The sequence below is a fragment of the Cryptomeria japonica genome, chromosome 4, assembly GCF_030272615.1.
Source record: "Cryptomeria japonica chromosome 4, Sugi_1.0, whole genome shotgun sequence".
In the NCBI taxonomy this organism is placed as follows: Eukaryota; Viridiplantae; Streptophyta; class Pinopsida; order Cupressales; family Cupressaceae; genus Cryptomeria; species Cryptomeria japonica.
Window position 1 is genome coordinate 86,036,106 of NC_081408.1, and position 72,089 is coordinate 86,108,194.

At 35.9% G+C, this 72,089-nt stretch overlaps 1 protein-coding gene across 1 annotated transcript; it reads right to left on the bottom strand.

The window, feature by feature from the left end:
• Positions 1-3,517: 3,517 nt before the first annotated feature.
• LOC131055747 (disease resistance protein RUN1) lies at positions 3,518-57,058 on the bottom strand. Its single transcript, XM_057990139.2, has 7 exons — positions 56,845-57,058; positions 56,652-56,753; positions 56,256-56,563; positions 55,939-56,096; positions 4,889-5,919; positions 4,376-4,648; positions 3,518-4,278 (listed from the first exon to the last, which is right to left on the bottom strand). Exons 1-7 carry the CDS (start codon positions 56,962-56,964, stop codon positions 3,694-3,696), a joined length of 2,577 nt encoding a protein of 858 aa, XP_057846122.2. The 5' UTR covers positions 56,965-57,058; the 3' UTR covers positions 3,518-3,693.
• Between the last annotated feature and the right edge of the window lie 15,031 nt (positions 57,059-72,089).

A 72,089-nucleotide genomic window follows, 5' to 3' on the forward strand; every position in this document is an offset into this window, starting at 1 on the left:
TACTATTTTGCAAAGGCTTAATATGCATGATTATAAGCCAGTTAGTATTCCTTTTTTAGTTGGTACTAAGTTGAGTTAAGACATGTGTATGAGTTATGATGATGATTATGAGGATATTTCTAAGTTTCCTTATGCTAGTGTTGTTGGGAGTTTGATGTATGCAATTGTTTGCACTAGACTAGATATAGCCCAAGTAGTGGGAATTATAAGCGGGTTTATGTTCAATCTTAGCAAAGAACATTGATTTTTTTTTAAGTGAGTTTTTAGATATTTGTGAGGTACCTACAATTAATATTTGGTTTATCATGGTGTTCATAATGTTCCTAAGTCATTGGACACACATGGGTTTGTTGATGCAGATTGGGTAGTTGACTTGGACAGTTGAAGGCCCACTGGTGGCTATGTATTTACTTTGTTTGGAGGAGTCATTTGCTAGATGAGTAAGAGGTAGAATACAATATATTTTTCCACAATTTAATATGAGTATATGGCTTCTATTCATTCCTCTAAGGAGGTGATATGGTTATAGAGACTTGGTATTGGCATTGGTTTTAATTGCAAGATTGTGAGGATTAGATATGACAATCAGACTACTATGTGTTTGGCCAAGAATCTTATGTATCATTCTATTACTAATAATTTTAATGTTTAGTAACACTTTGTGTAAGAAATGGTTTATAATGGTAAGGTATTGATAAAAAAAGTTAACACTTTGTATAATATTATAAATTATCTTATGAAGCTAGTGACCACAAAAAAGTTTGCCTAGTGTTGGAAGGCCATGGGCCTTGATCACTGTACTTAATTTTATTTTATGTGTCTCTTACATGTAATTAGAATGTATAATTTCAAGTGGGAGAATGTTAGGATAAGGTGACATTAATCTTCAAATCCTAATCCATTCATATATCTCCATGATCTTTGGAAAGTGTTCCCTAGGACATGTGAGGAAAAAAATAAATATTTATACTTGTGGCTACTTATAATTATATTTTCAAGAATTGGAAATGAAGAGGTGGTAAATATAAGTCAAAATGGATAAAATACACTCCTTCCCACATACATAATTAGACATTAAGGTTCATGCATAAGGAAATCAAGTATTGGAGAAGAAAAGGTGTCCATTTGGGGTTCTAAATAGTCACTGCAATCTTTGGAGCACTCAAAACATGTAAAGACTAGGTGGATTTGGGTAAATGGAACCCATGAGGAGTAACTCGAAGAGTTATTTATTATTTTATTTTGTCTATTATCTATTAATTATTCAAGGCATGGGTTTTTTCAAGTGGTTTTGGCCCCTTATTTTGGGACAACGATAGTGATTTTTCCTCTCCCATTTGACTATAAATTGGAGCCAAGGCATAGTTGTTTAATAATCACTTTGTCATTATTCCAAGTAGTTCCAGGATCCTTTAGAGAAGTGAAGTGAAGTGTATTATTGTGGTGTTATATCTTTTGAAGAATAATAATATACTTTCCCTCATTCTCTGGTCATGTTTTTTCTCGAAAGGGTTTCTCCACACAAATCTAGTATCTCTTTTGGTATGGTTGTTTTTACATTTATGTTGAATGGTGCAATCACATTTTCATTTCAGATTCGGTAATCTTCTCATAATTGTAATCACATAAGAAAGTTAATATTGCAAGATTTATTCACCTTGTTTCTCAACAAGAGAGAGGTAGAGAGAAAGGTCTATATTTTAGGAGAGAGAAGAGATAGTGAGATAGAGATATAGAGAGGAGATAGAAACAAGATAAAAGTGGAGACATAGATGTATGCAGAGAAAGATAAGTTGGTAGGGAGGGAGAGAAAGGTATCTAGAGAGAGATAGAGAGGTATATGTAGAGAAATAGAGGTAGGTAGGGAGTGAGAGAATGTGTGTAGAGAGAGGAGATAGAGACTAGAGAGTTAAGGATGTGAGAGAGAGGTAGAGATATAGGTCTATATTTAAGGAAAGAGAAGAGAGAGTGAGATAGAGATGTAGAGAGGGAATACAAGGGAGATAAAAGTAGAGAGGAAAGGGGGGAGGGGTCGAGAGAGAGATGGAGATGATGGAAGAAAGATATATGTAGAGAAAGATAAGTAGGTAGGGAGGTTGTGAAAGATATGTAGAGAGAGATATAAGGTTATATGGAGAGAAATAAAGGTAGGTAGGGAGTGAGGGAGGTGTGTAGAGAGAGAGGAGACAAAGTGTAACTTTAGAGTTAAGGATGTGAGAGAGGGAGATAGAGAAATTGGTCTAGATGTTTGGAGAGAGAGAGGAGAGAGTGAGATAGAGAGTATCTATAGAGGAAGAGTGATAGGTCTAGATCTCAAGGACCTAGATTTCAAGGAAGATAAAGAGAGTTATAAAATACAGATAGGAGCTTGTTGATTACTGAAATTTGAACAAGTTCAATTTTTTTTAAGATATTCTAAAATATAGAATTTTCATTATAACTCCTAGAGATTTGAAACCACTCAATAGGTTCTAAGATTATTATGAAATCCTTTTGCCTCACCATTAGATATTTTAGTTCTATTTTTATTACAACTTAACCCCTAAATTAGAAAGCAATTTAAACTTAAATCACATCAAGAAAGGATATATTATTTTAAGATAGCTAAAATCATTAAAAATATGTTCTATAAATTGTACTAAATTTGGACATAAATTTCAAATTCAAAGCACAAAGAAACTGCAAGAAATATGTTATAGTGTATCCAATTTGGAATCCATTATTTTTTAGATTTTCCTAGAACAAATTCATCACAATTGTAAGATAGATTTTGTATTATATATCTGAAGGTTCACTTTTCAAAATGATAAAGAAAACTCTACACATAATGAAAAATAGGCATGAAGCTAAAAGGCACATTTTAAAAAGAAAACACTTTTAACAAAAGTAAATATAATTCTTCAAAATGAACACTCAAAAATATTGAAATTGTCTAAACCCAATATTCTAGGTTTCTTGAATCCATTCCTAGATATTGGAAATAATTCAATAATGATCATCCCAAAATTTAGATTCCTAATTTTAATTTTGATATCTAATTCAACAGAATTAAAATTGACTATATCCAAATTTTGTTTAAAATAAAATTCCTATAATTTCAAATTCTCTCTTCATAAACATAAAAAAACATATCCTTCTATCTTTTCTTAATTTTCACATATCATCAAATCCTCACTTCTCAAACAAGCAATATAAGGCGTCATCTATGAATTAGATGAATAGGCAAACATTATTAATAAACAAATTTGTTTCAAATAAATTATCTTAATTAACTAATTCAATGAATCATTACTTCACATTTTTTACCATAGACTTTTCGCATTAAATAAATTATATTTAAATCACTTCCTCTTGTATTTTATCCAACACAATATCTCAATGCGCATACCTCAATAACATAATAAAACAGTAATAATAACAATAATCTTGTATTTTATTGACAAAATTCTATATTACGACATATAAATAAACAGTTTATTATAGCATAGTGAATCCAAAATGGAAAAGCACATCCCCTCTCTCTCTCTATATACATCTCTGTTCGGATGAAATTAAGGATATTTAAAAGTACTATTAAAACCTTGAAACAATATACTTATTTTCAGGGTGCTCCTTTTACTGGAAAAACAAAAATTATAGTCAAAGTCTATAGTTTACCGTCATTTTCTTCTTCTCTTCAATCTTCATTGCCTCTTATCCTTGGAATCGCAAATCTTTGGGCCGGTTGCTAAATTTGCCCCTTAACTTTGGACAAGATTGGACATTGAAATATTTTAGTCCGACTAGTCGTTGAAAACCAGGTACTTCTTCTAAGGAAGAACATCTCCTTAGATTTAAATACCGTAGATTCTTCAGGTTCCCAAAGGTGGCAGGCAACTTCTTCAGAGAAGTACATCCATTCAGACCTAGAAACTGCAGAGCCTTCAGATCTCCCATTTTCTCACAATCATGCAGTTTGTCACAATCTACTAAATCCAAATGCGTTAGACGATTGAGTATGGGTGGAAGACGTTTCAAGGAACATCCCACCAGAATTAGTGAAGTCAAGGAACGCAGTCCACGTATTACCTCTGTCAGCTCCTCCATTTCGTAGCACTTGAGTAGCCTCAGAGTTTTCAATGCACTGAAACTCTCAAGTTTCATTGGGAGCCTCTTCATAGATAATGACACTACAGACAAATCTTCTAGCGAAGAATTCAGATCCATTTGGATTGGCTTTGATTGGCATTTCAATTCGGTGGACTTGGATAAAGTGATTTGGCGTAAACTTTGTGGTAACTGCATGCAAATTTTCATTCATTGTGAAATTATACAATCTCCAACATTCAACACTCATCTAAACCACGCATTAATGCTATGAAATAGAAAGACTTACCTTGTGAAATACATCTTTCGGGAGTGGACCACGGTACACAGCCAAATTCTCCAGGGCCTCTGAATTGAACGGTACACAAGGAAAAAATTCTTTTAAATAAATATCTCTCAATTCTGGAAATCTCATCTCACTTTTAGCGCTGACTCTGATATTTGGGCCCAACCTTAAAACTCGTAACGATTTCCTCATTGAATTCAAGTGCTTATTTTCGAGCACGTAAGAAGGATGATGTTTGTCGCAGAAGAGTGCAATTCCTTTTATCTCCTGAAGCCTCTGCAAAATGTATGGTTGGTTTAAATCTCACATACTAAGCTTTGACTTGACTCATATTTTCTAGACTTAATAAATTGCTTGACAAAATGTAAAAATCGTGAAATCCCAGTTATGGTTGATTTAAATCTCACATACTAAGCTTTGACTTGACTCATATTCTCTAGACTTAATAAATTGCTTGACAAAATGTAAAAATCGTGAAATCCCAGTTACTAGTTTAACAGTAGTAAGGAATAATACCTTTTCTTGTACAGCTTCTTCAAAAGATTCAATGTCTGTGATTCTGGAGGATCGCGCCATGTTTTGCCCCTTCGCTTTGATCACATCATGAACAACTATGACCGCGTCATCCTTTTGCATTGGGGCATAATATTCTGGTTCCACCTTAATTGTGATTAATGCTGCATCTTCAAGCGCTTTGAGCGCCATCGATCCAACAGTGTACTCCACAACATTACGACGCATTCCATTAAAGAAACAGCATATGTCCAAAAATGCATCTTGGGTGGACTCTTCAAACCTCTTGAATACAAAATCTACCATACATTCGCTGAGACCACTTTCTTTAATTTCCTTCCCTTTCTGCAAAGCATTTAGTATCTGACTACATCTGTCCGCCCTGTATTCCTGATTTTTCAAATGAAGACCAACAATCTTTAGAACAAGAGGAAACCCCCCGCAAATCTTCACGATCTGGTCAACATCGCCTTTGATGCGATCAAGATTGATTTTTCCTTTGCATAAAACTTTCCTCGCATCTTTCTCGTCGAGGGGTTCGACACAATATTTACGGCGAAACTCTTGATCAAACATATTTGTGCTACTCAATTCTCTTGCTGTCAAAAGAAGCCTGATATGCTTGCCAAGCCTTTCCAAGCCTTCGGGTAATAAGTCTTTCAGGTCTTGTGCTCGCAAAACATTGTCAATAAACAGAAAGACGGGCTTATTCTCCTTCTTAAAAGCACTTTTTAATTCCTTTTTACCCTGTTCCGTATCACTCAATTTTATCTCCCTTCCATAGTTGTAACCAGGAAACAGATCAAACAAAATCTGCTCCTGCATCCTTTTTATGTTATTTTTCTTAGAATCTAGATCCATTATTACACTGCTGTAGTTGTAGCCCTTCAGATTTAATTTTGAATATACAGCATTGCCAAGGTACGTCTTCCCCATCCCACCAGCGCCATAAATGACTACAACACCGAATGACTTGTGTTTTGGGTCCATGCGCAGCTTGATATTTACTTCTTTTATTGGTTTTTTAATTCCAGCTATAACAAGCAACAAAATTTGTAAGAGGGGATAACTATAAAACAATGCTGAAGCAACAAAATTTGCAAAGATGTGTGTATTGTAGTAAATTAAATAGCTTTCCATGTTTATGAAATACTTATGTAGCCACATAGAGATTTATTTTAGTAAATAAATTAACATATATATCTTAAATATTTTTTTTCAAAAAAAACAAGAAATATCAGTTGTGAAGCACATTGAAGTTGTTACCTAAGATATATAGGTTCATTGAGACTAGTATTTTTCAATGCCGTTTAGATAAATGTAAATAAAATATATGTACTACTAATCTATAATGGTCTGTCTATTCTCACATATTCCTCTTTTTAACTTTACATGTAATAATTGGTGTTTCTTTTCATGTTAACAAAACATCAGTTTCTGTTAGAATGGAAGCAAACCAAAGTTACTATGAAAGTTATTTCAATAATTTGTTTTGATTTTTCACTATTATTAGTTGGACTATAATCTTAGCAATCCAACAAATCAGCAATTTTCCACATTTCTAATTAGTTGTTAATATAAATGATGAGCTATGTGGCAGCAAAACTATACCATAGTCAAATATTAATTGTTGACAAAAAGAACAATAAGATATTATCAACATCTTAAGAAGGTTTTTGTTTGAACATACAATAAGTACACACAAGATAGTTATATAGTGATAGAGAAATAAGAAGAATATGTTGGTATCGAAAAAGCGATGCCTATACCAAACTATATATATGCTCAAGATTGACCTAGTAAATAAAAACGAACTCAATTTTTACAAATAATGGTCTATAGTTTGATAATTAGAGGATAAGAAGGTTTCCAAGAAACAACATCTTGGTGTAATCTTGGAAATTACATTTTCATGGCATAGAATATGTGTATACAGTTTTTTACCCTACTTTTAAAATGATTTAGTATCTTACAAAAAGGATCAAAAGTATGATTGCAATTAGAGGTTCTTTAAATCTTAAAAATCCCATCATCAACATATAGAGTTTGTCATCACATTTGCACCATTTAAAAACCCCAAGATCAATTGTTGTTTCATCAAAATTTGAGAATTTGAAAACTTGGGTCAAAATTGCTGAGGGCACAAAAATTGAGGCAATATCTAGGGTTAGTTAGAAAATCTGGACACTTTGGCACAAAATGGAGGTCACCATTATGCTTAGAAGGCCCAAAATCCCCTAAATTGCTTGTCAAATCAGAGATATCAGTAAAAAAATTGTTGGTATTTAATTGGCATGATTTACAAGGCATGCAAATCCATATGGTCATACCTACGCCTACATGAGGATCCGCATCAACAAAAAAAAATTGGATGTTTGATTTTTTGTTTGGTTAAAAAATAATACTTTGAAATTTTTAATTAAAATCAAAGGGGTGCATTGATTTTTAAAAGGGTTAAAAATACTTTAAAAAAAAGTCAAATCAAATAAGGCATGTACATTTTTGTCCATGAGAGTGCCTTATTTTACAACAACAATGTTGACATCATTAGCCCTTCCCCACCTTTTTTGGAAGACATACTATATTTAACGCCACATCTAAATTTAGCAGACCTCCTCTATTTTTGGGTTCCAAACAATTAAAAGTAGTGTGTGGGTTTCTGCCCATAACTTTATCATACAAAATCAAAATTGGGCAAGAAAGATATCGTCAAAAAGCTAGTCCCATCGCTGATTGGAATCTAGTGGTGGTTTTGTTAGATACTACACCAATTTTTTGTACCAGGCTTCCAAAGTTAGCCTTACATTTTGCACTTTTAGGGCCATATTTTGCACATTTGGACTTCATTTTTTGACTTCCATACATTATTGGAAATCTCTTAGAGTCCCCTATTCACATCTTAGATCTTTCTCTACAAAATTTTCATTAGGTACTTAGACATCTCAATTTTGTCTTTTTTGCATTGCATGCAAATCAAGTCTCTATTCATATTGAGGGTTTCTATTTTTGTATCATTTTTGGAGATTATCTCAAGGAATAAATCATGTATAAGGGTTGTAGGTGTAAATATTGTGGGGGCAATCAACATATACATGAAATGTGCTCCTAATTTCTTACATAATTCTTTTAAATTCTTGCTTGAGTGTGCATTAAAATATCAATTGTCCCTTCTTCACCAACAAAGAAAGTTGTTGTACCTTCATTGATTAAGACCCTTATTCCTATTAAACAAGATAATTAATCTATCTATCTTCCAAATTGGGATTCCTATTTGACAGACATTGCTTCATTGTCTGTGGGGTCTCATATTTCAGATTTTGAGGACACATTTGAAGTTTTATCTCTCTTATTTGATGACAATCATAGCACAACTATTGTCACGTCATGTTTTTCTTTGGAGCTTGTTCAAAATCAGTTTCAATTGGATCCTCATTTGTCACCTTCTATTGTGATTGGGCATGTACCTGATTGGTTTGGCTCATAAGTCTTGAGCTTACAAGACTCATAATCTATAACTTGTCCCTCATGCATGGGTATTCCCATATTTTTAATTTTGATGCTTAGTTATTACTTCAAAGTGTCCTTCTGTATCAGGAACTTTTATAATAGGAGTTGTAGTCAATATCTCTTTTAAGAACTTAACTGCTTAAGTGAGATCTTGTTGGTTGAATAGATGACTCTTGAGTTCAATACTAAAGAATTTCTTATGGATGGAGAATTATAGATCGTTCTTGAAGATCTTGAGAACATTAAAATTGAAAACAAAGATTTTAAAGAAAATATCAAAGAAGCAAAATAATGCATCAGAAAACTGAAAGAATGGATCAAGAAGTTCAAAGAAAGATATAAAAAGGTCAAAAAGGAATTGAAACAAGCAAATGAAAAAAAATTTAATCTGAAATTACAAGTTGAGGAAAGTAAGAAGACTAAGGAATGTTTGAATGACATAATCAAACATAAAACTAAACAATGTGCAATATTGGAAAAGGAAGTTGTCATCTTGAGATCAAAAGACAAATTCATTGAAAGTACTAAAGAATTTGATGAAATGATGTTTATGCAAAAATCTATGCAATAATGATGGCCACATGTCACCTCTGGATTGGACCATGAATCTCTTTGTGTGCCACTTGTCTTGCCACTTGAGCATGGTCAGAGCCACCTATCACTTTGGTTTGTTTGGCCAGTCTTTCAGCCAAACTTCCTCTTCGGCAAACTGCCTTCAAGTCTCATCGAACTCGTAGTTTCATCAAAACCTCATCTTCGTCAGGTCCCACCACTTGGTCACCAATTCGCGTCGATAGCCATCGTGCATTTCTGCATTGTGACATGGCGACAACCTTTGGATCATCTTTGATTGCCATTGATCTTCCTTGACTTCCTCGTCTTTTATCTCCTGGGCCGCTTCACCTTAACCACTAGCGTTAACCATTGTCTGGGCCCGCCACTAGCGGTTTGTCGTTATGTCGAAGCCATTAACCATCGCACATCTTCATGCTGCAGTATAGCGACAACTGCAGATCTGCGATGGACCTGCCCAGACTTTACCTCGCCTGAGCGGCTCCTTATATTACTTTGTCTATCTGCACCATGTGTCAGAATTTTATTCACCAGTGGATCCACCCAACCACCACAAAGGCCTGCCATCCTAACTTGGGCCCACCCTGGTTCTTCTTCTACTCTCTGCCACGTGGTACATCCTGATTCGCCTTTGGATCCCTCTAGATGGCCACCTCAACTACCACCTAGCTAGTCACTATGTCACAAGTGATAACCATCGAGCACCTTCATGTCATGGTATAGTGATGACCATAGGTATTCCCTCAACATGCTCGGCCTTTAACCTTGCGTTGATCTACTTCCTTTTATCGCATGTCACCACGTCCTCCTTTGGTTTGCCACATGTCTACCTGAGATTGGCCTCATCCACCACCTCAGCGCCACCGGGGCCACCATCTCACCTTCATCTGTCAGCATTAGTCTTTCGATGGAATTCTGCCTTCGGCTAGCCTTTCACATGTCCTATCGAAACCCTAGTTTCATCGACACCATTTTATGTCGATGAAACTAGGCCTTCGGTGAGTCCACTTGGAGAATCATTGAAACCACAGTTTGCTCCATAAGTCACCCTTTGTTGACATGCCATTTCCTCTGCCATGTGGCACCTTCTCATTCATTCTGGGATCTTGGTTGGCCACTATCTCACCTACCAGGTGACTGCCACATGTCTACACCACATCATCATTGTCGGCCCCTCCACTTGAACTTGGACTCGCCACCACGCCAGCCTTCACTTCAACACGTGTCACCACGTGGCACCTTGGGATTTTCTCAAGGTCCACCTAGACCACCACATCACCATTGGTTTGTTTCAGCCAAACATCCCTTTCAGCAGTCTACTTTCATGTCTTATTGAACCCATAGTTTCATCGACACCCTGCATGTCGATGAAACTAAGGCTTCGATGAGTCTGCTTGGAGAACCATCAAAACCACAGTCTGCTCGACATCTTATCAAACCGTCTGCCCTAACTGCTAAACTAAATTTCGGCCAAGGCTCACCACTAGCAGTCTGTTGCCAAGTCGCGGCTATTAACTGTCGAGCACCTCCATCATGTGGTATAGTGATGGCCATCTGATCTTCTACAGCCTGCTCACTAGTTAATTCCCCTTTTTGGTGTAAAATCTGGCCAGACCCACAATTGAGTCTGCCTCTTCACCCTGGGCCCATGAGTGAAGACAATGAACCTTGAACCACTAAACCTCTCGAACACTTTGAATTGGTTGAACCACTTGAACCACTGAATCGGTTCAAAGTTCAAGTTAAAAGCTCATTTCCCCTTTCTTGCAAAATTAGGCCATTCTGAGATGCACGTGCACGTGAGGGATCCACCGACGTCGAACGACTGCTTGTCAAAATCCTGCAAGCGTTGACACATGATATGCATGGGGCTATGCATTTACATACTAAAGTATTCCTCCTGGCAGCCAATGTGGGATTAATTGTTCTTCACCTTGCGTAGGCCACTTTTCATCGGGTCATTAGGTAGGATGACACTATGCTACTCCAATGGCTGATATCATCGGTGTCAACCTCCTCCACATTGCGCCTTGTCATCGGGTCATCGAGATAACATGTGACCACTCCCTCCAAAAGCTGATAACTCCTACACTGCCTTGCACTTTCTCATCGGGTCATTGAGAAGACAACAAAACCTGACTTCCGATGGTCGATGACTTCTTTTCCACACTTCACACCTCCATCGGGTCATCATTGTAACACTGAACCGCTCCACCCGATACCTAATGGCATCCACTTTGTCCGTCCACTATTCTATCAGGTCATCGGCATAGGGGAAAATCCTTGCCAGCCGATACCCAATACACTGCTTGCACCCATGTTTGCTCATCATGGTAAGTCCTGCCAATTGGGGTAGGTTGTGTCGATAAGGCAAAAAATCAAAAACTACCAGAAACACGCTAGGATGAAGTGTAGAAGCAAAAAATTTTGAAATAAGCGTCAAGAATTCATCAATTTTTTATGAGTCCCAATAGTGGCTCTGACTGGGGATGGTTGATTGCAAGATCAATACAAGAATTCAGAATCTTTGGTAGAGCAGACCACCCAAAAATAGGACACCTCTCTTCCTTTTAAATTATTCAATGAGCTTCACTCTCCAAAATAGGGGTTCCTTATTCCACCCAAACAACAGGGCCCCTTATTGAAAACCACACAACTGAAAGCAAAGCAATTGTACAAAGAACTTATTTACATATGGCCCCAGGCCATCAAAATTAGAATCGATGCTTACCTCTGTCAAACACATGATTCTCATTTCCATGAATCAAGGGTAAGTTGAAAGTTTCATTTGCATTTGCCTGATCATAAAAGCCACAACTTCTCATTAGCTCCTCACATAACAGATAATCAGCACACTGGTAATCATTAAATCTTTGAAAAATAGATCCCAGTTCAAAATGATGACCATCAAATGACACATAACTGTCATATTGTTTACAATTATTTTCTAGCTGAAAAGAAAAATAACCCTTCTCCATCTGATCACTAGGAACATCAAGCACATGTTGATTGCTAGTTTGCAAAAATGGAAAACACTCGTCCATAATATAGGCTTGCAAACTAGAGAGGAACATTTCCTCATAAAATGACTGCAACCTACCATGCTGATTACACCTTATATCAGCCTTTTGCAAACATAAAAATGCATAATCATCTGTCAATGGTTCATTCACCACTTGCAAATATGGGAAAACCACTTCAGATTTGTCATTCCTTTTGAAGGCAAGATCCACACAATGTATATCAGATTCTGAGTTCATATCAACATATGAATCTACATCATTACACCTGTCAACCATATATGCATTTTCATCTTGTCCACTTTTCAAATCAACTGTAGGGAAAGAAAAATCATATGTATCATACCTCACACCCTCAAGAACATCATTAGTATCAAAACATATACTGATTGGGTATGAAAAAATGGGGACATTTCTGGATGTATACCTCTTAAGATCAACAGCTAAGAGTTTTGAGATTTGTTCACTACTGAGTGAACCTTCTCCTTCATTTTCATTTTCTTTGACTTCATCTTTTGTGCTACATTGTCCTAGTCTAATGCATGCATTAAATCTGCAGTGCTCATGTCTTCATGCACATTTGTTTTATCATTACCACAACTTGCATCTGCATCATGACCTTTATCATGCTGATCATAAAGTGTTTCTATATTTTGCAACATAGTTTCATAACTTGGTTGCAAACACTTTGTGGATTGAACTTAATAGTAGCAAGGTGATCTATATTGTTCAAATCTGAAACCTCAACAGACTCATGACTATTTGAACAACAACTTATGTTCTCACAATTTTCTTGTTGCTTTGAATACACATCTGCACTGTCATGCTGAGAATAAGAGTCACCATCAACATCATAAGACGTATATCCACTCACGGATTCATCTCCATCACTGTACTCAAAAATATGTGTATTTTTAGATTTATTCATTTCAATCTCACCAATCCATTCTTTAATACTGGCAACACTTTCTTCCCTCAAGGTTGAAGACCAACTGACTGAATTAGTCTCGTCAAGCTCTAAAAATAATTCAATCCAGACTGACTCATGGGGTCTAACATCAACCGGAAGCTCATTTAATGCAGCACTAAACCTTTCATAAAAGGCATATGATGATTCAACCTTTCTCTTCCCTAATTTCCTTTTTAAAAACAAGATGCACCTATCTTGGATCTTTTGAAGATGTATTTCAATCTCCCTATCAATGTCTTTCAAATTTGAAAAAGAAGTTTCAGATCTAGGAACCACATCTAGATCCATCAAATTTGAAACATCTATTGAACCATTAGTTGGACCATGTTGATACATCTTACTATTTCACAAATACTTTACAAAACATATGCAGTCTTTAACCTCAAAACCTGACATACTTCTCACCATATTTCTGACTGAAACCTTCAAAACAAGAAGTATGCAGATTTCTTTTCCTTTCTATGGTGACTTCTTCACCTAATAAGGAAAATGAACTATCTCAAAAATGAGGAATACCTGGAATATTGATGTTGTTGTTCACTTTAGAATAAAGATATGAAGAGGATCTCCACATCTCAGGTTCGTTCTTTACAAAGTCGCCACCTCCCTGAAGAGGAATAAAAACTTACCACTGATCTTTACTCTTGTTGGTTAACAGATTGGATCTCTCAAAATTTATAAATAAATACTCCTGTTGCCCAATAGAAAACCAATGAGAACAAACAGTTGGGTAAATAATTATTATTTTACCCTCTGCATAAAGGTACAGCTCCCTATATGATGTTCAATGAATCTTGAATAAATTTAATCATGTAATTCACTTTTAACCAGAAAGCAAACAAAAGGCTTCAACATTCACTTGTCAACACAACGTGAATGCTCCAAGATAGATAATGAAATTCATAGTAAGACATTAGACTTCAAATGAAGATTAACTCACAGGATGATAAAAAATATTGAACTCTGATTGATACTCGCTCATGTCTCACAGGACAAAGGGAATCAGAATATTCAAATGCTTTTAGCTAATTTCATTCATCAAATTGATTCACAGATTTAAAATGAAAAATCAGAGAAAGGAATCAGATACATGAACACATAATTATTCCAACAAAAATCCTTATATATTCAAAACACACAGGTTTTCTAAAGCTCTATCATATATTCCATTCCATTCAAAGATGGGTATTTCACTGTAATTACAAGTAAAACCAGTCTGCTCCTTCATTTTTTTACAAAATTTTTATGGATATAGCCAAAACATCCATAACTAATATTTATAGCCACCCGGCTAAATTGTCTTTTTTAGCAAATTAAAACCAAACTTTCAAGAAACAAACATCCGTAACTGAAATTAACTAAATGGCCAAAAGTCATAAATAGAGCTATAACGATAAGAAAATAAAATGGCTTAAATTGTCTCAGGGGTGTGTGTGGTGCCATGTATATTTTGCCACTCCATATGAGCCATGGAGAAGTTATGAACAACCTAGTAATGTGGGAGCCCAATGTGTAGGATGCATTGCTTCAAAACTTCTTTGTCCATACTCACTTGCATAACTTTAATTTTGTGCACTTCTAAGTGATCTGAACAGAAAACTAACACAGATTCAATTCGAGCTACCCTGGTGAAGTCATCTTTGGTAAAAGACTTTGATTCTTTAACCAAGTTTATCTTTCCTTTGAAACTCTGCACCATATCTACTGCCTGCTCGATGGTCTATCCATCTTCCTTAAGAAGTTGTACATCAATGCACTTTAAGTCTTTCTGCATCATGGCAATGAGTTCTTTCAATTCTTTCAACAGCTTAATGGACTCTTCGTGACCTTGCTTTATGATTGAATTTCTCCATTCAATATTTTCCTAGGCCACATATAGTACCTTGTCATCCAAATCATTTACTACCTTTTCTGTGAGAAAGTTAATGAGACCATATTTCTGCACATCTTTCATCTAAATCAATACTGCAGCCCATTTTTTCCTTTCCTTCTCCCACGCCGACACCTATGTTCCAAGCTCTTGAGTTACAGTTATAGCATCCTCGTACACCCTGATCAGATTGGCGATATACTCTGTTCCTTGCTGAATTATGGATTCAAGCCACTCCTCGAAGGTTTCCACCAACACATGATTTCTCTGAACCCTATCCAACAAATTTTGGTTCATGGGTGATTTAGGATCAAAACTTTGAGAAACCTGTGACAGGGGCTGTGGACTGGAAGGATGTATGGCATTGATGTACTCTGCCATTTGCTTGACAGTTTGTTTCAACTCCTATTTGTCCTTCTCATCCTTCCATGTTCTGGATAGCATTCTTTTAGCAGAGGACTCTAGGTGTTTTGCGTCAGCAGCCTTTGAAGCAGTTCCTAAATCAACCCTCTCAACAGAAAAATCCTTCTCAGTAGCATTCTCTGGATCTTTGTTTGAAATCGGCCTAGCCACTTCAGCTACCCAATGTCCTATATTCTCATCCACTTCTAGCATAGCTTCTATTTTTAGCTTTTTAGACTTAGGTGTTTTCCCGAGGCATCTACTCACCATATCCTCCATTGGTATGCTGATAGGGACTACATTACGTTTCTTACTAATTGACGCTCCCAACCACCTTGAAACATTTGGAGATTCTTTTGCTGGCAGCGTCTGATATTCAAATGAGTCCATGATAGCCATAGTAGTCACTTGACTGGGGCTTTCCTCAGGTTTCTCCTTTTCTTTACTTGCATCTTGAGTTGCAGGGATGTTTGCTTCCGGTTCACCCATAATCACTTCCGCCTCTTCACTATCAAGAATTATGATAGTTTCTTTTGCTGAAATTTCTACACCTTTCTTCTTACTTCTGGAACAAGTGACTCGAACTGTTGAGGGGCCAAATAGTGGTTCTTTAAATCTTCTAGTTTGAACCTTCTCACCTTGTGTATCAGTGACACCTGCAATATCAACAATAATGTTAGAAGAAGAAATTGGTACAGCAGCATGAGATTGCTCAACTAATTTCTCGGCTGAGGTAGTGGTCAATCTTATTCCATATCTATGGTCTCTTAACCATTTTTCTGTTCTCCTTATAACACTAAAGGTTTTAGATTGAATATTTTTTTCTTCTCTCCTATCCCAGTCAATTTCAGGAATAGGTTTCTTATGAACTCTTTCATTGAACTTCGGGTCCAATACATCTTCAGCTTTCTCTTCTTGTATTTCTGCTATGTTCATTGGCAATTTCAAAGTAATGATTTTCCGTAAAGTGAACCTTGACCATAATCTTCTTTGAACTTCAAATTCATCATAGCAATCTTCCCAATAGTCTTCTAACTGGGGTATATGTGAAAAGTTCACATCAATATTCAGGTGTTTCATTGCATATTCTTTGCTGTCAAACCCCTGCCGAGCAGCATAAGGCTGCAAATTCATTTTCTTGAGCTCCACTTCTAAGTTCAATGCATCAGAAACAATTTTGCAACTATAATATCCGAGTTCAACTAGAAAATTGCTTCAGACTCACTTTTCATCCCTAATTTCTTATCAACATGAGCTAACTGTCTGCAAACTTCTAAGAGTACATAACTATCGAGAGCATATATGGGAAATTTGAAAGGTTCATCTTCAAAGCCACCAATTCTAATATAAGTAAATCTAAGAAATTGAATAAAAAAACTCCCATATGTACTGACCAACTTTAATGCCTCAGGTGACATTCTACTATTCAAATTTCCCTCCAGTTCAAAAGTTAATCTTCCCACAAAGACATCATTCCATCTCAAGAAGTTTTCTGTGTACCTTTGTATCTGCAAATGTGGATAGCACTCATAGACCTTCATTCCATTAACCCAAGGTTCTTCATATAATATTGGCCATTCTCTGATACAGGCTAAAATATAAAATAGGTATGAAGTCATATGAAAATCAGCTGTTCGAACAAAATTACTCAAACCTTCGTGCAATCTCTCAGCAATTACTTGTGCCCAGTCAAGGTATTTCTCACCAGCTAATAATACCTGAATGTAAAAATACATCCAGTCTTCCCAATAGAAGGCATGTGAATTCCCATTAAGCCTATTCAAAAGAATCACTATATCTCTTACTTCTGTAATAAAATGCTCTCTTGTCAAGGGTTTAGGCAACCTAGAACCTCCCTTCTGTATTTTAAGGAGCTAGTTTCTAGCAATGATGCTCTGATAAACACTTTTCTTCTCAGATAAAAATGCGTATGAGGTTCCTATGGACCACTCTTCATGTGGCTCTTTGTGAGGAATTCCAATTGCAGCCATTACTGTTTCTCTATCAATTCGCACTAGCATGTCTCCATTATTGGCTCTAATACACCTATTACTAGCATCATATCTATTCATGCATGCATATACTAATTCTGAGCAAGGAGCAGCAATTGGGAATGCGGCGGCCTCAACAAGACCACTCTGAACTATCTTTCCCATCATGGAATTGGCTTTTGGATTCTTAGCCCTTTCTAGAAAATTATCTAACTCATCTTGAATGAAGGTTGTATCATCTAATTCTGGGAGGGTACTAATCAAGCATGATGTTTGACCCAATTTTGGAAGAGTTGGTCTCATTTTTGCTTAAAATTGCATCAATCAGACAACATTCAACTCCAAGGCAAAGAATTACACTTTTCCAAATTTAGAACTAAAATAGAGCAAGGGAAAATAAGCAATTGAACTCACCTGTCTTCAACATCAAACTGTGAAACCCTTAGAAAGACTGAGCCAAATTACCTTCCGCATCTCTACTCTTTGCCAGTGGCAACAATAATTGTCTTACCTGAGAAGCATCATATTTAAGGATGGAAAACATTGAAAAGTACCAAAACACGCTTCGTCCCAGCTCATTTATTCTTGTAAAACCACTGTGATTTGATATAGTTCTGACATGCTCATTAATTTGAAATCAATTTCACATAGTCGACATGCTTTCTCATGATTGTTTTCCATAATTACAATTTGAAAACACGAAAACTAAGGAATATTCTATTTCCATCACGCCACCTTTTCTTCCTAAACACAATCAGGCTGATTTGAAACACCACTTTGAACCTTGAGCTATTTTAAAAGAAGTTCATTGGTTCAAAGTTCAATGACAAAAGATCAACATTTGCGAATAGGCAAAAAGAGACAAAAGGAACATTCAATGACATGGGAATGAACCTTGAACCGTGAACCATTTCAAAAAAAAAAAGGTTCAATGGTTCAAGTTCAAAGCGACCACAAGACTAGGACTAAAGAGACAGCCGCAAAACACAAGACAAAAGACCGATTGAACCTTGAACCTTGAACTGGAAAGGTTCAAAGTTCAAGTTCAACGTCTATGCTAATGAAGACTTAGAACTTAATGGATCGCATTTCCTTTGAACCCAAATTTTGAACTTCAAAAAGGTTCAACAGATGAGTACGAAACTCGATTGATGAAGACTTAAGCTCTGCGAAAATGATGACCCTTATTTTTTATGGGCTATAAGCGAAAAAAAAGGGGGTAACAATTGGCTCTGACTGGGGACCAGGATGAAGGACTAGGAAGGAACTTAGAATCTCTGGTTTTGCACTAAAACAAAGATGAGGATGCAAAACAAGTATGGCTAAACACAACAAAACTGAGCTATGTATAGAGAATGCAAGGAAAGATTGCTTACAATTTGTAAAGCTTGAGATCCTGTCCATTATAAGACAAGGGAAGAACAGTACCATCCATATATGCGAGCTTGAAAGAATTTGTTCCCTTCGCTTCATGAATAAAAAATGGACCCTTCCACAAGGACTCAAATTTTCCATGTGCTCCCCTCGACTCCCTTCTTTTGTCCCAGAGTAGGACTTGATCTCCCTACATAAATTTCCTCGGCCTGGCTTTACGATCAAAAATCTGTTTAACCCACTGTTGATGTTCCGTAATGTGATCAACCAATTTTTCCCTTTCTTCTTCTATTCTAGCTAGATGCATAATCCTCCTTTCCAGTGCATTTTGAAAATGTGAATCTTCAATAACTGTCTATAATTTGGAAGCTGCCAATTCGAGAGGAATTGAGAGCTCAGCCCCAACACCATACACAAGTTCAAAAGGTGACATACCAATTGCTCATTTTGGTGACATTCTGTCTGCCCACAGGGCTTCATATAACCTTTTATGCCAATCCTTAGCACTTTCACTGACCAATTTCTTCATGATATTTATCAGATTTTTGTTACTGGATTCTGCCTGACCATTACCTTGTGGATAATAGTCAGAGGAATGCGCCAAAGAAATACCATGATCATAACAAAACATTGACATTTCTGTAGAAGAAAAATTTGCAGCATTATCAGTCACTATCTTCAATGGTACCCCAAAACGAACTAGAATATTTTCCTTTATGAACTCACATACTACTTCTGAGGTTGTTCTCCTAACAAGCATTGCTTCTACCCACTTAGTAAAATAATTTGTAGCTGTGAGAATATGTGTATGTCCAGTGCTAGAAGAGGGTGTCAGTGGACCAATGAAATCTAGTCCCCACTGCTTGAAAGGTTCTTCCACAACCACTGGCCTGAGAGGTAAAGCGGCTAGTTGCAGTTTTCCTGTAAAGAATTTACATTCATCACACTTTACAACCCAGGCATAAGCATCTTTAAACATACCAAGCCAATAGTAGCAGTTCCTTAGTATTTTGTATGCAGTGACTGTAGAAGAGAAATGTCCGCCACAAGCATCATCATGAAATGATTTCAACAAGGCCTCACGCTATGCTTTATCCACACACCTCGGGAAAGTTCCATCTAGACCTTTCTTATATAATATGTTATCAAAAATAACATATTTAGCTTCTTTTAACTTCAATTTTCTCTTTTCTCTGGGAGACAAATGTGTAGGACATTCTCCATATGTCAAGAAAAAGGCTACATCCGTGAACCATTCATCCTGCAAGCTAACAAACAGAGCTAAAGGCAAACTTTCTTCTTCTTCTTTATTTTCTGCCATTAGGTGACATAATCCCTGTCCATGAACTAACTTTGTTGGCCTGATATCCAAGTCAAATTATTGAACCTTTGAAACCCAAGTTGCCCTATTATTCATTCCCACCTCTTGCTGAGTCAGGATACTTTAAACAGCAGAATTTGGCACAAAAACAATTGAATGAAAATGCAATATGTAATACCTGAAATGCTTAACAGCTTTAACAACTGCCAAAGCCTACTTCTCATTCAATGAATAGTTTAATTCATGCTTTTTAAGCAGAATTCTCATAAATGCAATGGGGAACTCTTCACCAAGTTCATTCTTCTGCAGGAGAATACCGGACATTGTATGTTCTGAAGCATAATAGTAAATGATAAAGCTTTTCTTGAAATCAGGATTAATTAATGTTGGAGCATGAGCAATGGCCTTTTTAACCTCTTCAAAAGCTTTCATTGCTTCTTCTTTCCATCTAAAGATTTGTTTTTCACTCATCATTCCTACAATATGTTTAGTGACTTCAGCAAAATCTGGCACAAATCTCCTGAGAAAGCTTACTTGACCAAAGAATGATTTGACACCACTCCTATCTGACGACAAACTTAGCTGTTGAATAGCTTTAACACGATCAGGATCAATCTTGATACCATCTTGCAAAACTATATGTCCTAAAATCTTTCCTTCAATAACACAAAAAACTGATTTCTTTGGGTTAAGAGAAATACCATGATCTCGACATCTTTGCAACATAGTTTCTAAATCCTTGAAATGATCTTCCCTTTTCTTGGAGAAAAATGTCAAATCATCTAGATACACAACAATGGTCTTACCAATCAGATGACCAAAAGAAAGGTTCATTGCTCTTTGGAAGGTAGCTCCAGCGTTTAGTAGACCAAAAGGCATGCAGTTATAAGCAAAAGTTCACCATGGTGTTGTAAAGGCGGTTTTGTGTTGATCTTCTTTTGCCACACTTACCTGATTATATCCAGAGAAACCATCAAGCATTGACATCATTTTAGATCCGGCAATGGTTTGGAGAATGTGATCCATTGCTGGTAAAGGATAATTGTCTTTTAGGCTAGCTTGATTCAGATTCCGAAAATCAACACAAATTCTTATTTCTCCATTTTTCTTACGAACCGGAACAATATTAGCCACCCATGTAGAATGATGAATTGGATAGATTATCCTTGCCTGAAGCATTTTATCTATTTCTCTAAAAATTGCATCTGCAACTTTTGGGTTATAATTCCTTAATTTCTGCCTGAAGGGAGCCACTCCTGGTTTAAGGGGAATATGATGTTGAAATTGACCATCTCTAAAATCTTTCAAATCTTCATAAGACTAGGCAAAAACATCGAGAAACCTTCGCAACAGTTCAATAAACAAATGCCTTTCTTTCGGAGTGCAACATTTACCCAAATTAACCATTTTTGGATTATTTTCACCACCAATATTAATTTTCTCATATTCACCTGATGTATAAGCATTATGGGAATCAATTCTTCTTACACACTTGTCATTGCGGTCAAACAAGCTCTCTAAAGTTACCAATCCTTTTGGAATTTGATTCCCTTTAAGTTGAACTACTCCCTCTCTGAAGCTTCCCTTCTCATCTGGACAGAATTCATTACATTGGTTTTCTAAACCTTCAAAATAAGAAGAAGCAAACATAGCAGCATTTTGTAAGAACTTATCAATATGTTTATCATCTTCAAACACTTGCCAAAAATTTGAATTATCAGGAATGTTTGGACGATAAATTACTTCAATTCTGTAAACATCAGTACCAAAATCTGGATGTGGAAGTAGTAAAGATGTTGATACCGCTAGAGAATCTGCGAGATAATTTTGATTTATGGGAATAGCTTCTATTGAAAATGCATCAAAATACTCAATTTCATTGCAAATTCTATTTCTATAATGCTTGAGCCTCTCATTTTTCACAGAATAATGATTGCAAACCTGATTAACAATCAATTTTACATCACCTTTAGTGCACAACAGTTTAATCCCTCTTTTCTTAGCTTGTTCAATTCCTAGCAATAATGCTTCATATTCTGCAGTATTATTTGTATTTTTAAACTCTAACTTAAATGAAAAAGGAATATTCTCACCTTGTGGAGAAATAAGTACCACTCTAGCGCTAGATCTAGCAGATGCACAACTTCCATCAAATTCCATTGTCCACAACCCTGTAGCATGATCAACCACATCTACTGACATATTTTTTATGTCATTAGAGAAAAGCAGATAGTTACCAAATTCACATTCCTGGTACAATATTTGTGATTTTGGATCATCTAAAGGAAACACTGTAAATTTGGATTTTGGTTTTGGCATGAGATTAATCTTCTATTTTCCCATAGGAATCGTTGCCTCAGACCAATCCATTTTAATCTCACCACCTAGGTCTTTACAAAAATTTCTACTTAACAACATTCCATAACTTGCTAGAATATCAGCAACCAATATTGTGAGTTTTACTCTTTTATTGGGATGAACTGCTAAAGCAACTTGAGCATCTTTAATCTGACCAAGTAAAGGAATTTGTTTAGAATCCATTGAGAAGCATTTGCCAAAGGTTTTAGTAAGTGTGAGACCTAATACTTTGGCCATTGTGGAAGGCATTATATTATCTGAAGCTCCTAAATCAATAATACAGTTATTAAGTTTATAACCATTGATAAATAAGGAGACATAGAAAGGCTCAGGTTTCTAGTCAAGCATATGTGATGGCTCTACAGATTCATTAACTTATACTTTTGATGTAAAGGTATTCGTTTGTCCTGTTAACTGAGCTTCAGTATTGAATGGTAAAGACTCAAAGTTTGTCAATAATAAATTGGAAGGCTGCAACTAAGAGTTCTCCCTCCGCACATATTTAATCAACTTTTCCAGTTCTTTGGGATTCAACCTGAGGTATTCAGCAGGAGAGATCTAAATTTTTGATGTTTTGCAAAACTCAACAATATCAAAAGGGATATCAGACTCAGGTCACTTTGGTATTTGAACCTCTTGAACCTTTGAACCTGCTTCTAAATTTTGGTTCATAGGTTCCTTACCCTTGTTTGAATTTTCATAGGATGATAGAGTGTTTGTATTTTTAAATTGATGCTGGTTTCTAGTGAAAACAACACAAGAGGGATCTTCAAGGTTTACCAGTATATCACCTCCTCTATCTGATTTAGACTCATATTTAAGGAAGTGTATTCCAGAGTCACTAGGTTGTCCATGAATTTCCTCTATTGAGCCAGGCTCATTTAGAACTTCTCTTGTGCTAAGCATCTATGCATGTCTCACCATTTCTGGACAAGAGTTACCATCATGGTCATCTATTAAGTGAAAGATGCACATATTTCTCCTAGGGGGGTGCTTCAATGGCTAGTCTTTGCTGAGTTGGGGGCAATTGTAAAGCTTTATTTCCTGTTCCGACAGGTTGATTATTAGGCCATCTTGGAATATCTTGATAAGGTTGAGGGTATGATGTATTAGCCTTGGGGAGTTGTCTCTTGAGAGTGATCACATCATTAACCAATCTTTGGATTATGAGATCAGAGGAGGTTATGGAAGTTGATGGCTGTGAGTTAGCAGCTTGAACTTCTCTCCTCCATTTGCCTGCATTGATCAGATCATCTTCTAATTCTACTGTAGTGGTTTTGGCAGTAGCTAAATCCTAGACTCTTTGCCTACAAATAAAGAAACTTATTTCTGCAAGCACTGCATTAATGAAGAAACATTTCAAATTATCATCAGAAGGTCTCCGATTAATCAGAATCTTATGAACAATCTTGTCAAACCTTGCCACAAAGTCTCTCATGGATTCAATTATTTCCTTTTTCAGTTGAGCTAATTGGGCTAAAAGAGAATGGTCATCTTCTGCCACTTTAAACCTATCCTCAAACCTAGTTTTCAAGTCCTGCCAGTTTTTTATTACACCATTTGGCAAATGATAAAACCAGTCAGCTACTATTCCAGTCAATGTCTGAATAAACAACCTTATTGCTACATCTTCATGTTGAACCGCCAACACACCACATGCAACATTAAAAGAATTAAAATGCTCATCAACTGTAATTTTCCCATCCCATTAAACATAGGTAAATGTTCTCTCGAACCTTTAGGTAAGGAATTCAAATTTGCTCCAAGGGCAAGTGGTCCTACTGCTAGATCCTAGGGGTTATTTGTAGCCATGGGAAGGATAATATTCAGAGGGGTAGGATTAATCATAGAGGGAAAGACAACACCATGTAAAGTCAAAGAATGGAAAATAGAAGATTGGGAAGGAACGGAAGGAGATCTTGGGGACCTACTTCTTGCCCTTCTTTGAGGTGTAAAGGAAGGGAAGGAATTTAGATTTTGCAATTCTTCAAAAACTGAATCAACTAACCCTTCTTGCCTTTGGGATCTAGTATATCTTCTGGTCTCCAATGTGCTTACACCCTACAGACTTCAAAATAAACTATGAACCAATTCAAAATAACTTATGGCTATAAAAATAATCTCATTATTCGACTCCCCAGCAGAGTCGCCAAAATTTTGTTGGTTAACAGATTGGATCTCTCAAAATTTATAAATAAATACTCCTATTGTCCAATAGAAAACCAATGAGAACCAACAATTGGGTAAATTATTATTATTTTACCCTCTGCATAAAGGTACAACTCCCTATATGATGTTCAATGAATCTTGAATAAATTTAATCATGTAATTCACTTTTAACCAGAAAGCAAACAAAAGGCTTCAACATTCACTTGTCAACACAACATGAACGCTTCATGATAGATAATGAAATTCATAGTAAGACATTAGACTTCAAATGAAGATTAACTCACAGGATGATAAAAAATATTGAACTCTGATTGATACTCGCTCATGTCTCACAGGACAAAGGGAATCAGAATATTCAAATGCTTTCAGCTAATTTCATTCATCCAATTTATTCACAGACTTAAAATGAAAAATCAGAGAAAGGAATCAGATACATGAACACATAATTATTCCAATAGAAATCCTTATATATTCAAAACACACAGGTTTTCTAAAGCTCTATCATATATTCCATTCCATTCAAAGATGGGTATTTCACTGAAATTACAAGTAAAACCAATCTGCTCCTTAATTTTTTTACAAAATTTTTATGGATATTGCCAAAACATCCATAACTAATATTTATAGCCGCCCGGCTAAATTTTCTTTTTTAGCAAATTAAAACCAAAGTTTCAAGAAACAACCGTCCGTAACTAAAATTAACTAAACGACCAAAAGCTGTAAATAGAGCTATCACGATAAGAACAAAAAATGGCTTAAATTGTCTCAGGGGTGTGTGTGGTGCCACATATATTTGGCCACTCCATATGAGCCATGGAGAAGTTATGAACAACCTAGTAATGTGGGAGCCCAATGTGCAGGATGCGTTGCTTCAAAACTTCTTTGTCCATACTCACTTGCATAACTTTAATTTTGTGCACTTCTAAGTGATCTGAACAGACAACTAACACAGATTCAATTTGAGCTACCCTGGTGAAGTCATCTCTGGTAAAAGACTTTGATTCTTTAACCAAGTTTATCTTTCCTTTGAAACTCTGCACCATATCTACTGCCTGATCGATGGTCTATCCATCTTCCTTAAGAAGTTGTACATCAATGCACTTTAAGTCTTTCTGCATCATGGCAATGAGTTCTTTCAATTCTTTCAACAGCTTAATGGACTCTTCGTGACTTTGCTTTATGATTGAATTTCTCCATTCAATATTTTCCTAGGCCACATACAGTACCTTGTCATCCAAATCATTTATTGCCTTTTCTGTGAGAAAGTTCATGACACCATATTTCTGCACATCTTTCATCTGAATCAATACTACAGCCCATTTTTTCCTTTCCTTCTCCCACACCGACACCTCTATTTCAAGCTCTTGAGTTACAGTTACAGCATCCTCATACACCCTGATCAGATTGGTGATATAATCTCTTCCTTGCTGAATTATGGTTTCAAGCCACTCCTCGAAGGTTTTCGCCAACACATGATTTCTCTGAACCTTATGCAACAAATTTTGGTTCATGGGTGATTTAGGATCAAAACTCTGAGAAACCTGTGACAGGGGCTATGGACTGGGATGATGTATGGCATTGATGTACTCTACCATTTGCTTGACAGTCTATTTCAACTCCCATTTGTCCTTCTCATCCTTCCATGTTCTGGATAACATTCTTTTAGTGGAGGACTCTAGGTGTTTTGCATCAGCAGTCCTTGAAGTAGTTCCTAAATCAACCTTTTCAATGGCAAAATCCTTCTCAGTAGCATTCTCTGGATCTTTGTCTAAAATCGGCCTAGCCACTTCAGCTACCCAATGTCCTGTATTCTCATCCACTTCTAGCATAGCTTCTATTTTTATCTTTTTAGACTTAGGTGTTTTCCCGATGCATCTACTCACCATATCCTCCATTGGTACGCTGATAGGGACTACATTACGTTTCTTACTAATTAACGCTCCCAACCACCTTGAAACATTTGGAGATTCTTTTGCTGGCGGCATCTGATATTCAGATGAATCCATGATAGCCATAGTAGTCACTTGACTGGGGCTTTCCTTAGGTTGCTCCTTTTCTTTACCTACATCTTGAGCTGCAGGGATGTTTGCTTCTGGTTCACCCATAATCACTTGCGCCTCTTCACTATCAAGAATTATGATAGTTTCTTTTCCTGAAATTTCTGCACCTTTCTTCCTACTTCTGGAACGAGTGACTCGAACTGTTGAGGGGCCAAATAGTGGTTCTTTAAATCTTCTAGTTTGAACCTTCTCACCTTGTGTATCAGTGACACCTGCAATATCAACAATAATGTTAGAAGAAGAAATTGGTACAGCAGCATGAGATTGCTCAACTGATTTCTCGGCTGATGTAGTGGTCAATCTTATTCCAGATCTACGGTCTCTTAACCATTTTTTTGTTCTCCTTATAACATTAAAGGTTTTAGATTGAATATTTTCTTCTTCTCTCCTATCCCAGTCAATTTTAGGAATAGGTTGCTAATGAATTCTTTCATTGAACTCCGGGTCCAATACATCTTCACCTTCCTCTTCTTGTATTTCTGCTATGTTCATTGGCAATTTCAACATAATGATTTGCTATAAAGTGAACCTTGACCATAATCCTCTCCGGACTTCAAATTCATCACATCAATCTTCCCAGTAGTCTTCTAACTGGGGTTTATGTGAAAAGTTCACATCAACATTCAGGTGTTTCATTGCATATTCTTTGCTGTCAAACCCCTGCCGAGCAGCATAAGGCTGCAAATTCATTTTCTTGAGCTCCACTTCTAAGTTCAATGCATCAGAAATAGTTTTGCAACTATAATATCCAAGTTCGATTGGGAAAATTGCTTCAAACTCACTTTTCATCCTTAATTTCTTATCAACATGACCTAACTGTTTGCAAACTTCTAAGAGTACATAACTATCGAGAGCATATATGGGCAATTTGAAAGGTTCATCTTCAAAGCCACCAATTCGAATATAAGTAAATCTAGGAAATTGAATAAAACAACTCCCATATGTGCTGACCAACTTTAATGCCTCAGGTGACATTCTATTATTCAAATTTCCCTGCAGTTCAAAAGTTAATCTTCCCACAAAGACATCATTCCATCTCAAGAAGTTTTCTGTGTACCACTATATCTACAAATGTGGATAGCACTCATAGACCTTCATTCCATTAACCCAAGGTTCTTCATATAATCCTGGCCATTCTTTGATACAGGCTAAAATATAAAACAGGTATGAAGTCATATTAAAATCAGATGTTCCAACAAAATTACTCAAACCTTCGTGCAATCTCTCAGCAATTACTTGCGCCCAGTCAAGGTATTTCTCACCAGCTAATAATACCTGAATGTAAAAATACATCCAGTCTTCCCAATAGAAGGCATGTGAATTCCCATTAAGCTTATTCAAAAGAATCATAATATCTCTTACTTCTGTAATAAAATGCTCTCTTGTCAAAGGTTTAGGCAACCTAGAACCTCCCTTCTATATTTTAAGGAGCCAGTTTCTAGCAATGACGCTCTGATAAACACTTTTCTTCTCAAAGAAAAATGCGTATGAGGTTCCTATGGACCAATCTTCATAGGGCTCTTTGTGAGGAATTCCAATTGCAACCATTACTATTTCTCTGTCAATTTGCACTAGCATGTCTCCATTATTGGCTCTAATACACCTATTACTAGCATCATATCTATTCATGCATGCATATACTAATTCTGGGCAGGGAGCAGCAATTGGGAATGCGGCGACCTCAGCAAGACCACTGTGAACTATCTTTCCCATCATGGAATTGGCTTTTGGGTTCTTAGCCCTTTCTAGAAAATTATCTAACTCATCTTGAATGAAGGTTGTATCATCTAATTCTGGGAGGGTACTAATCAAGCATGATATTCGACCCAATTTTGGAACAGTCAGTCTCATTTTTGTTTAAAATTGCATCAATTAGACAACATTCAACTCCAAGGCAAAGAATTACACTTTTCCAATTTCAAAACTAAAACAGAGTAGGGGAAAATAAGCAATTGAACTCACCTGTCTTCAACATCAAACTGTGAAACCCTCGGAAAGACTGAGCTAAATTACCTTCCGCGTCTCTACTCTTCACTAGTGGCAACAATAATTATCTTACCTAAAAAGCATCATATTTAAGGATGGAAAACACTGAAAAGTATCAAAACACGCTTCGTCCCAGCTCATTTATTCGTGTAAAACCACTTGTGATTTGATATAGTTCTGACATGCTCATTAATTTGAAATCAATTTCACACAGTTGACATGCTTTCTCATGATTGTTTTCCATAATTACAATTTGAAAACACGAAAACCAAGGAATATTTTGTTTCCATCGCGTCGCCTTTTCCTTCTAAACACCATCGGGCTGATTTGAAACACCGCTTTGAACCTTGAACTATTTTAAAAGAAGTTCATTGGTTCAAAGTTCATTGACAAAAGATCAACATTTGCGAACAGGCAAAAAGAGATAAAAGGAACATTCAATGACACGAGAATGAACCTTGAACCTTGAACCATTTAAAAAAAAAAAGGTTCAATGGTTCAAGTTCAAAGCGACCACAAGACTAGGACTAAAGAGACAACCGCAAAACACAAGACAAAAGACCGATTGAACCTTGAACCTTGAACCGGAAAGGTTCAAAGTTCAAGTTCAATGACTATGCTAATGAAGACTTAAAACTTAATGGATCGCATTTCCTTTGAACCCGAATTTTGAACTTTATAAAAGGTTCAACAGATGAGTACGAAACTTGATTGATGAAGACTTAAGCTCTACAAAAATGATGACCCTTATTTTTGATGGGCTATAAGCAAAAAAAAAAGGGGGTAACAACTCTGAAACACTTTCAGATTTATGCTTCTCACACAACAAAGTCACATAAGATTTTTTTATTTCTCAAGAACAAAACCTTCTAGGATAAACTTTCAAATCTGAAAAACAACTTTCAGATTTCTGAACTTCAAAGACCCTTCCCCAAATGACTTTTGGCCAGACTCATGGATTTGACTTGACAAATTTTTGACATCATTCTCCCTAGTAGAGTCGCCATTTCTATTGTTCTAAAAAATGAGAAACCCAAGTTCACCTACAACTGATTCTATGAAATAGCCAATCTTAATCAATGAAAAGCTTCAGGGCTTGAACAACATAACATAGGATCCTAACGATCCTCCTACACTTCAGGTTCTACTAGACCTAGGGGGGACACCCTTTGATGCATAAAATCAGACCTGTTACCCACATGATGGCATCAATAAAAGCGTAAAGATCTCACAAGGCTCAACAGCAAGGAGGTTACTGCAGATGGGCTAGATCTACATTGACATCTCAACTAGATTGGAGCATGAGATAGGTGGAACAAACTAAACCTACAAATATGAAAGTAAATGAATACTAATTTAAAATCTATGAGAATCTCTAGAATCTGCAAGACCAGTGCCTTATCCAAGGGAATGGAGTCATACATCAATCTGCAATTGAAAACCTTTGTTGCAAATCCAATTTATTGAAGAAAGATGTCCATGTATTAATGTCTGACATTAATAAATTCTAAACTCAGACAGAGGATCATACATATCCAAACATTATCCTCAATTAAAAATGATTGTTCACAGAATTTAAACTATTCCTTGAAGAGTACCTAAGAATAGCCATTACACTCCCACTTTGAGAAGACAAACCCAAACTCCATTGAATACTGGATTCATTGAACATAAGAGAAAGCCTAGAGACAATCCAATAAACTGTATATATGCCTTACATATAAGTAACTTGCAATAGAAAACATTTATAGCAAGAATATACTCTATTACTTGAAAGAAGACATTGTATTACAAAACTAGAAAAGACTCAGAATTGGAAACCAGGATCATGGAGCATTGCTCGCAAAAATCTGGAACCTTTACAAAACCTGGAACCACTCTTGGAAATCTCCCTTGGAGAAATTCTCCAAAAAACTGGAACCTTTACAATACCTAGAACCACTCTTGGAAATCTCCTTTGGAGAAATTCTCCAAAAAACTGGGACCTTTACAACACCTGGAACCACTCTTGGAAATCTCCTTTGGAGAAATTCTCCAAAAAACTGGAACCTTTACAAAATGGGAAGACTTATGAATAAGAAGGCAGGGAGGACACAATCAGATTTCATTCTTTGACCATGGCAACTACCCTATCTTTCAGCATTAACTGTTTCGCACACTTTGGCCTGCAGAAAATCTAATCTCTTTGACTGAGAAATAAATTCTGAGATACTGAGGTAACTGACCCAAAAATATTTTCTATGGGTTACATTTGACTAAAGAATTAGATTCGTCAGATCGAGAGCTTTCCAACGATATATAACACTTATATATCAGGGCAAAAATTAACTCTTAGGCAAATCAAATCATCCTGCAGCTCGATCATTTAATTTTCTGCCCTTTCACCACAGTGAGAAACTATATTTTAAAACATTTGGATTTCCCGCGCAAACACCTAGCCACATGTCACCTCTGGATTGGAACATGAATCTCTCTGTGCGCCACTTGTCCTACCACCTAAGCATGGTCGGACCCACCTATCACTTTGGTTTGTTTGGCCAGTCTTTCGGCCAAACTTCCTCTTCGGAAAACCGCCTTTAAGTCTCATCGAACCCACAGTTTCATCGAAACCTCATCTTCACCAGGTCCCACCACTTGGTCGCCAAGTCACGCCGATAGCCATCGTGCATCTCTGTATCGTGACATGGTGACAACCGTTGGATCATCTTCGGTCACCATTGATCTTCCTTGACTTGCTCGTCTTTTATCTCTTGGGTTGCTTCACCTTAACCGCTATCTGGGCTCACCGCTAGCAGTTTGTCACTATGTCGTAGTCAGTAACCATCGCACATCTTCATTCTTTGGTATAGCAACAACCGTAGATCTGTGATGGACCTGCCCGAACTTTACCTCACCTGAGCGGCTCCCTATATTACTCTGTCTATCTGCACCATGTGTCAACATTTGGTTCACCCGCAGATTCACCCAACCGCCACATAGGCCTGCCATCTTGACTTGGGCCTACCCTAGTTCTTCTTCTACTCTTTGTCATGTGGCACATCCTGATTCTCCTTTGGATCCATCTATACGACCACCTCAACTGCCACCTGACCAATCGCTATGTCGCAGGTGATAACCATCGAGCACCTTCATGCCACGGTATAGCGATGGTCATAGATCTTCCCTCAACATGCTCAGCCTTTAACCTTGTGCTGATCTGCTTCCTTTTGCCGCGTGTCACCGCAGGGCACCCTCTAATTTGCTTATGAGATCTGCCTTGGCTGCCACGTCCTCCTTTGGTTTGCCACATGTCTACCTGAGATTGGCCTCATCTGCCACCTCAGCACCACCGAGCCCACCATCTCACCTTCGTCTGTCAGCATTAGTCTTTCGGTGGAATTCTGCCTTCGCCCAACCTTTCACATGTCCTATCGAAACCGTATTTTCATCGACACCATTTTATGTTGATGAAACTAGGCCTTTGGTGAGTCCGCTTGGAGAATCATCGAAACTACAGTCTGCTTGATAAGTCACCCTTTGGTGACGTGCCATTTCCTCCACCATGTGCAACCTTGTCATTCATTCTGGGATCTTGGTTGACCACTATCTCACCTGCCACGTGACTGCCACATGTCTACACCATATCATCATCATTGGGCGCTCCACTTGAACCTGGACTCGACACCACACCAGCCTTCACTCTAGCATGTTTCACCATGTGGCACCTTGGGATTTTCTCAGGGTCCACCCGAACCACCACATCACTACTGGTTTGTTTCAGCCAAACATCCCTTTCGGCAGTCTGCTTTCATGTCTTATCAAACCCGTAGTTTCATTGACACCCTGCATGTCGATGAAACTAAGCCTTTGGTGAGTCCGCTTGGAGAATCATCAAAACCATAGTCTAATCAACATCTAATCAAACCGTCTACCCTAACCCCTACACTAACTATCGGCCAGGGCTCACTGCTAGCAGTCTGTCGCCAAGTCACAGCTGTTAACCATCAAGCACCTCCATCATGCGGTATAGCAATGATCATCCGATCTTCTGCAACCTGCTCACTAGTTAATTCCCCTTTTTGCTGCAAAATTTGGTCAGACCCAGCATTAAGTCCACCTCTTCACCCTGGGCCCACAAGCAACGACAATGAACCTTGAACCACTTGAACACTTTGAACTAGTTGAACCACTTGAACCACTAAACACTTTGAACCACCGAACTAGTTCAAAGTTCAAGTTCAAAGCTCATTTCCCCTTTCTTGCAAAATTATGTTGTTCTAAGATGCATGCGTCTGCGGGAGATTCACCAATGCCGAATGGATTCTTGTCAAAAGCCCACAAGATTTGACACATGATATGTGTGGGGATATGCATTTACATACTGAAGTATTCCTCCCCGCGGCCAATGTGGGATTAATTGTTCTTCACCTTGCCTGGGCCACTTTCCATCGGATCATCGGGTAAGATGACACTATGCTACTATGATGGCCGATATCACTGGTGTCAACCTCCTCTGCATTGGGCCTTGTCATCAGGTCGTCGGGATAACATGAGACCACTCCCTCCGAAAGCCGATAACTCTTGCACCACCTTGCACTTTCTCATCGGGTGATCGGGAAGACAACAAAACCTGACTTTCGATGATGACTTTTTTTCCAAACTTCGCACCTCCATGAGGTCATCGGTGTAACACTGAACCGCTCCACCCAATACTCAATGGCATCCACTATGTCCATCCACTATTCTATCGGGTCATCGGCGTAGGCAAAAAACCTTGCCAGCCGATACTCGATACACTACTTGTGCCCATGTTTGCTCATCGGGGTAAGTCTTGCCAATTGGGGTAGGTTATGCCAATAAGGAAAAAATTCAAAAACTACCAGAAACACACCAGGATGAAGTGCAAATGCAAAAAAATTTCAAATGGGCCTCAAGAATTCATCAAATTTTTATGTCCCAATAGATAGAACTCCAAAATTTTGAAAATTTTTGCTCCTTTTGGACTTGATGTCTCAGTTACTTATTCATGACTAAAAATGACTAATTGAGTGAACAGAAGATGCAGTTGTGATGGTTGTTCCATGTTCTCCTTTACATTAGATTTCAAACTGAAATAGATGCCTTAAAATCAAGACCAAATGACTATTTACTTTCAAAAGTCAGTTTCTTGGGCAAAGAGGCTTGAAAATCCCACAAAAAGAGGGATGCAACTAAAGATGTAATGTTGTTATTTTCCTTGAAACACTCCTTGATTTATGCTTGAATCATGTGGATTGTTAAACTAAAGATTAAATTATTGTAAAAGCCACGAAATCTCTTTTTTTAGCCTTTAAACTGATAAATGAGTTGAAGACTCCAACTTGTTTGCATAGATTGTTTTATCTCCCATGATGACTCATGTCTTTGAATTTGAGGGTTACTTCACTTCTTGATTAGGACTATCCATTAATCATTGTGTCTTCCTTCTTGTAACAAACTCATTTTGTCATCTTGAAGCAAATCAATTCCATGACTGAGACAAGCTCTAGCCCTCATCTTCATTGCTAAAGTCATTGTCGAAGTTCTGATAAAATATTAGGAGACATCTTGAAATTCATTGTCTTCTCCTAACCATAATTCATGAGTCCAAAAGGCAAAGGTTAGCATCTATGTCTTTCTGACAAAAAAATTGTACCATTTTGAGTTAATAGAGTCCCTCTTTTGTCATATAACTATTCTTAGGGACCTAGGCATTATACTGTCATTGTCTATTGTATGTCTTAGCTTGTTGTCTCTTCTTGTTCATGACTTCTTTGTTTTGATATCTATATTCTGTTGGCATTTGCATGCAGATTGCATTAATGATTTGTTATGTTGTCATTGATGTCAATTAACTGGTAATGATATTGTTGTAATATTGTTTTGTTATCGATAGGAAGAGCTAGTGAAGGAAAATGTAACCGATAGGTAAGTTTGTGGAGTGAACCGGTATTGCTAAGTGTTGGAGAGTTGAACCAGTAAACCCTACCTGTTGATTTGATAAACCCTAATTGATTAAGTTTGGTGAATTGGTTATATTGGTTTATGATATGATGATGAGCGGTAATGATTATGACACGTATGCATATTCTATGAAGAGTTTCAAAGTATTTTTGGTGCATTGAGGTGACATTTTTTTTCTAGGGAATGAGCAAGTATATTGCATGTAATGCAAAGAGCGTGATGAATTACTAAGTTCGATGAAGTGGTGATCAAGGAGCAGTTGAGGATTTCTTGAATAATGTGTAGAGATTGTTATGTAATCCAATACTTGAACCGACTTGTTTGTAATCCTTATGATAGAATTAGGTTTTTGTTGTGTTACCGACCTAATTGATTTGTTTATAAGGTCGATGAGTTGTTTTGTTTTAAGAGTTGGCAAAGTATTAATTGAGTGTGTGGTGGCCAAACTGGAGGATGTATCTATAGTTTGAGTAAAGGCATATAGGAGCATGAAAAGGATCTAAACAAGCAAGTGTAGTGCTATTCAAACAAACCAGCAAACTCTCATTGTTTTCTAACAATTACAGCAGTTAAATCCCCTAACTGGGTAAGCTCTAACAAGCTTGGTGTTATTCAAATCCTCTAACCAAGTGTTCCATTAGCTTGGATTTCAAATCCTCTGTCGAGGTTACTCCTCACAAGGTATTGCTTCTAACAAGGCATTATAGTCAATCCCTTAACCAAGTGGTCCCTAATAGGATTTGTTCTTAACAAGAATTTTTGTAAAGCTTTAATAGGCTTGGCTCCTAACATGGTGAACTTCAAAAGAGTTCAGATAGTTATCTTGTGAGTCTCATCTCACTATGGTTTTTTCCATTTGGGTTTCCACATCAAAAATAATGTGTCAAGTGGTGAATGTTTTTGTGGTTATATTTTCTATGGTTGTCTTGCTTAACTCCTTAATCCACTTTGATAAGTCATGGTAACTGACAATAATATGAAATGAAGTTTTAGTTTTGTCAGTAAAAGTATTTAGATGTTTATGGGTTTCAAGTTATTTACTATTAATCTGTTGTAACAGACAACCAGTTTTACTTGACAATTTATCTTGACAATGATATTGCATTTATAGTTCTAAGTTTACTATGAGATGTTATTTCTGAGATTTATGAAGTTAGTATCAGTTTTTCTATCTACTAATTAACCCCCCTCCCCTTCTCAATATTTGACCAGATCCTTATTCTTTCATCATACTATCAATTGGTATTAGAGCTTCTTAGGTCCTCTAAGGTCTAAGCCTAACAACTTGAGGTAAAGCTTGTAGAACATGATGAAGAAGGAAGGTCCAAAGTTTAATAGAGAGAACTATAGAATATGGAGTGATAGAATGAAAATTTATATCAAGATTCTTGGAAATCAATACTAGGAACATGTTGGTACTCAATATGTTACACCTAGTGGGATTATGATTGATGATCAAAAGAAAGAGCAACAAGAAAACAATCAAGCACTGGAGGCTATTATCAGTTCTTTGTTTGATGTAGAGTATGTAGATGTCCATGGTCTAGAGACTGCATATGAGGTATGAAATAAACTTGAAGATATTTATAGTGGTGATGAACATGTGAAGATTGTTGAGGAAGAGATTCTAAGAGGAAAGTTTGATGACATGCGGATGGCTGAAGGTGAGAATATACAACAGTGTGGTCAGAGGATAAAAGAGATAGTTGCTGAGATCAAGAGTTCTGGTGGTAAAGTGGAAGATGCCATAGTGGTTAGTAAGGTTTTCATAACCCTACTACCAGTCTAGGCTATCTGAGTTGCAGCCATTCAGGAGCTAAACTCTATTGACAAAACTAAGGTAACCCTTGACACCATCATTGGTAAGCTTATTGCTTTTGAATTAAATGGTTATGATGGTAGTGTTCAGAATCTAAGTCTGCATTTAGAGATTCAATTTCTAACCCATCTATGAGGAAAAGTAGAGATGTCAGTCACAATTATGAATCTAGATCTAGCAGAGAAGTTGATGATGAAGACAATTTGTTTGATCTTGAAGCATTGTTGGCCAAGCGGTTTCCCAGAGGTACCGGTAAATATAGAGGTAAATTACCTTTGAAATGTTTTGCATGCAACAATATTGGACACATAGCTGCTAACTGTCCTAATGGTGATAATGAGCACAGGGAAGAGAAATTCAAGAAGTACAAGGGAAAAGGCAAAAGAGATTGTCTTATTGCAGTTGATGGTGGTATCACTGATGAGGAATCTGATGGTGATGCTAATGAAGACATTGTGTTTGTATCCATTAAATAAGAAACATCTGATCAGAAAGCTTTAGTTTCTCGCATGGATAATTTTGATGATTGGACTATTGATAGTGGTTGTTCAAATCACATGACCAGTGACTGGAGCAAATTTCTTTCTCTGAAGGAATTTGATGGCGGAGTTGTAAGATTGGTAATGAATCGCCTTGCATGGTTAAAGGTAAGGGAACTATTTCTCTTAATGGAAAGAGTGGTGTAGATGATGTCTACTGGGTTGAAGGTCTAAAGCACAATCTTTTAAGTGTTTTGAGCAACTCAATGACAGAGGATATACATTAGAGTTTAAAAATGGTATGTGCAAAATCTATGGGAGCAAAGGTGAATTGATTGCAACTGGCAAGAAGACTAAACATAACCTGTTTCACCTAAATCCTAAAGTCAGCAACTGTCTAATTGCTAAAATAGATGATAGTTGGCTTTGGCAGAGGAGATTTTATCATATAAATTTTGATAACATTGTTAAAGTGAGTAAGTCCAAGATAGCGAGAGGTTTTACTTAGTTGGACAAACCGGTTAATGCTCTATGTAAGGAATGTCACTTGGGAAAGATGACATCCTCAACTTTCAAGAGAAAATCTTTTTCAGCAGAACATCTGTTAGATTTGGTTCATACAGACCTCTGTGGACCGATAAAGACTTAAAGTATTCAAGGTGTCAGATACTTTATGATCTTCACTGATGATTGCTCAAGGATGATGTGGGTCACATTCTTGGAGGATAAAATAGAAGTATTTAGTAAGTTCAAGGCATTCAGGGCCTTAGCTGAAAAGGAGAGTGGTAAGAAGATAAAGCGTTTGAGGACTAATCAAGGCAGAGAGTTTACTTCTGATGAATTTGCTAGATATTGTTAAGAAAATGGTATCAAACTGTAGCTTTCTGCACTGAGGACACCATAGCAAAATGGTATTGTAGAAAGGAACAACTGGTCAGTTGTTGAAGCTGCTAGGACGATGTTGATACAAGGAGGTGTAGTGACAACTTTCTGGAGAGAAGCTGTCAGCACAATTGTCTACACTATGAACCAGATTTTGGTAAAAAGAGGTAAGGATAAGACTCCTTATGAATACTGGTATGGTAGATCACCTAATTTTAGTTATTTCAAGATATTTGGCAGCAAATGTTTTATTAAGAGAGGTGACTATGTTAGCAAGTTTGAGGCTAAAAGTGATGAAGGTATATTTCTTGGTTATTCCACCAAGAGTAAGGCCTACAAATGTTATAACAACCAAACACAGAGAATCATTGAGAGTGCTGATGTTTGAGTGGATGAGTATCCTGAAGTCTAAGGGAAAACTAGTGTGGAGAAAAATGATGAAGATCCTTGCATTTTGTTTTTGGAACCAAAACCTATGAAACCTGAAACCGATAAAGAGAATGTTGTTGTACTAGTTCAACTAGAACACGTAGTTTCAGAAGAAGATGATGATAATGAAGAAGAACCTAAAGATAATGATCATGTCATTCCAATGTATGTGAGACTCAATCAAAATCTTGAACAGATTATTGGAGATAAGGATGATGGAGTGTTAACTAGAAGAAGAATTAGGGAGAATTCTTGCATGATCTCCACTATTGAGCCTAGAACTACTAAGGAAGCATTTGGAGATGATCATTGGGTTAAAGCTATGGAGGAGAAGCTTGAACAAATTGAGAAGAATAATACATGGACCCTAGTACCGTGACCAGCAAATAAAAATGTGATAGGTACTAAGTGGGTATTCAGGAACAAACTGAATGAAAATGGTGTTGTAGTTCGCAACAAAGCTAGATTGGCTTGCAAAGGTTATGCACAAGAAGAAGGAGAAGATTATGGTGAGACTTTTGCACCAGTGGCTAGATTGGAATGTGTCGGAACTTTTCTTGCATTTGTAGCATATAAGGGATTCAAAGTATATCAGATTGATGTGAAGACAACATTTTTGAATGGAATACTGGAAGAAGAAGTATACATTGAGCAGCCACATGGTTATGCTCTAACTGATGAGAAAGACATGGTATGTAAGTTGCACAAAGCACTATATGGATTAAAGCAAGCACTGAGAGCATGGTATGATAGGCTTCATTCACACCTGATGAAGATAGCAACATATATCTCAAACTTGAAGGAGATAAGATACTGGTTATTGAAGTGTTTGTAGATGATATCATACTTGGAGGTAATGATAACATGAGCAATGACTTTGCAAATGAAATGAAAAGTGAGTTTGAAATGTCTCCAATGGGAGAGATAAAAAATTTCATAGGCTTGCAAATACAGCAAATGAAGAGTGGTATTTTCATCACATAGTCCAAGTATGTGAAAGAGGTATTAAAGATATTTGGTATGAGTGACTATAAACCAGTTGGGACACCAATGGTTATAGGTTGTAAGTTATCTAAGGAAGATGAATCCACATCTATTAATGAGAAGGAGTATAGGTCAATGATTGGAAAATTGCACTATGTTATTCATAGCAGACCAAATATAGTTCATGTAGTTGGTCTAGTTGCTAGATTTCAGAAGAATCCAAAGGAAACACATTTGATAGCAACCAAGAGGATATTCGGATATTTGAAAGGTACTGTTGACTATTGATTACGGTATCCATATGAAAGAAACTTTGACTTGAAGGTGTACATAGATACAGATTGGGCAGGTAATGTTGATGATAAGAAAAGCACAACTAGTGGAGAATTCTTTCTTGGAGGAAGACTTGATTCATGGAGTAGCAAGAAGCAGAGTTGTATATCACAGTCTACTACTGAAGTTGAGTATGTTACAGCTTATATGAATTGTACCTAGGCTATCTAGATGAAGCACATTTTAGAAGGCTTCAAGATGAAGTTTACAGAACCTATAAAGATCTTATGCGATAATACCAATGCCATAAATATTTCAAAGAACCCTACTTTGCATTCACGAACCAAGCATATTGAATTGAAGTATCATTTCTTGAGGGAAAAAGTGCAGAGTAAAGATGTGATCTTAGAGCATGTTTCTACCAAGGAGAAACTTGCATATATCTTTACTAAACCTCTTCCTAAGACTACTTTTGAGTATCTTAGAAGTTAGCTCTAGGGGTTGTACCCCTTCATGAGGTAAATTGAGCATGACGTAGAGTACATCAGTCCCAAAGCTACTTGCAGAATTTTATAGCAAGATTGGTGTAGGAGTGGAGTTATTCCACAGGGGGAACATCAAATTGGGGGTTGTTGATGCTTAAGTAGTGAAGTTTTACATTGAATGTTTTACTTTCAGTTTGGCATTGTTGTCAAAGGGGGAGAAGAACTATGTGATTATGGGAAAAATAACTAGTGACAAGATGAAGACAAGGAGAGTACATGGTAAAATGTAAACCAAGATTCCTATTCACAATCACAGCAATCAATGGTATTGATATTTGTATTGTCATCAATGCCAAAGGGGGAGATTGTTGGCATTTGCATGAAGATTGCATTAATGAAATGTTATGTTGTCACTGGTGTCAAATAACCAGTAATGATATTGTTGTAATATTGTTTTGTAACTGGTAGGAAGAGCTAGTGAAGGAAACTGTAACCAGTAGGTAAGTTTGGGGAGTGAACCGGTATTGCTAAGTGTTGGAGAGTTGAGCTGGTAAACCCTACCTACTGATTTGATAAACCCCAACTGATTAAGTTTGGTGAATTGGTTATATTGGTTTATGATCTGATGATGAGTGGTAATGATTATGACACGTATGCATATTCTATGAAGAGTTTCAATGTGTTTTTGGCGCATTGAGGTAACGATTTTTATCTAGGGAATGAGCAAGTATGTTGCATGTAATGTAAAGCATGTGATGAGTTACTAAGTTCTATGAAGCCATGATCAAGGATTTCTTGAATGATGTGTAGAAATTGTTATGTAATCCAATAGTCATTCTTGAACCAACTTATTTGTAATCTCTATGAGAGAATTAGGTTTTTGTTGTGTTACCGACCTAATTGATTTGTTTATAAGGTTGAAGAGTTGTTTTGTTTTAAGAGTTGGCAAAGTATCAGTTGAGTGTATGGTTGTCAAACTGGATGATGTATCTGTAGTTTGAGTAAAGGCGGATAGGAGCATGAAAAGGATCTGAACAAGCAAGTGTAGTGCTATTCAAACAGATCAACAAACTCTTGTTGTTTTCTAACAATTGCAGTAGTTAAACCCCCTAACTGGGTAAGCTCTAACAAGCTTGGTGTTATTCAAATCCTCTAACCAGGTGGTCCATTAACTTGGATTTCAAATCCTCTATCGAGGTTACTCCTCATAGGGTATTGCTTCTAACAAGGCATTATAGTCAATCCCTTAACTGGGTGGTCCCTAACAGCATCTGTTCTTAACAGGACTTTTTGTAAAGATTTAACAGGCTTGGCTCCTAATAGGGTGAACTTTAGAAGAGTTCAGATAGTTATCTTGTGAGTCTCATCTCACCATGGTTTTTCCCATTTGGGTTTCCATGTCAAAAATATTGTGTCAAGTGGTGAATGTTTTTATGGTTATGTTTTCTATGGTTGATTTGCTTAACTACTTAATCCACTTTGATTAGTCATGATAACTAGCAGCAATATGAAATGAATTTTTACTTTTTTCAGTCAAAGTATTTAGATGTTTATTGGTTTCAAGTTGTTTACTGTTAATCTGTTGTAATAGACAACCGGTTTTACTTGACAGTGATATTGCATTTATAGTTCAAAGTTTACTTTGAGAGATTGTTTCTGAGATTTGTGAAGTTAATAACAGTTTTTGATCTACTAATTCACCCCCCCCCCCCACCCCCGCTTTCAGTAGTTGACCATATCCTTATTCTTTCATCATAAGATCGTATTCTTCTTTATACTGAAGCATGGCATTGCTTTGTGACAATGTTCTTTCATAGGTTTTCAAGGTATTTGTTTGATCTGCCCTTGATATTGTTCTTTACCTTCAAGATATTTTCCATTTCACAATGTTTTCTTTAATCCCTTTTGAATTGATAATGAACCTTTCCTCTATTTGCAAGATCACTAATATTATAGTTTTTAAATCATTATACATTGTTTTGACATCACTATTTCCTAATGTCGATAGGGATATCTACAATAATGTTATTTTTTTACATTTTGATCTATCCTGAAAGCTACTCCCACTATCCTTGCTACCTCCCAAAATAGGGCAGTGTATTTCATCCATGTTTTATGACATCTCTGTGCATACTAGTTATGATTGTCACACTCTTTGTGACTATTCTAAGATAATTATTTTGACCATAATACCTTTCTGAGTGTTCATTTTTGCTCCCTTTAGTTGTCCCCTAGTGATCATCTATTGCAGGTCTTAGGCTTGAAGACTATGCATTCTTTGCAAATAGGTTAATGAACTCTTGATCTTTGATGGTCCTTTAAGTGTCTGCCCTGTTCTATTTTTAACTTGTATGGTGATTGCTCAACGAAAACCTTTTCACCCGTAGACACTCATTCATGAGGAAAGTTGACTTCTTATGCAAAAAAGGATTCATTCACCTCTTTGAAGATACTCTATCCATTTTCCTATATGCACTGAAATACTTGGACCATCAAATCCTCATTTTTAATAGCCTCTTTGTGATAACTCAACGATAAGAAAATAGTACCAAACCAGTACTGAGAGGGGGGGTGAATCAGTATAGACAAAAGACACTATCTTCAACTGGTTTGACAGTAGACACTTCAAATGACTGGCAGACAGTGACACCGGTTTGAAACAGAGTGCAACCGGTAAAGCTAAGAATGTCTGAGACAAGCATTAACCGGTTACTCACTTAACTTGACACTACATTACCACATCACCCTTATGCATAAACAGGTAATCTATCAATAGATCATAATAACAGCTAGTTCAACATGTTTTATTGACAGGCATAAAACACAGAACCATCATATGCTTGACAAACAATAGCAAAGCATCACAAGATAAAAGCATCACACATGACAAACATATTTTTCACATGGAAACCCAACTGGGAAAAACCATGATGGGGATGAATACCCACAAGCTATCTTTGAACTCTTTGGAATTCTGCTCTGTTAGGAGCCTTGTTCGGTTAGAGACATTACAATAGGTTCTGCTAGGAACCGATCCTGTTAGAGATCACCCGGTTAAGGGATGGCTACAATACCTGATTAAGGGTTAAGCCCTGTTAAAGGTTACCTTGTTAGAGGATTTCAAGAACTCAATAGCTAAAGGACTTCAAACTCAATAGCTTAGAGTTACCCTGTTAAAGGATTTACAGCAAGCCGGTTAAGGCTACCCTATTAAGGGATTTTCCAACTGTTGAGGTGGTTAGAGATCAACAAGTATTACAATGATCTGGTAACAGCACTCAATGCCAATGCAGATCCACTTAAGCTCCTCCTTTCCTTCTTCACTTACACTCTGCAGGTATCACTTCTCTCCTTTTGGTCTGGCAAGAATCACATATCCCTTCTCTTGGATACTCACACACAACTTTTGCCAACAACCCTAGAAAGAGTCACAACATCGACCTTATAGGAAATAGTTAGGTCGGTAGCATAAATCCTAAACCCTAAACCTAATAGGTTAAGGAATTCAAACGGTTCAATCCTGACCGTTGAGCATACTGCATTAATCTCCATCGTCCATTTTCCACCGTTTTCATGGCGGCTGATAACCCATCACATGTTATCTTCGTTTTACAGTCTTCTCATATTCCCGAGGTAGATAGGAAAGATATTGTTCATGCATGGTCCTTCATGCACACAAGGCTTACATGGCAACACGATCTTGTTCTTTGTTATCATGCTAACTCATTGCACAAAGTCACTGGTTGAGCCACACAGGCTTGAAGCACTTCAACCGGGAACCCTAAAGTTGAGACTACCAATCGGTAGTCATACAGTGCTTCCATGTTCCAGTTCCCATAACCATATGTCAGTTCATCTTGAACAAGCACACCGCTTCACTTTGGCACAAATGTCGGTTCACAATGTTATACCAGTTCTCACATATGCCGATTCACACCTCTGCAACATATTGACATCAATGACAACATACAATGTCATTATGTCCTCATACTGGTTCACATAATGCCAACAATCTCCCCCTTTGGCATTGATGGCAATATACAAAGATATCTCTCTGCTTCACATCTTCTCCCCCAATTGCTGTAGATATCTTCTCCACTTCACATCTTCTCCCCCTTTGACAACAATGCCAAAGTGGAGGCATAAGCTTCCCTATTCCATTATGCTACTCCCCCTGTAGCATCCTTCAACACATCAATCCAAAAAAAATTTTGACTATACAGTACCTGACTGATGTGGAACATATGCATTTAGTTCACCTCCTGAAGGGGTAGTACCCCTAATTCACCTCTTAAGTATGTAAATGTAGTCTTTGGGAGAGGCTTGGTGAATACGCCTGCTAACTACTCCTTACTAGAAACATGCTCCAGTGCAATCTCTTCACTCTGAACCTTTTCCCTCAAGAAATGATACTTAAGCTCAAAGTGCTTGGTTCTAGAATGTAAAACCAGATTCTTAGAGATATTATTGCACTATTATTGTCACTAAATATGCTTACTAGTTTAGATACAGGAACTTTGAAGCCATTCAATACATGCTTCATCCAAATTGTCTAAGTGCAGTTCATGAAAGCTGCAACATACTTTGCTTCCGCTGTAGACTGAGAGATACAACTCTACTTTTTACTCATCTAGGAGATTAGTCTACCACCAAGAATGAATGCACCACCAGTTGTGCTCTTTCGATCATCTACATTACCAGCCCAATCAGCATCTGTGAACACTTTCAAGTTGAAATCCCTGCTATATGGATACCAAAATCCATAGTCATCAATTCCCTTCAGATACCTAAGAATCCGCTTGACTGCAACCAAGTGGGATTCCCTTGGACTTTTTTGGAACCTTGCATTAATGCCAATTGCATGTGCAATATCCAGTCTTCTATGCACTACATAATGCAACTTACCAATCATTGATCGGTATTCCTTCTCATCAACCAATGCTGAGTCATCCTCTTTGGATAGTTTACAACCGATCACCATCGGTGTGCCAACTAGTTTGCTATCTTCCATGCCAAAGGTCTTCAACACCTCTTTGACATACTTGGACTGAGTGATAAAGATTCCATCTCTCATCTACTGGATCTACAGTCCAATGAAGAACTTAATCTCCCCTATGAGTGGCATCTCAAACTCTTTCTTCATCTCATCTGCAAACTCATGACTCATCTTGTCATCAACAAATAGCTCAAAGATTAGGATCTGATCTCCTTCAGACTTCAAGTAGATGTTTCTATCTTCACTTGTTCTCTCAAATCCAATCTTCACAAGATGGGAATGCAGGCGTTCATACCATGCTCTAGGTGCTTGCTTTAGACCATATAAGGCTTTATGTAGCCTACACACCATGTCACTGTCTTCAGATAGGGCAAACCCATCTGGTTGCTCTATATACACCTCCTCTTCAAGTACACCATTTAGGAATGCAGATTTTACATCCATTTGATATACTTTGAAGCCTTTAAAAGTTGCATATGCTAGAAGCATACAAACTCCTTCCAATCTGGCTACAAGAGCAAAGGTTTCACCATAGTCTTCTCCTTCTTCTTGGGCATATCCTTTGCACACCAATCTGGCTTTGTTTCTAATAACTGTGCCATCCTCATTTAGCTTATTTCTGAAGACCCATTTGGTACCAATGACATTTTTGTGCTATGGTCTGGGTACCAAGGACCATGTACCATTTTTCTCTATCTGGTCAAGTTCCTCTTCCATTGCCTTGATCCAATCTTCATCCTTATGTGACTCTTTGAATGTTTTAGGCTCGAATTCAGAGATCATGCATGAGTTTTCTCTAACTTTTCTTCTTGTAAGGATTCTTGCATCCTTATCTCCTATGATCTGCTTAGGATCATGATTTAGCTTGACATATCGAGGAATGGTCTTGATGGATTCCTCTTGCTTTTCTTATTCATTCTCATCTTCATCAGTATCAGCATCTAAATCTGTCGACGTAGGAACACCATTACTAGTACTCAGTTGACTGACAACCGATTCCCAGAAGGTTGCAACCGGTTCACTTACCGCTTGCTCACTACTGGTTTCCTCAAATTTCTTAGAGGTTTCATCAACTCTTACATTGATGCTTTCCACAATTCTCCGAGTCTTGTTGTTGAAACACTTGAGAGATTTACTCTTGGTGGAATATCCTAGGAATATTCCCTCATGACATTTCACATTAAATTTGCTCTGGTCTGCACTTCTCTTGATGTAATATTTGCTACCAAACATTCTAAAGTAGCTAACCAAAGGTGTCTTACCGGTCCAATACTCATAAGGAGTTTTATCCTTACCTTTCTTGATGAGTACCCAGTTCATTGTGTAGACTGCAGTGCTCACTGCTTTTCTCCAAAAAGTGTGAGCTACCTTTCCTTGAATCAACATGGTTCTAGCTGCTTCAACCACAGTCCGGTTATTCCTCTCTGCTAGGCCATTCTGTTGTGGAGTCCGGGGGGCAGACAATTGCCTCTTGATGCCATATTCTTCACAGTCTTTGTTGAATTCACCGAAAGTGAATTCCCCTCCTTGATCAGCTCTCAGGCACTTGATCCTTTTGCCGCTTTCCTTCTCCACTAATGCTCTGAAAGCTTTAAACTTTACAAAGGCTTTAGACTTGTCTTTCAAGAATGTGACCCACATCATTCTTGAGCAGTCATCAGTGAGAATCATGAAGTATCTATCACCCTACACACTCCTAGTTTTCATAGGACCACACAAATTAGTATGCACAAGATCAAGCAAGTTGTCAGCAGTGAAAGATTTAACTTTAAAGGTTGAGGAAGACATTTTCCCCGATTGACACTCTCTGCACAAGGTATTATCCGTTTTGCTTAGCACCGGCAACCCTCTAACTACCTTGATCTTACTGGCCTTTATAATGTTATCAAAGTTTACATGGCAGAGCCTCCTATGCCATATCCAGCTATCATCAAATTTATCCATAAGACATGTACTTATATTTGCATTCAGATGAAATAGGTTACCTTTGGTCTACATGCTGGTGGCCACCAATTCACCATCTTTTCCTTTGATTCTGCAAACTCTATTCTTGAACTCTAGAGTGAGGCCACTGTCATTCAGCTGGGCAACACTCAGAAGGTTGTGTCTGAGACCATCAACCCAATACACATTGTCAGCACTACTTTTTCCATTCAGAGAGATGGACCCTCTGCCTTTCACCATGCATGGTGCATCATTGACAAAGTGAACCACACCACCATCCTACTCCTCCAAGGATAGAAACTTGCTCCAGTCACCAGTCATATGGTGAGAACAGCCACTGTCAATGATCCACTCATTGGAATTATCAAACCAGGAGACAAGAGCCTTCTTGTCTAACACGTCTTCTTTGACAACAACAAACACGATATCTTCATTTTCTTCATCCTTTGATTCTTCATCTGTGACACCTTCATCAACTGCCACAAAACAATTTCTCCTTTTTCCTCCTTTGAATTTCTTGAACCTTTCTGGTTTGTCCTTGTTATCGCCATTAGGATAGTTTACAACAATATGTCCTATCCAGTTACAAGAAAAGCATTTCAAAGGTAGCTTATCTTTGTATTTGACAGTTCCTTTAGGAAGTTTCCTGGCAAGGAGAGCTTCAAATGTCATCAAAATCTCCTCATCATCCATTTCACTGCTCAATCTTGGTTCACCACTAGTGCTAGCTTCTTTTCCTTTTCTAGATGGTATAGCAGAAGCTTTAAAAGCCGATTCAGTCTTTGAACACTTCCATCAAAACTATTTAGCTCATAGGCTGTCAACTTTGCTATGATGGAGTCCAAGAATACTTTAGGCTTGTCTATTGATCTCAGCTCCTGAATAGCAACAACCCTTATTGCATAGACCAGCAATAGGGATCTCAGGACTTTGCTTACCACAATGGAATCTTCTATTTTACCACATGCACTCTTGATATCTCCAACAATGATTTTGATTCTTATTCCATACTGTTGAATGGTCTCACCTTCAACCATCTGCATATCTTCAAACTTCCCTCTCAAGCTTTCTTCCTTAGCCTATTTTACATGCTCATCACCACCATAGATATTTTCAAGAGTATCCCATACCTTTGTATTTACCGGTTCCTTTAGGAAGCTTCCTCGCAAGGAGAGCTTCAAATGCCATCAGAATCTCCTCATCATCCATTTCTCTGCTCTGTCTTGGTTCACCACTGGTGCTAGCTTCTTTTCCTTTTCTGGATGGTATAGCAGAAGCTTTAAAAGCTGATTCAGTGTTTTGAACACTACCATCAAAACTATGTTAGCTCATAGGCTATCACCTTTGTTATGATGGAGTCTAAGGATACCTTAGTCTTGTCTATTGATCTCAACTCCTGAATAGTAGCAACCCTTATTGCATAGATCGACAATAGGGATCTTAGGACTTTGCTTACCACAGTGGAATCTTCTATTTTACCACCTGCACTCTTGATATCCCCAACAATGGTTTTGATTCTTATTCCATACTGTTGAATGGTCTCACCTTCACCCATCTGCATATCTCTCAGGCTTTCTTCTTTAGCCTGTTTTACATGTTCATCACCACCATAGATATTTTCAAGAGCATCCCATACCTCTTTGGGATTTACCTTGTCCTGAACATCAATAAACTCAATGTCAGATAAACAACTAATTAGGGCTTCCATGACTTGCCCATTTTCTTGTATCTCTCTCTTTTGGTCATCGGTGAGAGTATCGATAGGGGCAACATAGACATTCTCAATATAGCTCCACTGTTGAGCACCCATGCTTCTAATGAATATCCTCATCCTGTCTTTCCATATACTAAAATTTTCCCTATTAAACTTTGGACCTTCCCTTTTCATCATTTGACTGGGATCTTTACCTCAAGCGGTTAAGCTTATAACACAGAGGACTAGGAGGGTGCTCTGATACCAATTGATAACTCAATGATAACAAAATAGTACCAAACTGGTACTGAGAGGGGGGGGTGAATTAGTACAGACAAAAGACACTATCTTCAACCGATTTGACAGCAGACACTTCAAATGACTGGCAGACAGTGACATCGGTTTGAAATAGAGTGCAACCGGTAAAGCTAAGAATGTCTGAGACAATCATTAACCGGTTACTCACTTAACTTGAGACTACACTACCACATCACCCTTATGCATAAACAGGTAATCTATCAACAGATCATAATAACAGCTAGTTCAACATGTTTTATTGACAGGCATAAAACACAAAACCATCATATGCTTGACAAACAATAGCAAAGCATCACACATGACACACATATTTTTCACGTGGAAACCCAACTGGGAAAAACCACGATGGGGATGAATACCCACAAGCTGTCTTTGAACTCTTTGGAAGTCTGCTCTATTAGGAGCCTTGTCCGTTAGAGACATTACAATAGGTTCTGCTAGGAACCGATCCTGTTAGAGATCACTCGGTTAAGGGATGGCTACAATACCTGATTAAGGGTTAAATCCTGTCAAAAGTTACCTTGTTAGAGGATTTCAAGAACTCAATAGCTAAAGGACTCCGAACTCAGTAGCTTAGAGTTACCCTATTAAAGGATTTACAGCAAGCTGGTTAAGGCTACCTTGTTAAGGGATTTTGCAACTATTGAGGTGGTTAGAGATCAATAGGTATTACAATGATCTAGTAACAACACTCAATGCCAATGCAAATCCACTTAAGCTCCTCCTTTCCTTCTGCACTTACAATTTGCATGTATCACTTCTCTCCTTTTGGTCTAGGAAGAATCACGTATCCCTTCTCTTGGATACTCAAACACAACTTTTGCCAACAACCCTAGAAAGAGTCACAACATCGACCTTATAGGAAACAGTTAGGTCGGTAGCATAAACCCTAAACCCTAAACCTAATAGGTTAAGGAATTCAAACGGTTCAATCCTGACCATTGAGCATACTGCATTAATCTTCATTGTTCGTTTTCCACCGTTTTCATGGCGGCTGATAACCCATCACATGTTATCTTCATTTTACAGTCTTCTCATATTCCTGAGGTAGATAGGCAAGATCTTCTTCATGCACGGTCCTTCATGCACACAAGGCTTATGTGGCAACACGATCTTGTTCTTTGTTATCATGCTAACTCATCGCACAAAGTCATCAGTTGAGCCACACAGGCTTGAAGCACTTCAACCGAAAACCCTAAAGTTGAGACTACCAACTGATAGTCATACAACGCTTCCATGTGTTGGTTCCCATAACCATATGCCGGTTCATCTTGAACAAGCACACCGCTTCACTTTGGCACAAATGCCAGTTCATAGTGTTATACTGGTTCTCACATATGCCGGTTCACACCTCTGCAACATATTGACATCAGTGACAACATACAATGTCATTATGTCCTCATATCGGTTCACATAATGCCAACACTTTGTTGCTTATTTTCCCTTAAGTGTTGTTTGTAGATCGATATCATATCTTCTCAACATGCTTGTCTTAAATGGAAAATGGTTCTTTTTGGGATCACTTGATTGTCATTTGATACCAATACACTATTCTCCTTTGCTCAAAACTCTCACAATATTTCACTTGAGCCTTTGTTGTTGTTCTAATAGTGATATATTTTCAATTTTCCTTTTTTGTTGTGCACCAAAACCCTAAGGACTGATTTTTGCTTTCTTCTAATACATGGCTCTTTGTTTCTTGATATGTTCATGCTCACCATTATCTCTTATTCATTTTCTTCATCTTGGACAAAGGACTATAATAAGTCATATATAACTACTTTTATGACACTATAGAAAATGTTGAGCAACTATTATAGTTGTCATGGGCATCATTGACAACACTGTCATGATGTTCTTAGACCTTTCTCTATTATTCTTACTGCTTTGTCCTATTACATAGCCATTTAGCCTTTGGTAAGGTTTTTTAAATTTTTCTAGGACAATGATGAGCCCGCTCACTATGATGAGGACTTCTATTCACTTTCAACATTATCTTTATTGATGATAAGACTGAGAATAGTTTTTATAACTACAATTTTCAATATGCTTTCTGATTCTTATAATAGTCTTATGTCATTACATTCTTTCAATACTTTTCATGCATAGATGGGATTGATTTTGTCTCTCAACTTAGGGCTGATCTATAAGTTGATCCTTCTCTATACTAGTGATTATTTCCATCTTACACATGCTCTTCTCTTTCATAAACTTGTACACTCTTCTTTGGATAGTGTTATTTGATAAAGAGACTATCCTATCTCTATATCCCTTCATGACTCATTTTATTTGACAACTTGGGCTATATTTTCATGTCATTCAACTCTTATATACAATAGTAGTGATTTTGTATTATGGGTAATACTATTATTAAACACAACGGATGCTCATATTCAATAGAAAATACAAAATGCCATGTTACCTCACATCATCTCAAGCATGACCTTACATAAAATTAAAACCTATACTTCATAGTCAAATAGAATACCTTATTAAGACAATTTGATCAAATAATCAAGGAAATTATTCATTTTCTTTGTAGGGTATGGTTATTCGGGTTCAAAAATATACCTCTTTCCTCAAAACTCTCTAACATCTTCCTATAGACTCTCACATGTGCTACTATGACAAGTCTTTCTATTGTTGCATTGATGAATCCATGAAACCTGATGCTCTATCCATGAGCTCTTTTCCTTGATTTGCTGCTTCTTTTTGAATGAAACACATCGTTCTTGGTGTCCATAGATGTGTGCAATATGAAACTAGAGCTCTATGAAGCTTGAAAGGAATTTTACCTTCACTTTGACCACGAGTTAATGCTTGGAGCAAAATTTTTAAACAAAAGAAAACTTTAAATTAATATCTCCTAAAAGAAGGGTCACATGATTTTTTCATTGTTTGCCACTACAAAAATCTTTGTAAAGAATAAAGCACAATGAAATCCTTTTGACATCTCAAACATACCTTAAGGTTTTGACATTACAAATAAAATAAATCCTAATGAAACAAAAAAATTGCTTCACCTAAAGACCTGAAAACTAAAATTGAACTTTAGCTACAATTTAAACAAAAAATTAGATTGGATAACAAGATGTAAATGGATAGTATTACTTTCTTGGTTGATATACATCATTGTTTCATGGAAGTTGGGTTTCCCCAGAAGTTTCAGCTAACATAATTTGGATATTAAATTAACATTGAAGAGTGTATGATGTATGCAAATGAACTTCTTAAACTTCAGCTAGATCTCACTAAAGATAAGTTTTGTACTTATAAAGAACTCATTGGAATAGATATTATTGGATAGATCACTTTGGAAAGATCTTCCTCTGGTAAGAAGAGAAGCAAGAAATCTATTGATATCCCATCTCCAATTTCAAAGAAGAAGAAGTCAGACAAAAAGGAAGAGATGCAAATTATTAGCATTGATGATGTTGAGACTGTTGAATTCGATGTGAAGTAGAAGGGGATAGTTGTTGCAAAAGGAACCTTGTGGTTCTTCTAATGAAGATCCCTTTGAAGTTAATAAAGTGTTGAAAATGCTTGAGGAACCTAATGGCATAAAGAGAATAGATGTATGGTTATCACAACCATCTTATGACAAATAAAATATTGAAGAAGCTTTAATGCTTACTTGCTCTGAAACAATATTGTTCTTAGTTCTATTCAAAATTTTCTCCCAAATGTATTGTTTGAACAATTTTGAGTGAAAAATTAACCGTAAAAGCTACTAAAAGGGGACAAATAGATCTTAAAGATGAAGTACATAGAGATATGAGTAGAAAATGTATTGTTGCATAGAAGAGATTAGTTGAATGTATAAAGTACATAAGAAGATGTGTGGCTGTTGTTGCTAGTATCTACAAATATTGTGTTAGCTGGCCTGCTACCACAACAAACCACAAAGAAAAGATTGACTCTATTGAGTTAGATTTGAACAAATATGCAAAATATTTTAATATTTTCAAGGATAAGGATGGTGCAATAAGGAGTAAAATTAATTCATTGTAGTTATAACTTCCCTTAGTACATAAATAGAGAGATGATTTTGTCAATAAGTTTTGAACTTTCAAATAAATTATCGAAACTAAAATGGATCATTTCACCCATCTTGTGGAAGATGCAGAGAAAGCTGAGTTGAGTTTGATTATGTCTGATGATTTGATTAGTTCTATTGACCTGCTTGTGCAGTGTAATAGTCAGTGCACAATGTTGTCATCTATTATCAGTTCTTGGAACTTTATCTCTCAAAACTCAAAGAAAAGTATAAGGATATTTTCTTACAAAAAGGTAAAATTGAGACCTTTTTCCTTTTTTTTCTCTGAATTTCATTATTGTTGTTAAGGCGAAGCTATGTGAACGTATCTTTTTTTTATGCCATTTGTCCTTGATGGTAAAGGGGAAGAGAATGAGAAGTTGGGAAAGAATGAGAAGTTTGGAGAATATTCGAGAGTAAGCAGAAAGGGGGATAGATGGTGACAAAGGAGAGAGAAAGTAATTATGGTAAAGGACTATATGGCAGAGGGGGATAATAATAGAAAAGTAATTTGTTTTCGAAATATAATTTTGAAGAGCCAAATTTTTAAAAGTACTTTGAAGTGAGTACTTTTTATTTTTGCATGTTTCCATCAATGACAGTGGAGGAGATTGTTGGAGTTTTTTCATTGATGTACTTCGGTAAAGGAGAATGTTGTATAGGCTATACTAGTTGTCATTGATGTCAACATACTTTTGTTGACTTATACCGTTGTTGCTTTGGTAATCCTAGGACTTTGTTTTTCATGTTTTGTTCTGTGTTGATATGTAGTTATAGATATCGTTTTGTTGTTTGGATAAGATACAAGTATAAATATCAAACACACCTATATTCCAATTTGTACCTGTTATGGATCTTCGAAAGGTAAGATACATGGCTCAACAATCTATCTTGCCAATTACTCTATTCCTTTGGAATATAATAGTTTGTTTGGACATCCACATTTCATCACTTGACTATTTTTGGTCCTATGGTTTTGGGACATGATTAAGAATTTTGGATAACACGTTTATTCTAGTTGGCATTAAATTGTGTTATATCTTAGCTGACCTATGTGATTGAAATGTATGAAGTATATTGTGGTAGCATGTAAAAGTATTTTTTGTATAAGGCATGTTTGGCCACCTTAAGATATGGATCAATGTGTGTGTGTGTGTGTGTGTGTGTGTGTGTGTGTGTGTGAGAGAGAGAGAGAGAGAGAGAGTGATGTACTCTTTTGATGATAAGAGATATATAGATGGATAGAGAGATATAGACATAGATGTGCGACATTGTAATTAGATGTGATATGTGATTGAAGCAGATGCCAATGACTGAAGAGCTAATAAAGTGTGTTAAGTTTGTCTACTGAGCCTAATTGGAACTATATTCCATGCATATGTAAGATACAACTATAGCAGTTCATTTTTTCCACTTGTTCTCTTTTCGGCAGTAAGCCCTTCGACAGTGAGCCCTTTGACAGTGAGCACTCTAGCAGTGAGCCTTGTAGTGAAAATTTTGTAATATTTTATAACTAGTTATATTATATTGAGAGATAACTCTCTTTGTGGTTTTTCCCTAACGGATTTCCACACAAAAAATCTGATGTTCTCTTATGTATGTTGTTGTGGATGGTATCTCTACTTTTGTTGTTCATTTCTTTCTATTACATGCTAATTAATGTGACTGCAAAGTGATAATTAGATTGTTTTTAAAGTATCAAAAGGGAACACTGATTCACCTCCCCTCTCTATATTCTAGTTGTTCAACAAACATAACCACTACACAAAGAGAGAAAAAACAAACTAAACCAGCCACCCACTGCAAACGCAACGGTTTAGCCTACTAAGTGGGGGAAACAAACCATATATTTAGTTATGTTAAATATTAAACCTATATATATTTATGAAGTACTTTTGAAAGCCTATCTTTGCAAATATAGTTTGTGTAGTATAACTAAGTCATTGAGCATTTATTTTTTGATTGCTCATTTTCTTTTAAATTGTGGTCATTTTTCTTGGGTTATTATTTGAGTTGGGATCTAAAAAGTCTAGCTTTAGTTGGTGTTCACTTTTGAAACCCTATGGTACATCTCAAAAGCAAGAAATAATGAGCCCTTCCACAGAAAAAGTAGACAACTTATTGATTCTTTCTTGAAGTTCATGTATTTTAATATCATGTTATAGATTTCGATGATCTTGGAGAATCCTAGGAGAATGATTTTTATTCTCTTAAAATAAAGGCTAACTCTAGTTTACAAAAAAGAGGTGATCACTGCACTCTTTTGGCCTCAAGGTAGGAAAAATATCAACAAGGATGAGATACAAATTTTGGAGATAAACATAGATAAGAACAAGAGTAGAAAGCATGAGTTCAAGGTTATAAAGAACTCAAATAATTCAAAAGTATTTTAGTTGCTTATGAAAGATTTAGAGCTAGTTGATTTGGTTGTTGCAACCTTTGAGTGTGAGTACTATAAAAAAATAGTAACAAAAAGTGTTGTTGGAAAATAAGTGCCTGTATTTTGTTTTGCTAGTCCTAGATTGTTGTGATACTTGGATTGTCTTCTCTTCCTAGTAGGCCTTCTTTTTGGTTTCAACTACAAATTATGTTTAGATGGGCCTAGGCCTTGTCTAATTGATGGTTTTGGAGTTTTAGCACCTCATTTGTAACTACCTTTTTCTACTTCCAATGGTGTATGATCTATAATATTTGAAAAATCTACTTTAGCTCTAGATTGTTTAGTAAAAAATGATAAGGTTAGTGCCTAAATCTTTTTCATAAATAATAGTGTTTAATAATTCAAATATTCTAAAATAAATATGCTATGAAATTGTTTAGTCTACATAATTTGTTGAAGAAATCTGTTTAACTAAAACTTGATAAAAATACTTATTCTATCTTCATTTTAATTTAATATATTATTTTGTATGTTTTTCATATTCTATTAATAATAATAATAAATACTAAAACAGAAAAAAGTAAATTTATTGGAAATTGACATTGTTATGTAAACCCAAGCAATTATCATAGAAAATAAGGAAGATAACACCAAATTACTAAGAAAAAACACTGTCTCCAATAAAATCATCCGCCCACAATCATTGCAGTTGTATATAAATGCAAATGTTAAAAAACAATTAGGCATTGCAATAACGCTTTATTTATATATACCTGGGTCATCTGGATAAGCTGGCTGCTTCGTATGTACTCTTACGCGCTGATTCCGCAACATTGCTATTTGAGCTATGCCCAGAAGGTCTACTTTGAGACGATCTATTTCTGATTTGAGTTTGCTCAAATTATTTTTGTCCGGGGAACTCATAAGAAACCTGCGACATATAAAAGAACCTAAATAAGACCAAATAGCTGTTGACGACTTGTAACTACAAAGGTCATTTGTCCTTTTAAACATAGAAAGTTTAACCATGACAAAAAGAAGAATATTATATGAGTAGACAGCATGAAAAATGTACAATTGTTATTTTAACCTGAAAAAGTTTTTAGAACGTAGCTGCTTAGCACAGAGCATTGATCCCTTAACAATTATTGCAAAACCTTTTTCTAGCTGCTTCTCTTCGTTTCGGACAAGGGGTTTTAAGATTTTAATACGGTAGGCAACGTCAACCATATATTGCAAGATCTCCAAACATTCATTCCGATTTTCTGCCATGTCGCCCACTTTTGTGAGCAAATGCCCAATCATGGATATCCCTGCTAGTACCCAATGATTATTTCCTACTCCTACAAGTATGAATGAAACAATCCCTAATACTTGATCAGGATTGAACAGATCTACCTGTAAAGCTAAAAAGGAAAATCAGTACTCTTGAAAGTTGGATCTGAGTATTCTTCGAACAAGAAATAAAACGTAACGATTACTTTACCCGTTCACCAGATTTGTCCATCTGTTGATTGAGAATCTGCAAAAGTGTGCCACCGCTCTCCAAGATCAATTTGCACTCGGACGGTATATTTTTGTTGGATTTCTATTCAGAACAATACAATGAAAGTTGTATCAATGCTCACGATCAATATACAAAAAAATATAAAGATACTTTTAGAAAAGCCTGGATATACCGTTTCACCGTTGTTTTTCAACAGGGTTTTGTTGATGTCGATTAACTTATTGATATGTTCAGTCCTTACACCTTTAAAGCGTTTGTTCACATCCTTCAGCGTTTGCGTGAGCGATGCCATGCTGAATGACGAGTATTCTTTCCTCACAAGAATTTCCTTACTAAACTCGTATGTCAAAAATTATGGACTAGAATGGATACCTAATAATGCAGGACTCTTATCTCTATATATAAAAAATTCTCTAATAGATTTAGAGGGGATGTTATCTTTGTAGTTTTTATATGTATAATGTCTGACTCAGCATCTATCCGCTACCTCATCTCCTTTGTATCAGTCATATCTTCAATGCGGCCGCCTCGTGGTCAATATCATATAGAGTCAACAATAGCATAGCATATAGAGTCAACAATACATATTAAAAACTGACATCCGGGCGCACTATAACTATATATAACTAAGCGGCCGCCTCGTGGTCAATAGCATATAGAGTCAACAATACATATTAAAAACTGACATCCAGGCGCACTATAACTATATATATATATATATATATATATAACTGATATGTGACTGAGCTCCTTGCTGATGGGGAGAGGCACTAGCAATTCTAATATTTTTTTCTGAGCTACTTCCACCACCCTGACAGGCATTAGCAATTCTAATCTGTTTTTTCCGAGCCACTTCCATCACGCTGGAAACAGCTGTATAGAACTAGCATTTGCATCAGCAAGGATTATTTCAATAGAAAATTATATATAAGTTAATATGTTACAGAGTATAATTTGATATGTATATAGAAGATACATTAATTAAATTTACAATGGCTTATATATTCAATAACATGGCTTTTATATAGAATTTTGAGATAAAAGTTGATTTATGTTCAAGTTATCAATTTTGCTTGTGAATTTTGCTTCATGCTTTTAGTGGTCTTGTTTTAATTCTACAATCACATTGATAAGGGTCAATTCTAGTTTCATATTTTCAATAATATTCATTTAAAATTCATATCACAAGCTTTCTTCACCTTGTTTTATGACATTTGGTATCAAAGTCAATAGTTATGTTGCGCAAGGGACACCTTTCTCTACAAGTGTTGAAGGTTTTTTGTTGCAGTGGGAGCTTTTATTTTGTGAGTTTTTTTGCAGATTTGAGAAAGGTTGTATGCAATGGCCTCCACATCTCATCAAGATATTGAGAAGCTCAATGACACTAATTACAAGATGTGGAAGTTGAAATTTGAGGATCTCCTAGAAGAGAGAGATTGGTAGCTGCTAGTTTTAGAAGAAAAGAAACTAGGGGATTCTTCCTTGACAGATGATGAGTGGAAAAAGTTAGAGAAGAAGACATGAGAAACCATTCATTTGTGTGTTTTTGACTCTATCCTCCTGAATGTTTGTAGAGAAAACATTGCATACAAGCTATGGAAGAAAACAAGTGGTATCTATCAAACTAGGAGTTTGTCTAACAAGCTTTATCTGAAAAGACATTTGTATTCTTTGAAAATGAGGGATGGTGATTCTACTGCTGAACATTTGAATGCTTTTAATTTGATTTTAGTTAGCTTGCATCAATAGATGTTAGTATTGAATATTAAGATAAACATATTCTTCTACTTTGTTCTTTTCCTGATTCTTGGGAAAATCTAATTGTTGCCATAAGTAGTGGTGGTACAGAGCCTAAGATGGATGGTGTGATTTGCATACTTCTTTTAGATGACATGAGGAGAAAGACCATGAATGTTGGCTACCAACATGCCTTGCATGTTCAAGGAAGGCCAAAGGAAAAAGTGCCTAAAGGGGATAAAAAGAAGGATAAGTCAAAAGGATATCCTAAGACCCCAAGAGAGAGCAGAGTGAAGTGTTGGAAATTTGGCAAAATATGGCATGTGAAGAAAGACTGTAGAAACAAGAAAAATATTGTCGATGCTTCCACAAATAATTCCTCAAATGATGGTGATTCTGATGCTTTATTTATTTCAGATGACTCTACTAGTAATGATGCTCAGCTTGTTTATTCAGGTGCTTCCTACCATATGACTCCTCACAAGGAGTGGTTTTTTTAGTATAAAGGATATGATGGAGGAGAATTTTTTCTTATTGATAACATGCTAGTGAATATTGTTGGCAAAGGAAAGTTAAAGTTGTGATTTAGTGATGGAAGGATTGTTTCCATTGATAATATTTTACAAATTGTGGATCTCGTGGAAGAAGTTTACTTTTAGTTTCCAAGTTAAATGATTCTAGAATGCATGTGACATTTGATAAGTCTACTTGTAGGTTAGTAAGGGGAAGTTTGGTAGTGGCTAAAGGATCTTAGACAAGGAATTTCTTTAAGATAAATGCTTCTACTTTTTGTAATTCAACTTTTGTGACAAGACTGAATATGCATGTATGTTTTGGCACCATAGATTGGGTCACATTGCTGGAAAAGGTCTTAAGACGATTCTAGATAAGAAACTAGTTGAGTGGATTTTTTATTGTTCTATTTTTAAGAGTGATTTTTGTGAGAAATGTGTGTTTGGTAAACAAAATAGAGATCTTCATTTCTTAAAGGAGCTAGAAAATCTAAGAGAATTTTAGAGATTATTCATTGGGATGTATGTGGTATAGTGGATATTGACTCTTTGAATAGATCTTGGTATTATGTTTCATTCATTGACAATGTCTCAAGATATGCTTGGATTTATTTTATGCATTTAGAATATGAATTTTTCACTAAGTAAAATGAATTTAAGGCATTGATTGAAAAGAAATCAAATTATAAGATAAAAGTATTGAGATCTAACAATGGGGGTGAATATTGCTCTAGGGAATTTGATGAGTTTTGTAAACATGCAAGAATTGTTAGCAAAAAAAACTAAATCTTACACTCCCCAACAAAATGGGGTAGTAAAAAGAATGAACTATACATTAATAGAAAGAGCAAGGAGCATGTTAAGCAGTGTAAGTTTGATAAATGTTTTTGGGCAGAAGCAATTGGTATTGAATGTTATTTGATTAATAAATCTCCTTGTAAAGCTATTATTGATTAAACACCTTATGAGATGTGGTTGGTTAAAAAGCCTTTAGTTTCACATTTAGGGTCTTTAGTTATTAGGATTTGTTCATGTGTCACAAGAGAAGTGATCTAAATTAGATCCAAAAGCTCATAAATGCATCTTTGTAGGATATGGTGAGAATATAAAAGGTTATAAGCTTTGGAATCCTCCAACTCATAAAATAATCTTTTCTAGAGAGGTCACTTTCAAGGAATTTAGAGCTGACTCGGGTAACAAACAACCAAGGGAAAAGTAAAAAATAGTGCATTTTGAAAATAAACAAGAAGAGGAACATATGGAAGAACAAAGAGATGGAAAAGAAGAAGAGAGTTTAGGTGAAAGTTCTAAAGATTTAGTTGTGACAAAAGAAGTTGAAAATAATAAAGAAGAATATGAGGAAGTACCTCTTACTCACCTTTGGTAAGGTCCACAAGACAAAAGAATCCAGTTGAAGGGTATCAACCACCAAATTTCCATTGTAAGTTTTCTTTATTAAGTATTGATAATGAACCTAGATCTTATAGGGAAGCACTCTCTTTCAGGAAAAGTGAGTCTTGGATTGAGGCCATATAGGAGGAGATAACAAAATTGGATAGTTGTGACACCTTAGATCTTATGATATTGATATCAGGGTTCAACTATGTAGTTTTTGAGTCAAACTCATTGACCCATGTTTCATGAGTAGTGGTTCACAAGAACCCATCTCTCATGATAATGAATGGTCCACTTAGCACTCATTGCATCTAGGTGATGCTCACAGGGGTGAAGCACTAGGACTTTCTGGGAGGTCACCCATCCCAGTACTACTCCAGCTCAAGTGCGCTTAACCACGGGAGGTCACTCATCCTACTTATCACCTTAGATCTTATTAGTTTTCTACAAGGAAGGAAGCCCATTGGATGCAAGTGGGTATTTAAGAATAAATTTAGAGCAAGATTATTGGTTAGAGAGGTATAAGGTGAAACTTGTGGTCAAGGGTTGCTCCCGGAGAGAGGGAGTTAATTTCAATGAAATATTCTCTCTTGTTGCTAAGATAAATTTAATTAGATTCCTATTATCTATTGCTTCTTCTTGTGATTTTTAGATAGAGAAAATGGATGTTAAAACTACTTTCTTGTATGGTGATCTTGAAGAAGAGATTTATATACAACAGCCTTATAGTTTTGTTGAGAAAAGAAACGAAAAACTTGGTTTTCAAGTTTAAAACGGTCATTGTATGGTTTGAAACATTCAACCAAGACATGGTAACAAAAGTTTGAGGCTTTCGCATTAAAGTTGGTTTATGTTGGAAATCGTACCATCATAAATTGTACACCCTTGATTAGGGTTGTCCAATTTCACACTTAGGTTAGCACCCGTCTTAGTGTGTTGCATTTGCATTTGAAAATTCCTTTTAGTATTTAATTATTAACTTAATTAAATCTAAAATCTTCTCTCATCATATCACACATTATAAAATTGGGCCCTTAACCCTATGTGTGCCCCTTTTTATTTTATCTTCCTTAATTAATTAATTAAATTATATCCTAATAAAGTCTGATTTCAACCTTCAAGGCTCATTTTATTATTTCTAAACACCTTGGACTGATGCACTGAGATGGATTTGACTTTGTAATCATGATATCTTGCATCCCTAAAACTTTGGAAAAATGTTGATCAGACCGGTGTGAATCATTCTACTCTTAACATTTTCTCCTCAAATTTTGAGATCTCAATTTGGTGTATTATAGTGTTAAAATCCCACTTCATGCAAAATTTCATCAATTCTAGGTTAGTCTATGATCAAAATTAAAGTTGGGGTTTCATATATATAACCTTTTCTTTCCTCATTTGAAGGATCCATTCATTAGCAATTGAAGGAGCCTCTTATGAAGCAAAAGTGTGGGTTTTATGTCAAGTCTTTAATCAAAACATTCATCACCAATCAAGTCTTCATCAACCTTTTTCATCAATCATGGACGCCTAAGAGATGTTGATGAATAATAAGGAGATCACAGATTATTGATTAGCTTATACCTCTCCCTTAGGGTTTGGTATGGTTTCATGTTATTTTCATATCTCTATGTGAGTTCTCAAATATATATCATTCATTTTTAGATTTACATTGTTTCTTTAAATCCATGTTGCATTTGTGATTTGAAGCACTTGCATTACATTCATTTATGGTTTTTACTCCAAACATACGGTAGAACTCTAGTTTTACATTCTAGCTCATAGAAATCTTACAAACACATGAGGTTATAGGGCACACATACTTTTCAATACTTTATTGACTATTTTTGGAGGTGGAAACCACCAAAACAAGGGGTTTGACTAAGGTAAAACCCTATATAGCGACTCATACACCATTTTCTAGCTTGTAAGTACATTTGCAAGTTTTTGATGGAGTTGTGATCTTTCAAGAAGTCTGAAACAATAGGCATAGATCCAGATTCAGAAGAAGGACCCAGACCTTTGGGACTAGAGCATCCAACGCCTTGGTCCTCTACATTTGGTGGCAATTTTTGACAATTTGGATCTTTGGTGTTTCAATTTGTAGACCTTCAATTTTTGTCTTAGTTTTTGAACATGGACCAAAGCGCCCAATGTCCCAGTCCAACTCAGTTAGGCTCAGATTTCAATGACAAGTGCACATCAAAATTCCCTAGTTATATCTGTAGTTTGTCTTAGTTTCATTCATGTATCAATCTATTATTATTGTTGTTCTAATTTCTTTCATTCATCATATTAGCATAGCTTTGCATTCTCCTACATTTGACTCATTCCTCGTTTATATCAGCAAAGGAATATAAACCCTAAAAGTATTCCTTGACTCTCTTTCACAATAGGTGGTCAAAATGAATCACTTTCTTAGGCTATTCCAATGTATGAAAGAGAGTTGGATAAGGTCCTACTTTACCTGATCCCATTTTCATCCATCACAAAAATGAAGAGGATCACTATTTTTATATTAAGGTTATTGATGATCAGTTATTAATTAGTGTCTTGTATGCTGATGACATGTTGTTTATTCATAATAGCGAGGGGATGATTAGAGAGCTCAAAACTCAACTTTCTGGCACATTTGATATGAAGGATTTGGTAGCTACTAGATATATCCTTGGAATGGAAATCAATAAAGATAAGGCTCACAAAAATCTTTCATTAAGTCAAAGTAAGTATGTTGAGACTATTTTGCAAAGATTTAGATAACAAGATGTACAAAGATAGCATTACTTTCTTAGTTGATACAGATCATTGTTTCATGGAAGTATGGTTGCTTCGAAAGTTTCATCTAACATAATTTGGATATGAAATTAGCACTGAAGAGTGTATGATATATGTAAACGAACTTCTTAAACCTCAGGTAGATCTCACTAAAGATAAGTTCGGTACTTATAAAGAGCTCATTGGAATAGATTTTACTAGATAGATCACTTTGGAAGGATCCTCCTCTGGTAAGAAGAGAAGAAACAAAACTATTGAGATCACATCTACAATTTCAAAGAAGAAGTCAGATAAAGAAGAAGTTAGACAGACAGAAAGAGATTGAAATTATTAGCATTGATGATGTTGAGACTATTGAAGTCAATGTCAAGTAGAAGGATCTATTTGTTGCAGAATGAACCTTCTAGTTCTTCTATTGAATATCCCTTTGAAGTGGATAAAGTGTTAAAAATGATTAAGGAACCTAATGGCATAAAGAGAATAGGAGATGTACGGTTATCACAACCATCTTATGACAAAGAAAATATTGAAGAAGCCTTGACTTCTTACTTTCTTTGAAACAATATTGTTCTTAGTTCTATTGAAAATTTTCTCTTTGATGTTTTGTTTGAACAATTGAGTGAACAGTTAGCCCTAAAAGCTACTGAAAAGGGACAACTGAGTTTTTTAAGATGAAGTACAGAGAGATATGAGCAGAAAATGTATTGTTGCATAGATGAAATTAGCTAAATGTATAAAGGACATGAGAGAATTTGTAGGTGTTGTTGCTAGTGTCTACAAATATTGTCTTAGGTGGCCTTCTACCACAACAAACCATAAAGAAAAGATTGACTCTATTGAGTTTGAGTTGAACAAATATACGAAATATTTTAATATTTTCAAGGATAAAGATGGTGCAGTAAGGAGTAAAATTAATTCATTACAATTGGAACTATCCTTACTAAAGAAATAGAGAGATGATCTTGTCAAGATGTTCTAAACTTTCGAAGAAATTATCGAAACTCTAATGGATCATTTCACCCATCTTCTATAAGATGTAGAGAAAGTTGACTTGATTTTTCTTATGATAGATGATTTGATTAGTGCTATTGACCTGCTTGTGCAGTGCAATAGTTAGTACACAATGTTGTCATCTACTATCAATTCTTGGAAATTTTTATCTCATAACTCAAAGAAAAGTATAAGGAGATTTTCCTACAAAAAGGTAATTGAGATGTTTTTCATTTTTTTTCTCTGAATTGCATTACTATTGTTAAGGGGAAGCTATGTGAAGGTATCTCTTTTTGATACCCTTTATCCTTGATGGTAAAGGGGAGGAGAATGAGAAGTTGGGAAAGAATGACAAGTTTGGAGAATATAGGAGAGTAAGCAGAAAGGGGGAGAGATGGTGATAATAGGGAGAGTAAGTAATGATGGTAAAGGATGATATGGCATAGGGGGGAAATAGTATAAAAGTAATGTTTTTGAAAAATAATTTTGAAGAGCCAAATTTTTTAAAAGTACTTTTACTTGAGCAATTTTTTTTTTAATGTTGCCATCAATGACAGAGGGGGAGATTGTCAAGGTTTTTTCATTGATATCTTTTGGTAAAGGAGAATGTTGTATAGGCTTTACTGTTTTGTCATTGATGTCAGCATACCTATGTTGACTTATACTTTTGTTGATTTGATAATACTATGACTCTGTTTGTCATGTTTTTCTCTGTGTTGCTCTATAGTTATAGATATGGTTTTGTGTTTTGGATAGTATACTTATGAATATCAAATGTACTTATATTGTAGTTTGTACCTGTTATGGATCTTTGAAATGTAAGATACATGGTTGAACAGTTTGGCTTGTCAGTTTCTCTATTCCTCCAAAACAAAATAGTTTGTCTAGACATCAGTATTTCACTGGTTGATTGTTTTTGGTCCTATGATTTTGGGACATGATTAAGCATTGTGGATAATGTGTGTATTCCAATTGACATTAACTTTTGTTATATCTTGGCTAACCTATGTAAGTGAAATGTATGAAGTATATTGTGGTAGCATGTAAAAGTATTTTCTTTGTAAGTCATGTGTGGAAGTCTTGAGATATGGATCAGTATATATGTGATGTGATATTTTGATGATAAGAGATATATACATAGATAGAGAGATACAAACATAGATGTGTGGCATTGTAATTGGATGTGATATGTAATTGAAGCAAATGCAAATGACTAAAGAGATAATTAAGTGTGTGAAGTTTGTCTACTGAGCCTAATTCGAACAATACTCCATGCATATGTAAGATGCAACTATAGCAGTTCACTTTTTCCACTTGTTCTCTTTTGGGCATTAAGCCCTTTGGCAATGAGCCCTCATCTTTTGGATAGTGAGCCCTCTGACTATGAGCCCTCTTGCAGTGACCCTTGGAGTGATCATTTTGTAATATTTTATTAGTTATATTATATTAAGAGTTAACCCTCTTCGTGGCTTTTCCCTAATGAGTTTCCACGTAAAAAATTATGGTGTTCTCTGGTGTATGTTGTTGTAGATGGTCTCTCTACTTTTGTTGTTCATTTCTTTTTGTTACATACTAATTAATGTGAATCCACAAAATGATGATTGGGTTGTTTTTAAAGTTTCAAAAGAAAACACTGATTCACCCCCTCTGGGTATTCTGGTTGTTCAACAAACATAACCACTACACAAAGAGATGAAAATCAAACTAAACCAGCCACCCACCACAAACACAAAGGTTTAGCCTACTAAGTTGGGGCAACAAACCAGATATTTAGTTATGTTAAATATTAAACCTATATATATTTATGAAGTACTTTTGAAAGTCTTGTTTTGCAAATATAGTTTGTGTAGTATAACTAAGTCACTGAGCATTTATTTTTTAATTGCTCATTTTCTTTTAAATCTGGTCATTTTTCTTGGGTATTATTTGAGTTGGGATCTAAAAAGTCTGGTTTATTTGGTGTTCACTTTTGAAACCCATGTTTATTGACGAGATACAGTGCCAAGTTTATTGACGAGATACAGTGCCAAGTATTCTTTCCTCACAAGAAGTTCGTTACTAAACTCGCATGTCAAAAGTTATGGACTGGAATGGATACCTAATAATGCAGGGGGGATGCTATCATTATAGTTTTTGACTACACCCTGGTTACACATAAAGAACTAATATCGACGCGGCATACATATTAAAACCTGATATAGAGGTGGCCGCTTTAGTCAAAATACATATTAAAAACTGACACCCATGCACATAATACACACTTATATATATATAAAACTGATATTGATGTAATATGTGACTTGAACTTGTCCTACTTCAAACTTGATTCCACCATGACAAATTAGGTTGAATTCTTTCAATTGTTGAGGCGACAAGAACTAGCAATTCTAATCTCTTTTGACTAATGGGAATAGGCACTAGCAATTCTAATATTTTTTCTTGTGAGCAACTTCACTAGCAATTCTAATCTTTTTTCTGACCTACTTTCACCAAGTTGTTAACAGCTGTATAGAACTAGCACATGCACCAGGAAAGATTATTTCAATAGAAAATTATATATAAGTTAATACGTCAGAGAGTAGAGAGTATAATTTGATATGTATCTAGAAGATACATCAATTTAATTTACAATATCTTATATATAAAATAACATGTTTTCTGTATAGAATTTAGAAATAAAAGTTGATTTATGTTCAAGCTATCAATTTTTCTTGTGAATTTTGCTTCATGTTTTTAGTGGTTTATTTCTTTTGGTTTACAAATTGACAATTTTGTACTAATTTTTAATGGAGGTGCAATGGTCTATGAATTATTAAAAAATGTTTGTTGACATACTAATCTGGGATAAAGTCTCAAAATTAAACAATTATATTTGAATAATTATTAGATAACTGGGTGCTCAATGATAACAAATAAAAGGTACTAAGTCACCTATTGTTAGAGGGCATTTGAAAGATATTTTGAGATATGGATTTGGATTAAATTCCATATAAGTTTGAATTTAATTTGAAAGAAGATATTCTAAAATCAAGTAGTATATTTATACTTATCTCTCTTCATTAATGCTTCCTTATTTAGTTGCAAAACATATTTATGTGAAATACCTTGCAAGATTGAGATGAAAACATCTCCATACTAATAATTCATCTACATGTTCTACATATACAAATCTATGTGTGTGATTGTTCCCACTTGCAACATCATAATTGGTTTGTTAGTCTGCACTGCTTCTTAATGGTGATCCAATTGTCTCATGTGAAAGAAAAAAATTGTTTACTTTGCTAATAGTTCTCTTTTTAAAATATTATCATTACAACTTTTATGTGCCTAATTAATGAGGTATGAGGCCCCTCTCATTGATCATATGTGATTGTTTACTTGGACAATATCTTCGCATTTAGTAAAACCTATGAAGAACTTATCCATCTATGAAGGGTGTCCAAAATTTTGCAAAGACTTATCTTGTGTACATTATAAATATTTTGAAATTTTGAAAAGAAAAAATTGACCCTTCCAATATAGAGTCAATCATCAATTGGCCATAGTCAACATGCATATCCAAAACTAGGTGCTTCTTTGGAGCAGCCCACTGCTTCAAGAAGTTTTGAGTTCTTTATGATGTTTTGATGAGTCATTACATGTTATCATGAGTTGTAATAATAGCTTTCATTAAGGTATTGTTGGTTAACAGATTTTGTTCTCTTTAAAAATATAACAATATGACTCTATGCCCACACAAGAGAACAAACTATCAATCAACAGTTGGATAAGTTGCAATTAATTCTAAAACTTTCCTTTGAATTTTAGAGGTACAAATCCCTCTTATGATATAATTTTAGGGTTTTTGGGTAGGCTTTTTTACCAGAAAGTAAGAAAGGCAATTTCTTATTCTAGAACTTCAAGGAACAGATAAAATAATGCGCAAATGATAAAGCACTTGCTCAGCCAAACACTGATTTAGTTCATGTTGCATAACATAATTCAAAGATAAACATTATACGACAATGAAAAGTAGAGGAAGAACAAATATTTAATATTTCAATATATGAAAACTGAATAGGAAGTGTTCACATAAGAAAAAAGCAATTTATCCAAAATAGTACAAAGTCTGATCTATTACATAAACTGTTCAACAAAACCATAATATAAACTATATCATAATTATCTTTTAGAAAATAGCATTAAGTCTTATTTTCCAATATCTTTCCCCCCTTTACTTCTATCTATCTCCTATCTATTTATACCCTAAAACCCTTTTTCCATTCCAAAGAAATGGTTCTTTTCAAAGTAACGGTCTCGAAAATGATCATTTTAAACATGATTTTGGGTATAAAAATTACCAGATATTTTCATCATTAGCAATAAAAATAGTTATTAACTTCATATTCTTGTTTTCCTCAGGCACCAAATTTTGACCAGCAATTTAATTATTGATCATCTCCACTTTGATTTCTTCCTCGATAAGCACCCAAAGAACTGACAAGAATTTTTCTTCATCTTCTATGAGCTCCCGAGTAAGGTCCATCATATCAAAGGGAATGTCATCCTACATGTGTTCCACATCTGGCTGAATTAGAGGTCCTTTTCCTTTAAGCACCATGTTTGAGAAACTAATTATCAAGTCTTCTCCTTGCAACAATTTCATCTTCTAGACGTTGTTCGTGATTCTTGGCTTTCTCTACAATATTTTCCACTAAAGTGATAACCCTTCTATATCTGGCAAAATCAGTTTGTTGTTTCCATGCAAGGGACCGAAATTCTTCGATAATATTCCCTTGTTCAGTTGCTGGCCAATTTAGATCTAGATTATCAAATGGCAGCTGACCATCATGAGGAAGAACCATCTGAGAAAAGAACTCATAATAACATGTTTTATTCTAACTAGCTCTCAAGGGTGGTGCATTAAATTTTCCTACAAAAAGATTATGATATCAGAACTCATGGTTTACACTGCCACCTTTACGTGCCCTCAATCATTTAATCTATCATTAATAATAGTACTTTGTAAATATTTTCTTGATTTATTTCTTGGAAAAGGATCATTACATGGAAGCAAGTTGAGCTAGAACCATGACAAACTAAAATTTAGCCTCTCTGATATCTTGACATCAGATTGCTGAGGAATATTGGGCATTGGGAGAGAATGGGAAATGGGATTGGGGAGAGCTTCCAGTTTTCTCTTGATAAATATTAGTCATCTCTTCAATATCGTGATATTGAGCAAGAAGAGAGCTTGAAACTTTTAAGACAAGCTTCTGATATGTAAGGTTCGAGCGATAGGATTTTGACCGATGAGTGGAGACTGATAAGGATGACCATTATTTTTTTTTAAAAGGGCGCAAGCCTTTTGAAAAATAATTGGGAGTTAACAACTAGCACTAATTGGGTATGAGGACCTATAGACAAAGAGAATCTAGAACTATAAAAAACCAGTGCCTTGTCCATTGGGTAAGAGAGTCGGAGAAAAATAGAGCACGAGAAGAGGAGGAAAGACGGGGCAAAACCAAAAACGGGCACAACAAAACCAAGAAACTAAAAATGACTAAAACCCACAAAATGCCAAAACTTTATTTACAAAAATGTATAGGGGTACAATTCCCTTATCTCTAGTGATCCCCAGATGAATCATGTAAAACCATTTATAGGATGGGAGAAATAAGGCCCACTACGAAAAAGAAATTTGCTTCTACAAAAAAATTGCATGTAGAAATAACATGTAGGCCCAAAGACAACTCGCCATATATATGAAGCTTTGGCATATAGTTTCACAGCCAAAAAACCATTTTTCATCATACATCTTTGTATCTTTCTTAAAATAACTAGCCATACTCCCACAGTATGTTTTAGATAAATGAGGCCAATCTTTTTGAAAGAAATCACATAGCACACCTTGATTCAGATCAGACTTCTTTTGACCCAAATAAGAGGTACCATCATTGCAACCAATATTGCTAATCATAAGGTCATCACCCACCATATTATTTTCTTCATCAAGTAATTCAATCAACACCAATCCAATATCTGCACTTTCACCAACTGAGAAATGTTCAACCATTTCATTCATAGATAGAAAATAATTAGCAAAGGCCTTGGGGTTCAAATTAAAGATGCCAACATTATGGCATTCCTCCATTTGTTTATGTCTCTTAAAAATATCAGATTTGATATCTAAATGGTTCTTCTCCCTTTGTCACATGATTTCAAAGTGATCATTTTCAGAACTATTGTGAAAAATATATTTTCCCAGCTCATATTTCTCAAGGGAAGAAAACAATTTTTCATCAGTTGATTGTGAATAATGGAATTCAAAAAGAGGATTATTTCTTACCTTTGATTCTTCAAAGAATTCTGGTAGTAAGTGTAATGCATTGAGTTCGCCCCAAGTAATCCTATTCGCGGGCCTTCCCAATTTTTATCGATTCTTAACCTGTCGTCTAGAATGGAATTAGTGAATGTAGCTAACTATGACCCTAGGGTGTTATATTCTAAGAGCATAGGGTCAAAATTGACTGGAATTGTTTCTTTTTCTTTTATACAAAGAAAATTATCATTGGGAATACATGTAGATTGAGAGTATGATACACTTATATCTTCAACAGGTCTAACTAAATCATTTTCAAATGCATGCATTCCAACTTTGGGCAGCGTCTTTTCTTCGATCTTTTCATCAAAAGATTTAGGTAATGGTTGATTCATACCTTTTTCAATATCACTAGGGCTGCTACAAAATGCTTCTATCCCAAATTTTGTAACATAACCACTCTCATCTACAATGTTGCACTGAAAGTCACCTTGAGAGCCCTTCAAGAACCAGTTTGAGATAGAGAGGTCTTTGCAAAATATATGGTGATGTTTCTTCATCAAGGGAACTGAAATATAACTTCCTAAGTTCAACCTACATGCATGTTGGGAAAGATTCAGGCTCTTCACTTTTAGCTTGAAATTAAATCTCTTCTTTGTTGTTGATTGTAATCCCAAGGTACTGATGATTATACCAATATTGGCTTAGAATCTCATTCCCCAAGGACGAAGAAATTGTAAGGCACTGGTTCGTTAAATTTTTCTTCTATAATCTGATGACTCTCTTGTTCAAAATTTCTCAATTGACAATATCTTTTATGCACACTCCTCAGTAGCAGTGTGGATTTGTAATCTTATGCTGAATTCAACTTATTATTTTCAGCCTCATAGAAGCTTTTTGTAAAATCATTCCAAAGATATTGAAGTATTTGATCATTTTCAATATTTAATTCTTCAAATGTTGGTGCATGCCACTTTTTGAATTGGTTTCTTGATTGGACCTGGCCTTGAATCATTTTTCTAAGGTCCTTAGACAAATAGAGTCACCAGTCTTCTTTTCTGAGGAGGTATTATTAAATACCTAAAACAAGATCACACATTGATCTTTCTCTCTTCATTCCCCAACAAAGTTGCCAAAAATCTATTGTTTAACAAATTTTGTTCTCTTTCAAAATATAACAATATGACTTTATTCCCACACAAGAGAACAAACTATCAATCAACAATTGGGTAAGCTGCAATTATCTCTGCAACTTTCCTCTGAATTTTAGAGGAACATATCCCCCTTATGATATAATTTATGGGTTTTTGGGTATGCTTTTTACCAGAAAGTAGGAAAGGAAAGGTTTTATTCTAGAACTTCAAGGAATAGATAAAATAATGCGCAAATGACAAAGCACTTGCCCAGCCAAACACTTATTTAGTTCATGTTGCATAACATCATTCAAAGATAAACATTATACCACAATGAATAGTGGAGGAAGAACAAATATTTAATATTTTAATTTACAAAAACTGGACAAGAATCATTCACTTAAGAAAAACACAATTTATCCAAAAATAGCACAAAGTTTGATCTACTAGATAAACTATTCAACAAATCCATAATTTAAACTATATTATATTTGTCTTTTAGAAAACAGCACTAAGTCTGATTTTCTAAAATCTTTCCCCCCTTTACTTCTATCTATCTTCTATCTATTTATAC

Excerpts from the sequence above, each read along its gene's own strand:
- LOC131055747 (XM_057990139.2), bottom strand. The coding sequence starts at position 56,964 with ATGGCATCGCTCACGCAAACGCTGAAGGATGTGAACAAACGCTTTAAA. Across the intron at positions 56,564-56,651 it reads TGGACAAATCTGGTGAACGG|GTAGATCTGTTCAATCCTGA; the intron begins GTAAAGTAATCG and ends TTAGCTTTACAG. Across the intron at positions 4,649-4,888 it reads AAGAAGCTGTACAAGAAAAG|AGGCTTCAGGAGATAAAAGG; the intron begins GTATTATTCCTT and ends TACATTTTGCAG.